Raw genomic sequence first — 72,089 nt, forward strand, 5'->3', positions numbered from 1 at the left:
CTTGAGTTTGATTTCTGGTAAATTTACTGTCTGGGTAAATGTTTTATTTCTCCAAATACTCCACTATACTGTAAGGTAAGCTCCAAGTAGTAACAAGTGCATGAGAACGTATAGGGTATATTTGTCTGTGTTGTTTATGGAGGGCAGGACATTTACCAATTCGCTTGGGGTGGGGCAGAATGTGTCAGTTGAAAATGTTTATTGAATTTTCAAAACTGTCACACTTGGGTCGTTCCTGGCCACACCACAAGCATTTGAGTTAAAGAATTATCTTTATAATGTGTGTGGAATTGCAATGTGAAGGAGAAGGAGAACTAAAAATCGCAAATAAGAAAATAAAGGCAAATTTATAAAAGTTCAAGCCCGAGCGTAAATCGTGCCAGTTGGTATCGCCAGAGTCCAGAGTCGCAGGCTCACTGCCAGCTGCCTTCAAACTGCGTGTGAGAAGCATGGGCGCTAAGAGATAAATGTTCTGGTAGCGAGTCTGCTTTTATATCTCTCTTTTATATTATAAAATATGTCTCTTCTCTACCCAGTTGAATTTGCAGATAATGAGGTTTGGGTGTCTATAAAACAGCTGTCTCTGCCCACTCCCGTTCTCTGTGCAGACACGCCTGGGCGGCAACAGAAACCGCCCTTTCGTCCGGAGCCCCTCGGAATGTCACTCCCTGCCCCTCCATGGATAAGCACAGAGCTCCCGCCAGCTCGTGGGCTTGGACCAGCATGCACTGTTTTCGGATCCCCGCTGCTTCCTCCATCTGTCCATCTGTCCATCCATCCATTCGCTCCTCCTTTCATTCAACAGATAATTCTCAGGCCCTATGATCCAGATAACTGCTGGGTACTGGGGCCTCTGCGGTACCAAAAGACAGAGTCCTTACCCTCCTAAAACCTCTTTGCCCAGACTGGTCATCACTCAAACATACATCTGCACACACACACCGACTTACATTACAGATAGAATTGACAAGTTCGCTTGTTAGCTCTTAAAATCAATTCCTGGTGCGAGAACCCGAGCCCAAAGTCGTCACTGGACTGGAGTTTCCTTATTGCTCACTTCTAACTGCACCTTTTCCTGCTTGCTTCTCAGTTCTTTCCTGGGCTGGACCCCACCCTTCTATCTTCTCTGCTTGGCTTCTACAATCTCCCTGCCCATGACAGGTCACTGCACGGGGGTCTTGTGTCCCATTAAACTAATCTCACACACAGGAGCGAGAAGGGTGAATTCTTTAAGCCCAGGTTGCCTGGTATTTTCAAGGACTTCCATTTGTAATATACTTTCAAGGGATTCAAGTGCCCTTGGGGGAATGACTTCCCTTCAACTAACGTGTTTGGAATCATCCAAATTTCACATGAGTTGAGGGAGTATGGTAGAAATACATGGACATGCTTAAACATTTAATGACCAAAATATTTTTCCTGAGCTTCCAGGCTGCGCTGCCTGGGAATAACTTAAATAAAAGGGAGAATCTGATTCCTTGTTTACTGCACACAGTCGATTCTCACCTGGCTAAAATTAGCTTTTAAATCACTGGGTTCTACATGGCTGCAGTGCACGCGGTCCCCAGGGACTGCACGGTTACTCTCGCTCTTACCCTGCTGATTACCTGTGATTATCTGCCTGGTCAAGTTGCCAAATGGCTGCCATTAAATGCCTTCAAATCTAAAGGACTTAATTGGCTCTCTCATCATCTCCGGATCCTGGATTTTATGCCTTGACTGTTTTGTTTCCTTCTGTACAATTGGAGCTGAGTTGCCTCCACTGGATGGTGACTTGTACACCTCATTCAGGATTCTGATTTTATGTCATGCCCAGACAAGCCCCAGATTAATTTCATGGCAAGAGATTTCCATATGTACCCTGAGGATAGATTTTCCACTTTACAGAGCACTCCAAGGGACTCTATTCTGCCAACATTGCTAAGTCAGCAAAACAGAATGACCATCACGCTTCCCCACCTGTCTATTTTGGTTTAGTCTTTGAATGTTTTGCCAATCGTACGTGTTCTCAGAAGCTCAGGGGCAGAGATTCAGAATAGAACCTTCCTCCTGAAACATTTTCCGAGCCTTCCCCAAATCACTCCTTTTAGCTTTGCTTCACTATTAGCTTCACTAATATGTATTAGTGAAAATCATTCAGTCGTGTCAGACTCTTTGCAACCCCATGGACTATATAGTCCATGGAATTCTCCAGGCCAGAATACTGGAGTGGGTAGCCTTTCCTTTCTCCAGGGGATCTTCCCAACCCAGGGATCAACCCAGGTCTCCCACATTGCAGGTGGATTTCTTACCAGCTGAGCCACAAGGGAAGCCCAAGAATACTGGAGTGGATAACCTATCCCTTCTCCAGTGGATCTTCCCGACCCAGGAATCAAGCCGGGGTCTCCTGCACTGCAGGCAGATTCTTTACCAACTGAGCTATCAGGGAAGCCCAAAGTTCTGTTACATGCTAGAAAAGCTACTGAAGAGGTTTAGGTATATTAACTCATTTAATTCTTAAAATAACCCTCTAGCAGTTACTATTATCATTCCTGCTCACAGATAGAGTGAGGCAGAGAGAAGTTAACTTGCCTGAGGTCATGTATCTGGGGAGTGCTGTGTACCTTGCCCCAGGTCTCCAGAAGACTGAACGGGGCTGTAAAAAGCTCATTTCTCATATGTCTCAATTTTAGTGTAGCAACTACTAACTCATAGGCTTCACAAAGTAAAAATGTTAGTCGCTCAGTCATGTCCGACTCTTTTGTGACCCCGCGGACTATACCTCTGTCTGTGGGATTCTCCTGGCAAGAATGCTGGAGTGGGTTGCCATTCCCTTCTCCAGGGGATCTTCCCGACCCAGGGATCGAACCCACATCGCCTGTGTCTCCTGCACTGTAGGCAGCTTGAGTCTCTACCTGCTGAGCCACCAGAGAAGCCTGGCTTCACATTTGGCTACGAAAATTCTCAGAACTATGTGAGACTCTCACCATCTTTTCTGTTGCAGATAGGTATTGACGGTTAATGCTGAACATTTGAGAAAAGGAGACAGGGTGTTCAGGATTTAAAAATAAAAGCCCTTATTGCTCTACAATTGGTGTTTCATTTGTCATTTTCGTCATTACTTTGCCGCCATCTAGTGGCCCAGATGAAAATTTTAAATATGTTGCTGCCATCTAGTGACCGAAATGAAAATAACATGCAAATAATTTTGCCTTCTCATTTGCATTTTAAGTCTTAAGTGCTACCTTGATGAACTTGTTTAGCCCCTAAGTCATGTCTGACTCTTTGCTACTACCTGGACTGTATCTTGCCAGGATCCTCTATCCATGGGATTTCCCAGGCAAGTATACTGGAGAGGGTTGCCATTTCCTTTCTTCAGCAGATCTTTCTGACCCGAAGATCAAACTCATGTCTCCTGCTTGGCAGGCGGATTCTTTACCACTGAGCTACCTGGTTAGGAGTCGTTTTTTAAAAAATCATTAAACATTCATATACTAAATCCAAAATTCAAAAAAAAATAACATCTGCAGTTCTTTTTTCTTCTCACTTATTCTTTCTCTGCTAAAATAATGTATTTTGCTCATGTCCAGAGTCCATTTTAATTTGATATTAAAATATCAAATAAGCAGGTTTTACAGGAGAAACTAAAATCTAATTAATTTTATTTATGCGTGGTGTCTGATGTAGTTTTGGTTAGAATGAGTTTATTTGCACCTATTCTTATTTGAGTAACATACTAATTTTTCATATCTCGCCAAGCTTGTTTATAGTTGATCAATTTCACCCATATTTGTTGAATTATATAAATGATTATAGTTAGACACTGAAATCTGCCATTTTACACATTCTGTGTAGAATTCTTCCCATTCATCTACATAAATATTCACCGATTGCACGTAAAGAATTCTGAACCAGTGGTCCTGAATAGTTATTTACCTCTTCATAAATATATTCTGTCTTCCCATTAAATGGGTGGGAATTATATTTGCAGCCTCAAAAGGTAACAAGGCCCTATATTCAGTAAATTCTTATTGGTTGATGCCCCACTCATAGACTTTCAAGGTTGTCATCATCTGACTATTATAACACCCTTCCTTTAAATTAGTTTTTGCCCTTTGTTGAAGTTTTAAAATGCCTGAAATGATTATATCCTCAAGAACGAGAGTTCACAGATGTGAAACATTTTCACCACAGCAGCTCCTACCCAAGTCGCTTCTGTAGGCTGTATATGCCTAAAACATCTTTGTTTGGAAACCTGTCCATGATCAGAAAATATGATCCTCCCACTGAATACAGACTACAAGTGTGGTTTTGATGTTCTAGTGGACATTTCTAGGAACTCAGCACTTTTGAGTTGCAGGCAGAAGTTGAGAGGAAGTTTTAAGTTGAGTGATAATTGTGATCATTGGCAATGACTTGGGTGAGGGGCGGGGAATATATATTCTACTGGGAAGCTACTACCTAAAGCTAAAGAGGTCACTTTCCAAGGAGACCCAAACTAAATGAAATGAAGAAAGAAACAGTATGAATCTTCATCCTGTGTTGTTCAAGGAGATAAGTATTTGTCCTGGGTTTATCCATGTTCGTGACATTATTTATTCACCAAATATTTGCTGAGGGCTTATTAAGTGCCAGACACCATGCTGCTAAGTCGCTTCAGTCATGTCCGACTCTGTGTGACCCCAGAGACGGACACCATACTAGAATGTTAGCATATGAGACTCAAGTCTACGCCATCAGGGAGCTCATGGTCTAGGGAGATACTTTCCTGGATTAGATATTTCCCCTCAACACCGCTGCAGCTTTGTCTAGCCCATCCTTCAGCAAGTGCCACTGTAGCTGAACTAAGCCCTACGTTCCTCCACCACGCAGTGTTTTTGCGGCGCTCCCTGCATTACCAAGTAAGTACCCTGAGAGAATCAGCTTGTGTATTACCACTAATTGATGAAAACTCCACACCTTCTAATTTCAAGGGATTTAATTAACACACCCAGTTTGCACTGACCAACCTGGTTTAACCTCACCCAAGTGGTAATCTATTAAATAACGTTAGCCTCCCAGGACTCTGTCACGTGACTTGACTTCCGGCTTTGCAGGACTCTCCTGACCCAATACCATTCTCATTCCTTAGGCTAACTCAATTACTGCTGCCATTTTCAAAAGTAAGTTAACAGATTAGCCAGTGACGTGATGAGAGTTCATCAAGGCTACTCACGGCAAAATTGGACTTTATGCCTAAAGATATTTCACTTTTGAAGGTCTCAAATATATGGATGTTTGCAGTGTCAGACAGACGTCATCTCAATGTGCATTTAAAAAAATAATGACATAAAGGCTACAGTCTGACGATTCCATGCCCCAAAGTTAGCAACCATGGTACTGATAAGGACCCCCTAACCTAACCAGTCCACACTGTCAACTCTGTGGCTACACAAGCCCCTTCTGGCCTGCAGTTTCCTTGGAAAGCCCCCAGGAAGTGCTCCAGCCACTCCACAAGGAAAGCAGCTTCCAGTCAAACTCAGAATGAGTCCCTTCAGTTATGAAAACTCACAAAGTTCCCCCTCCACAAAAAACAACTCTCAAGTGTCTGCATTCATGTCTTTATTAGTTTGGATGATCAGTACACTGCTTTTATTTCAAGTGCAGTCATTCACTCCTGCGAGTTCTAGGACTTGTTAATCCCACCCTCACATTGGAAATACATCAGAGACATTTTTTACCTTAAGAAGCATGCAAAGATAAAAGTAGTAAAATGAAAAATAAATGGCCCTCCTTCAGGTAAAGAAAAATATCAGGATAAAGTCAACTACCTTCATGAAGAAAACATTCAAATAATGGGTCAAATTTTTAAAAAAAATTCCTGGTCAGTGTGTTTTACTTTCATTGATAATCAAAACCAGGAGACCTCTACAGCGGTTTTAAATGTTAATAAATGATGCACTTCTTATTGGTTTATTTAAGGGTTAAAATGCATAATCATCTCCATTCTTGATGTTCACAGTCACTTTAATTTCTGCTACAGAATCTGCAGACTCCTCTACGCCCACGTATAGAAGTACTCAGTATTTCTTTAAGATGGATAACGCATCATAGAAAAAGGGTAAACGGAAGTTCTGTGAAATTTAAGATGACACAGAAACGGTGCCCAGGAGGCACTTTTTCCCTGTCTTTACTCTCCTCACCCTGCTTCTTCTTCTTCTTTGAAACCTTACTAGAAATGCTACTTTTATAGGCAAGGTGTTATCACAGAGGCCAAGCGCTCTCACATCAGATCCTGGGAATAGTAGCTCTGATTTCCTGGTGATGGCGTCTCTCATCTGCTCTGCTCTGCGTGGAAACACGGGGATGGACCCGGAGTATACTGGAGTCAGAAGCACCAAGAGGAGGTGAGGGACCAAGCTCTGCAGGGCCGGCTTCCTTTCCTGAAGAGGGCGAGCTCCAGCGGCCTCACTTGAAGGAGGCCTTCACGATCCTGCCCTTGATGGGCTGCGGAGGGCGCCAGTTCCTCACCAGGGGCACCGGGGGCTCGTTCTCCGCGCTGGAGTACAGAGTGCGCAGCTTGGCTATCTGCAGGCGGGAAGGGGAGACGTCACACCACGTCCACCCAAGCGGACGCTAAGCGTGGGACAGAGAGAGATGGCTGGCTTTCTGGACGAGCCAACCACAAAACCGTCTCCAGTGTTCAGTCTAGAGTTACTGGTTGCCAGTTCCAGAGTAAGAACAACCTCTTTGTGGTTAAAAAAAAAAAAAAAATACATACACACACACACCCACATTTTTTTTCTTCCTTTTGTAGAGGATCACTATCCCCTGTGATTAAAACCTTTTCATCTAGAATTCTGAAACAATTATCTTAATCTGATGAATTATATATAAGAGTGGAAGACAGCGTCAGTGTAAGTAATAAGCTCAACTGGCCTTCACTGCATAATGGAATCAATTTACATGACTGTAATTTACAGGAAGGGAAGCCTAAGCAGAAGACCAAAGGCATTTGAAAGCAGACAGAGGGGAGGTGGAATCTCAGATGCTACCCTTGGCTGTGTGGTCATAAGCAAGTTACTTAACCTTTCTGAGCATTGGCCTCCTTAGCTGTAAAACTGAGGAACTAGCTGTGTCTGACTCTTGCAATCCATGGACTGTAGCCCACCAGGGGCTTCTGTCCATGGAGTTTTCCAGGCAAGAATACTGGAGTGGGTTGCCATTCCCTTTTCCAGGGATTCTCTTGAGCCAGGGATCGAACCCAGGTCTCCTGCATTGCAGGCAGATTCTTCCACATTCTGAGCCACTAGGGAAGCTGACACCTCACAAGGATGTTCAATCTCTTCCCATCCTTTCCCCAAGGCTGTATTCACCATCCCATTTGCTAAACAGTCCTCAGTATTTGGGGTTCTCCAAATTAGCAAGGACGATGAGATGGTTGGATGGCATCACCAACTCAATGGACATGAGTTTGAGCAAGCTTCAAGGGTTGGTGATGGACAGGGAGGCCTGGCGTGCTGCAGTCCATGGGGTCGCAGAGAGTTGGACAGGACTCATCACCTGAACAGCACCACCATCATCTATAAATGTTGTGCACTTAGCCTGGTACCCTCTGGAAGCTGAGTTTTAGAAAGTTAAACAAGCTGATCGTAATTAACCATGGCAAACTATGAAAGCGCCAGTGGTAGAGATTGGGTAAGCACCTATTTAGCAGCTTTATATTTTCAGAGACTTCCACACACACTCTCTATCTACTCTTAGGGATTCCCTGGTGCCTCAGCTGGTAAAGAATCCGCCTGCATTGGGGGACACCTGGGCTTGATCCCTGGGTTGGGAAGATTCCCTGTAGAAGGGAAAGGCTACCCACTCCAGGATTCTGGCTTGGAGAATCCCATGGTCAGCGGAGCCTGGCGGGTTACAGTTCATGGGGTCGCCAAGAGCCGGACAGGACTGAACGCCTTTCACACACACACACACACACACACACACACACACACACACACACACGCTTTCCGGTTAGTGCCGGCACCCCGCGGAGCCCTGCAGAGCCGGAGCCCCGCGCCCCACGGCGGGCGCTCACCTGGTCGGAGCTGACCGTGATGGGCTCCTTCAGCAGCAGCCACACGATGCACTCCTCGCAGGGCGGCGTGGTAAAGGAGCCGTGGTAGGTCCAGTAGTCCCGGCAGGCGGGGAACAGGCAGGACGGGTTGAAGTTGTTGAAGGGCGCCTCCTTGCCCTGCGAGAGAGCGGAGGTGAGCAGGCGCGCATGGCGCCCCGCATCTCAGCTTGAGGGGGGTGGATTTCAAAGGCAACGGAGAAAACAAGCTTGGGATCAAATCCGTGTCTTTTAGAAATAAAAGGGGTGCGGGGGGAGGGAGCTGGGCAGGTTTGCATGACATGACTTTGGCACAATCATTGTAATATTTTATCCCTTATTCGCTATCTGTAGAACTATAAACCTACCATTTCTTAAGAAAAAAGACAAACTCATTCTAAACTGACAGAAATATTTCATATAAATTAATGCTGTGGTTCCTGATGATACAAAACAGGCTTGCATTTTTATCACATGTCATCCTCAGAATACTTTACCTAGTGGTAAAACTAAAGTGATGACTAAAACAGTCTCAAAGAATTAAAGTGAGTCTGTTAAGTAGAAGAATTAACTGTTAAGATTTAAAATATACAGGTGCAATCCAGGAGAGAAAGGGGAACACTAGGACCCAAATATTTAGTGCCTCTGCAAGTGTGTAAGAGTGTGTGTGTGTGTGTGTGTGTGTTGGGCAGGGAAACACCACTCAACTTCTCTCTCAAACATTTCATTAAAAATGTAATTATCTGACAGGTTGACTATGAGGGTTAAATAAGCTTATGTATGTGAAACTGCTCTAAAACCAACAAACCACAAAAATATACAAACACAACAGCATTTGCTTTTATAGGTCTGCCTAGCATATTCATTCGGAGAAGGCAATGGCACCCCACTCCAGTACTCTTGCCTGGAAAATCCCATGGATGGAGGAGCCTGGAAGGCTGCAGTCCATGGGATCCCTGAGGGTCAGACATGACTGAGCAACTTCACTTTCACTTTTCACTTTCATGCATTGGAGAAGGAAATGGCAACCCACTCCAGTGTTCTTGCCTGGAGAATCCCAGGGACGGGGCATCCTGGTGGGCTGCCGTCTATGGGGTCGCACAGAGTCGGACACGACTGACGTGACTTAGCAGCAGCAGCATATTCATTGAACAATTTACTAACAGATTTTAGGTGAAAGAAGCACACTTGAAAAATGTAAAAAGAAAAAAATCGATATAACCTGACTTTATGTTCTACGAGGGAAAATGATATTTTTTACCTTCGTCTTAATTTTGTCCAGTGCATCAAGGAGAAGCTGGAACTCGCCTTTCTCACGTCCTATCTGTAAAAAAATAAAAAAGGGAGAGAGAAAGAGAAAGAAAACTAACGATTATAATTTTCTCTTCTCCATAATTTAGGATTGTCTTAAAAGCTGATTTTAATCCATCCATCTACAACCAGTGTTTATAAATCTGCCAGAATATATTGCATGAAGCAAAAACATAAGTTCATCCCTCCCCCGAAATTTTAGGGTAGGTATTTTCTGAACTAAACTTGGACTCTGGGTCTCTGAAATACAAAACCACAAAATTACATGTTGATTTACATCTATGTCCTTGACCTTCTCTGTGAAGTCATTCTGCTTTTCTTTTTAATATAATTGCAGCTAAGAGGACTCAATGTACCTAAAACTAAACCTATTGTCTTTCTGCTCAGACCCACTCCACTTCCTGTAGTGTTGTGCTCAAGCGCTGAAAAGGACCCAGTGAATTCAGAACATAAAACAAATTAGGTCATTCAAAAAGAAAGAAGCCAGATTTTCACCTCTGGCTTAAAATCTAGATCATGTTACCACTAAACTCATGTGTTAATGACACTAAGTCCTCTCTAAACCAAGGCTGGCTCAACAACACACACATTCCATGTGCTATCTTAGCCTGGGATCATGTGAGTGGTGGCCACCCTAAGCTGAGAGGATGTTCAGCCAGGGACTTGGCATCACAGTGATTTCCAACACTGGCTTTTCTGGTTTCCACTGCAATTGACGTGGAGGAGCCAGAAAAGGTAATGAATAAGGCGGCCCTTGCCTTCACTGCCGCTGAAATAAGCTCCTTCAAAGGCTCCGTCCCCACTGCCCCAACACACACACAAACACACCCCGCACCTTGAGAAAATTTAGAAGGCTAGGGCGACCGAAGTATAGCTAAAGGTGCTCTTTTAAGGGAGAACAAAACCTTTTGAGCTGATCTTACCAGAAATATCTTGATTAGCTGAATGAATCTTGAACTTCATTCCTCTCTCCCATATAAATAAAATGACGTGAAACCTAAGCATTGATAAGGAACTAAACTTTGAAAACAACATGCACTCAATTTTTACCTTACCTTCAGAAAAACCCCAACCACAGCTATACCGTCGGCATGCTTCAGAGCAGTTGCATAACTGTTATACTTTGAATTCCAGTGAACCAAATGGAGCTGAAACCATAGAACAGACGTTAGGAGGTACATGCCTAAAATAAGGAAATAAGTGTGAAATTATTCACAATAAACCCAACAACTTTACAGTCTAAGATTGCTGAACACTCTCATAGAAGTTGACAGAATTCTAAATGTTAACATGAGATATTTTGGCAAGACTTTTGATGGCTCAAATAAAAAGTTATGACAGGTAGAATTGGTGAAAACCAAACTGTCACTAAATCAATTCATAATACTATGTTAGCTTTGTATATTAGTCCTTTTTCTGACCAAAACAGTGAAATACAGAGCTCTAAACAGGAATCTGCTAACACACTGAAGTCACAATTAACTGGGAAGTAGGAGAGGAAAGATAAGGGGACAAATTCTTGGATGTTTTTCACGCCTCTCTCAGTAACAAACGCTCTAGAACCAGTTGGTAACCTTATCTTAATAAGGTTAAGGTGCTTACATATGCACTAGTTAAATTGGTCAAATTTCCACATTGAATTACACAGAATGGCAAGAGAATACCATAGTTCATGGCAGTTTAAAAATACTGTCTTCAAGAACAAAACTGTGTGATAATCCCGCATATCAAGACCAAACTGCAAGGCTTGGCCCTATTGAGAAGGAATATACTAAATTTTCCCCCTTTTGTGGGGAAAGACGTCTGAAAGGCATTCTCAATTAATTTATCCTGTCACTGGCTGTCTAGATGGCCTGCAGAGAAACAGAATGGTCACGGGGAAGTACTCTGGGTCTCTCACAGTTCAGCTGAGCTGTTTTGTTGAGTTGAGTTAAGCTGCCTTACGATTCTGCCCAAGAGCACGTCCGCAAATGGCTCCAAGGTTCCTGGCTCCTGTGTTGACCAGAGCCTGCCTCTGGAAGAGCCTGGCAGTACAAATGGAATTATCCACCTCCAGGGCATGCGTTGCCCCTTACAGGCTTGGCTTTATACAGAGAGCATGCGGGAGGCTTGTCTTATTTCCTTGTAATATGATGCCTTGATCTGAGCTACAATCATGCGCTTCCTTTAATGGGTTCTCAGGAACAGAGTATATAGTATCTGCTCATTTTAAACTGTGTGTATCTATAGCCAGCTATCTCTCTGCGTGCATAAGTCCATGTGTACATATAAAGTCACACGTATACCTATACTGACGCACCCGCTTCCTTAAGAGACGAGAGCCTGGGCATCAGCCAGCATCGCGGAGTGCTATTTTTAAAGCACCACACTCTCATAAAAGAGGAGGCTTAGGGCACTGGGCAGGATGATGAAGCCAATCAGCACGAAGCAGAGCACCAGTCCAGCACCATTGCGGTGGGACTTCGTTACGTAACCTTCTGGCACCTCTGTTTCCTCACCTGTAGCCCATTCCACAGCCTGCTGAGAGGGTCACAGGGGTTAACACCTGCAGGCACTTAATAAGCACTGGCTCCCCTTCTCTTTTCAGTTCCATTCAGAGCCCTGGTTTTATAAAATTATTATTATTAAGCAGCCATCCACTGTCTAAATATAACCTTGCAAGTCTTCAGGCATGACACTAACTCACCTCCACTGTCTTAACCGTCTAACCCAGAATGCCTGGCAGCTTCGGTTTATGCTAAAACTCCTGCAGCTCTTTTCATGACTACAGGCTGGAAGGACGTGCAGTGGATGTTCTTCTGTCGTTACCTTTCAGCTCAGCTCTCGCTGGGTGAGACTCAGAGTGGGTCCTGTCAGGTCCCCTTACCTCTGCTGCGTACTTGACTCCATCCACGCTGTGCTCCGAGCCGTGATCGTCCGAGGAGCCCCAGTGGAGGTGGAACTGGCGGAGCCGGTATGGCGCGGCGAGGGGACCACCTCTCAGCACTGCGAGCCAGAGAAGCTAGGTCAGCAGTGAGCTCGCACTTCTGGGACGGAGCCCTGCTTTAAACAGCTACCTTAGAGCCAAAGCTTGATGGGCTGGGCTGGTGGTGGCATTCCCAAGTACACTGGTCTCTTTCTTACAAAGTGAAGCCTTGGGGTATGTCAAAATAAATGCTTTCGTTTCTCTTTCTGATTGTGTTTGCTTGTTTTGTGATTTTTTACATGTTAATTTCACATGCATGAAAATAAAATTAAGCCAGCAGATGGGCAATGAAAACAACTAAACCCTAAAATCAAAATCTGTTGTGGGCTGCACTGAGGCGAACAGGACAGTTAGGAGCCGGGCAGACTCAGGGTCCAATCCCAGCCCCATCCCTTGCGAGTTGTGTGATCTCAGGCAAGTTGCTAAACTTCTCTGAACCCGTTTCTGTGTCTCGCCAAAGGTGATAATAATACTAACCTTTCAGAGCTGCTGTGAGGATTAAATGAGATTAAGGACTTTAAACTGCTCATCACAGTGCCTGTCACGGTCATCAAATGTGAATTCCTTCTCCGTATCTTGCCTCCAGCTACACTTTTCTTTAAGACTACAGACGAGAGCTCACATCCACAGCTAATTCGGACTGTGTTTATTCAAATGAGATGGAATGGAAAATTCTGAGGTTTCCCAGGGACTCAATCAATGCTGACCCTTAAACGAGATGATTCTCCATAGTATGAGTGTGAGTTTGCTGTCCAAATATCTCAACCTGGCACTTAACTCGGTTTCACTTCATTTAGCCTGGAGAGTGATTTAGAAGTTCAAATATTTTCTAAAGGATATTGGAAACTATACAGAAGCCCTAAAGTCAAAATTTACCAATGTAAGCTAGATCAAAATAGAATTCAGAGCATAGCCATTCTAGAAAAGATAGATTAACTGTTGGTGCTGAAATGGCAGACTGAAAATCATCAGGTAGGTCTAAACTGATAGAACGAGACTAGATGAGCTTGGACACACAGAAATGAGTGTTTTACTTGCATTTTTTTCTATCCATTTTTTGTTTGATTAATTGCTCTTTGCACTTTTACCATCCACTAGGAACCGTTATCATTCAGTGATATGAGTCCAATTTATTAGGATGAATCATAAGAAAGTGTCAATATTCAATCATATTTGCTTACAAAAAGGCTTCTTCATGTGATTCAACCTAAGAGATCCTGTTTAATTTTATTACTTATCCTTCAGAATGGACCTTGATTTAAATGGAGAAAAAAATAACAGATACCAATGAGATGATTATTTAAAGAATATACATTTCTATGATATTCCTTACCTGGAACCGGCTAGTAGGTAGAAATTATAGCTATTACTCTTTTTTTTTTTTTTTTTTAGCTATTACTCTTTAATTACAGGATCTCTGAGAATATTCATTCATGCACATCAGTAAGGATAATTCTAACTTTTTTACAAATGTGGTTATAGGAAAATACATATTGTATATCAAGTACCAAAATGCTAAAGGTAGATTCTTACCTCATTCACAGTAAAATAAAGTATTTCTAGTTAGCCTTCTTTTATTTCACTGATTTGCTTAATGGTTATAGATGAAATAGACTTTTTTTTAAACATGAGACTTTCCATTTCAGTTCAGTTCAGTTCAGTCGCTCAGTGGCGTCCAGCTCTTTGTGACCCCCACGGACAAACACAAACCAGAACTCAGGGAGAAATTATCAGTCTTGAAAACCCCTCACCAAAATGAGTAGTCGGGCGAGCCCCACAGAAGGCCAGTCTTCTTGCTTCTACCACGGGTCTGCTCTCTCCCCCAGGTCGGCCCCACCCCACACCAAGAGGAGAGTACCTACTTGGTTCTCTGCGTTCCTTGCTCTGTAGGATGGAATCTATGCCACATCTGAGAATGGGAGCCTTGCTCTCCAGGAGTTCGTTAGGATGCAAAACCCCCCTCAAGTATAGACCAGCAGAGCCCAGAGAACACTGCTCTGGCCTCATTACCATCACCTCCTTACTAAGCTTCATTTCAGGGGTACACTGCCAACTTTTAGCTTGGGCATGGGGCCATTTTGGAGCAGCCAGCGTGACCGGGGTTAAAGAGTGAGACATTCTTCTTCACTGTATAAATATAATCCTTCAGACGAACACAAAGTCAAGTGTCATCTCCATTTTCAGATAAGAAGTGCTCCCTTGTCCCACCGATTCTGTTGCTGTGACATAAATCACATTTTGCCAATACAGCCATTGAAAATGTTCTTGTGTCTCTACCTAGGTGTCATACTTACTTGACCTGTCATAAGTATCATCAAACACAACCCTGCAGGTCTTCCCATTATTTAGGATGGTCTTGGCAGAGCCTGGGTCATAGGATGCTGTCCATGGCTTCAGGGAAGGGTCGTGGCTGATCTCTTTAGTGTTCAGTTCAATGGGCGACTGGTTCTCTCCCTTGGCATTCGGGAAAAGTTCATGCCAATGGTCAGGACCTAGGAAATCAAATTGAGGGGATTCATTTATCTGGTGGCGCAATCAAAGTCCTCTCTCTAAGTGACTAAATCAGCAAAATACATGGAGGCTGGACAGTGATTATGAAAAGGTCTTGGATATCAGATTGGGCAATACAAGGCTTGGGGGCAAAGACCTGTTCATAGTTTTGTTAACAGCATACCTGTAAGGCTATATTTCACTCTGTGTATTTCCCCAAAGCGTCCCTGTATTGGCTCAAATACAGCCTGAAAGACTTATTTTTGAAGTGAACTTCATCGCATGTTTCACCAATGCCCTCTCCTATCATAGAGCTGGAATCAGCAGTGCCCCTAAGTGGGTTTCAGTATCCCTTTCCCCATCGGGAGGCAGAAACTGCAGGCAGAGCAGCTCGTACCAACACCAGGCTCAGAAAGGAGAAGAAGAGCTTGCCCAGCCAGTCTCCGAGAGAGGGGTACCCCCAAAAGCGGCCCTGGCTGGGTGGGCTTCTCCGTCAGAGGCACTGAGATCTGGGCACATTACGGGTTCCTGCAGTGGGCATACCAGCTGCCCCAGGAGAGGGAGAGATGAACGCGATCAAGGTGAGCCGGCCGGCCGTGCGGGGTCCTAGGGAAGGGCTTGGCGGGAGCGCCCCCGACCCCCGCACCCCGGCAGCGGGCCGCCGGACACTCACCGTTGTGGTCGGCGTAGCCCCACTCCTTGGCCATGGCGGTGCGCGGCGCTGCCTCGGCTCCCGCCGTGCGCGGCCCGCCGGCGCCCCTTTTATGCAGGGCCCCTCACTCCCACATGGCCTTATTAGGTCAGCGAGGGTGGGGCGGGGGGCTAAAGAGACCGGGGTGGTGCTCGGGAGGCGGGCTGGGGGAAGCCAATGAATTCCGCGGGCTGGACAGCTGTCGGGATGGGGGGAGACGGCCCCCGCCCCTTGGCCCTGGAAGGGGGGCTCCCTCGCGGCTCCCAAAGCGCCAGGCCCCCCTAACCTAGAGCCGAAGTGCAGAGGCCGGCGCTCTCGGCCCCCCTCCTCCAAGGCCCCCCACCTTTTTTGGGGGGGGCACGGCCGTTGCGCTTCGCCTCCGAACTGAAAGCTGCGCCCCGCGGGCTGGCGCTTGCAGCCTTGCTTGGTAGATGCTTTCAGCGCTGCCTGTCTGGCTGGCTGCAGTCTCTGGATGCTTCTGCGGGTTGATTTCACTCCAGCGATCCGGTTACCGTGGCTGGAAAGAACACGTTTGCCTGACCCATGTTTGACTCCTTCGCAGGCAACTTGCAAAATCCTAGGCACAAAGGACGGGAAAAAGCAGGCAGGAGGGCAGGTTCTCTCAACTCCGTTATCCTTAAGAGAGAGATGGTGCCAGGTCCCTGAACCAGACGTTTCTTGACCTCGCGGGTCCCGTCGGTCTGCAGGACGCCGGGGGCTGGGTCTCAGGAATCTAGGTGAGGACTGGACCCAGGTTACTGCGGAGCAGGAGCCTGGTTCTGATCTACCGACTCGGTGAACTGTACCTCTGCTCACGAGAAGTCCAGAACATTCTGGAGTGTTGGAGGGTCAGGAACATAAAGGGAGTCATATTGTTTAGAATGTATGACCTTATTTTCCAAGGCATAGTGAAAGATTCGAAGGAAAGAGAGGGCAAGTTTTCCAGAATTGCTTTGTATTTTTTTTCTCCCCCTCCCAACTTGTGTTATAGCATGATGACCCATGCAAAAAGAGAATAGAACTGGTATGCGCACTGTGCACATATCAAAGACGTATTTTTAAATATCTGGTTGTAGTTCACATCGAAGAACCAGAGTAGTAGATGCTTACAATTTTAAGAATATATTGTAAAAAAAAAAAAAATTGTTTTGGTTCCAGGTCAGTATTAATTTTATTTAAAAAAGAAAAGACAGCAAGAAGAGATAAACCTATTTTCAGTGCTGTCTTGAACAGGGTTGTAACATAAAACTTTTGAAATTTCTTTGACTTTTATTGATGTTAGGATTTTGTGTTTGGGGATTACAAAACTTGAAAAGGAAATATCTTATCATGGTAAAGATAGCTCACGGCTAAGGCATGTGGAATGACTGACCACACTCATAACCTGGACGCCAGGGGAGTCACTCCCCCAGCGTATTTTTGTGCCCAGGGATTATTTGATCCACACAATAGCGGCGCTGAGTCAAGAACTGACATGGTTTGGAAAATCCAGGCAAACAGCAATGCAAGTGCTCTTAGCCTCTGAGCTCAATTATGTCAGTGTTGGATTAGAAAGGCTACTGAGTTGGCATATCTGGGCCAGTTTTCTGCTTTAATGTGATTAGTTGTGTGCTGCTGTAGTTTGTAGTTAATGGAGGTTATATTCTGCATAATTATCTGTATTAGTAAACTATGATCCTGTTCCAATTCATTAAGTTGTTTCCATTCCTCTTTTTCTGCTATATATGGTTAGAAGATTGGTAACTAAGTTTCAAGTCATTTGATACAGGAATGATACAGATAAAGTTTTCAATAAACTCTGTATACCAAGCAAGGCCAACAGTATTGCTTTGTTGGTTCTGAAATTCATCATACTGTCACCATTTCTGCATATAAAGTGTTTAAATGGGTTTTCATTAATTAAAAATTTTAAAAGACTGTACACAGCACATCAATAGCAAACACTTGCATAGTAGCACAAATTTTCACAGAAATGCTAGTTGGAATTTGCAAAGTCAAACATTTAATAGTTTTGGGTTTGTGGTCTTGAAAACTGTTGACTGGTTTTTCATTGCACTTTCTTATGAGAGTTAAACAAAACTGGAATTTCAAGACAGTTTTTAGACCATAATATGTTTTTCAAAAGCCCCAAATTAATCATCTGCATTTTGATTTATTTGCTCCAGCATATTTGTCCACAAATTTCAAAATTCTGTATCCATAAAGCAAAGAGAAAATTCTAAATTGTGTCCAAGATGCTGAGATTTCTGGAGCTGGCTTTTAAAAAAGAAAATTGTTAGGTTATACACCAAGGGAAAAGACAGAAAAAGAGCCACAAATCATCCCTGAGCATGAGCACAGGATTCCTCCCAGCACTAGTACTGAAGAGCTGGTGTACTGGGCAGTCTGTAAGGTGAGTGTGTTCATGCAGAGAACAGAAGAGGCGGGGACCCAGTAACCAAGGAAGATAGTTTGGGTCAGCAAAATCACTGGGGGTTGGGAGTGTCTGGATGCAGAAGTTTCAACTAGGTGATATACTAAAATTATAAACTTGAGAGCTCTAAGCTGATCAAATTTAAACCTATTTTTAGTGTTGATTTAGCATTTTATTTTGCAGGATGCTAGGTAATATAAATCTTCTGCAAGTTGATAGCTATTTGATGTTTCTAGTGCATCAGAAACCAAAAAAAAAAAAAAAAGATAAATTGCCTATTTATTCATGTCTAACTAAAACTGTGAGTCGCTCAGTTATGTCTGACTCCTTGTGACCTCATGGAGTGTGGCCCACCAGGCATCTCTGTCCATGGGATTCTCCAGGCAAGAATACTGGAGTGAGTTGCCTTTCTCTTCTCCAGGGGATCTTCCCGACCCAGGGATTGAACCTGGGTCTGCTGCATTGCAGGCTGATTCTTCGCCATCTGAGCCACCAGGGAAGCTCCATCCTGCCCTTGGTGTGTGTCACAGAGCACAGGAGCTAACCCACAGACATCGCAAAGGATGCATTCAGCCAGTATAAGATGACACTAATACCCACCGCATTCACCTTCTCCTTGGATTATTTTGAGCTGCCTGATCTAATGGACCCTTCGTGCAGTGGGAATCACAGTAAACCTTTTTAAATACATGTGACCAATCATGTGCAAAAGGTATTAATCTAACAAAATTAACTGAAACTCTAAGCATTGTAATAAGAACTACAAAGACTCCTATTCCTACAAGTTTTAAACAGTTTTTTGGTATGTTATTTGTTAAATGAGTTTTTAGAAATGAAATGCAGTCTCCTCTAAATGACATTCAGGGTCTTCAGATGTCTTTCCAAACTGTTTTTCCATTTTATCCCCAGCTTACCTTCCAAATTCACCCACTCTCTGCTTCAGTTGCAGAGTGTCGTTCACTCTTCCCATAACACAATGTTTTCCCACCTCTGTGCCTTTTCACACACTATTTCACACACAATAGTGTGTGACTCCATTATCCTTTCTATCGTCTGTACCTGGTAAAGCTAAGCTGTTATAGCAACAGTCCCACAGACTGTATAGTGAGTGTTTATGTAAGATTTTACGCTGAAAAGACGTTGGTTCATCTTTAAGGTCAACCTACCTTCTTTTCCTCTCTGCTGCCACTTTAACTCAAGGCCAAGCCACCGGTAGAATTGCATTGACGTGTTTTGTGTATTATTTTTATTGGGTGGGGGTTGTTTTCAAAACAACGTACATACTTGTTTGCTTCCCTGAGAAAAATCAGTCATCAGCCTCGCTTCTCTGAAACCTAGCAAAACCCCAGGTCCACTTCTGGCTCTTCCCGTAAAGCATTGCTAGCCTAGGCGGGTCAGAGAGCTTCTCAGAAGAGTAATAACTGGCTAGCATGCAACACTTGATTATTAGCACCAAAAAAAGTAATACACGTACAAACACTTGAAAACGAACATTTCATGTTTGTGACTAGTCTCACTTTAAACAGTTGACCGCACAACTTTAAGAGCTGTGGAGTTTCCACGCAGGAAGGAAAGCAGCGTCATTTGTGTTTTATTGGGAAGCACACACCTGCCTTTGTCGTGGCTGTTGTTCAGTCCCCGCGTCCGCCTGACCCTTCATGGCCCCATGGACTGCGGCACTCTAGGCTTCCGTATCCCTCATCATCTCCCAGAGTTTGCCCAAGTTCATGTGCATTGAATCCGTGATGCCATCCAACCATCTCATCCTCTGTTGCCCTCTTCTCCTTCTGCCTTCAATCCTTCCCAGCATCAGTGTCTTTTCCAATGAGTCAGTTCTTCGCATCACGTGGCCAAAGTATTGGAGTTTCAGCCTCAGCATGGTTCCTTCCAAAGAGTATTCAGGGTTGATATCCTTTAGGATGGACTGGTTGGATCTCCTCACTGTCCAAGGGACTCTCAAGAGTCTTCTCCAACACCACAGTGTCATTTTCTTTTTATTAATTGTAAAGCATGAACCTGCCTTTAGGTATGCCCAAAATCGTGGCTTTTAAAGGCATTAAGAAACATTAGAGATTGCTTTTCATCAAATTTCTGAATAACAGAGCAGAAAAACATCTGCATTAATGGTTTGAACATTGTAGCCTTTTAATATTATGGAGTAATAGTTTCCCTAAATTGAATAATCAAGGCTAATAGGAATCTTTGAATTAGTGTCACATACCACACAGCTGTCTTTTCATATATATTCCAAATAAACAATAAAATTTAAATAATGTACTCTTAAAATATTTTATGTTGATATAATTGCAGAATATCTTGTACTTTTGCACTTTAGTGAGGTATAATTGACAAAATTATAAGTTATTTAAACTATATATTGCAATGATTTAGTGCATGTATTCATTGTGAAAAGATCTCTAGACTTTCCCGTTCTACTGTTTTCTTCTATTTCTTCGAACTGATCACTGAGGAAGGCTTTCTTATCTCTCCTTGCTATTCTTTGGAACTCTACATTCAAATGGGTATATCTTTCCTTTTCTCCTTTGCCTTTCACTTTTCTTTTCTCAGCTATTTGTAAGGCCTTCTCAGACAGCCATTTTGCTTTTCACATTTCTTTTACATGGGAATGGTCTTGCTCCCTGTTTCCTGTACAATGTCAAAAACCTCCGTCCATAGTTCATCAGGCACTCTGTCTATCAGATCTAATCCCCTGAATCTATTTGTCACTTCCACTGTATAATCATAAGGGATTTGATTTAGCTCATACCTGAATGGTCTAGTGGTTTTCCCTACTTTCTTCAATTTAAGTCTGAATTTGGCAACAAAGAGTTCATGATCTGAGCCACAGTCAGCTTCCAGTCTTGTTTTTGCTGACTGTATATAGCTTCTCCATCTTTGGCTGCAAAGAATATAATCAATCTGATTTCAGGGTTGACCATCTGGTGATGTCCATGTGTAGCGTCTTCTCTTGTGTTGTTGGAAGAAGGTGTTTGCTATGACCAGTGTGTTCTCTTGGCAGAACTCTATTAGCTTTTGCCCTGCTTCATTCTGTACTCCATGGCCAAATTTGCCTGTTACTCCAGGTGTTTCTTGACTTCCTACTTTTGCATTCCAGTCCCCTATAATGAAAAGGACATATTTTGGGGGTGTTAATTCTAGAAGGTCTTATAGGTCTTCATAGAACCATTCAACTTCAGCTTCTTCAATATTACTGGTCAGGGCATAGACTTGGATTACCATTATATTGAATGGTTTGCCTTGGAAATGAACAGAGATCATTCTGTCATTTTTAAGATTGCATCCAAGTACTGCATTTTGGACTCCTTTGTTGACTATGATGGCTAGTCCATTTCTTGACTTCCTACTTTTGCATTCCAGTCCCCTATAATCAAAAGGACATGTTTTTTGGGTGTTAGTTCTAGAAGGCCTTGTAGGTCTTCAGAGAACCATTCAACTTCAGCTTCTTCAGCGTTACTGGTTGGGGCATAGACAAAGAGTGCTCAAACTACTGCACAGGTGCATTCATCTCACGTGCTAGCAAAGAAATGCTCAAAATTCTCCAAGCCAGGCTTCAACAGTGCATGAACTATGAACTTCCAGATGTTCAAACTGAATTTAGAAAAGGCAGAAGAACCAGAAATCAAATTGCCAACATCCGTTGGATCATCAAAAAAGCCAGAGTTCCAGAAAAATGCCTACTGCTTTATTTATTACACCAAAGCCTTTGATTGTATGAATCACAACAAGCTGTGGAAAACTCTTCAAGAGATGGGAATACCAGAACATCTGACCTGCCTCTTGAGAAACCTGTATGCAGGTCAGGAAGCAACAGTTAAAACTGGACATGGAACAATAGACTGGTTCCAAATAGGAAAAGGAGTACGTCAAGGCTGTGTATTGTCACCCTGCTTATTTAACTTCTATGCAGAGTACATCATGAGAAATGCTGGGCTGGAGGAAGCACAAGCTGGAATCAAGAGTGCTGGGAGAAATATCAGTAACCTCAGATATGCAGATGACACCACCCTTATGGCAGAAATCAAAGAGGAACTAATGAGCCTCTTGAGGAAAGTGAAAGAGGAGAATGAAAAAAGTTGGTTTAAAGCTCAACATTCAGAAAACTAAGATCATGGCATCCAGTCCCATCACTTCATGGCAAATAGATGGGGAAACAATGGAAACAGTGTCAGACTTTATTTTTTGGGCTCCAAAATCACTGCAGATGGTGACTGCAAGCATGAAATTAAAAGACACTTACTCCTTGGGAGAAAAGTTATGACCAACCTAGACAGCATATTCAAAAGCAGAGACATTGCTTTGCCAACAAAGGTCCATCTTTTCAAGGCTATGGTTTTTCCAGTGGTAATGTATGGATGTGAGAGTTGGACGATAAAGAAAGTTGAGCGCCAAAGAATTGATGCTTTTGAACTGTGGTGTTGGAGAAGACTCAAGAATCCATTGGACTGCAAGGAGATCCAACCAGTCCATCCTAAAGGAAATCAGTCCTGAGTATTCATTGGAAGGATGCTGAAGCTGAAACTCTAATATTTTGGCTACCTGATGTGAAGAGCTGACTCATTTGAAAAGATCCTGATGCTGGGAAAGATTGAGGGCAGGAGGAGAAGGGGACGACAAAGGATAAGATGATTGGATAGCATCACCGACTCAATGGACATGAGTTTGAGTAAACTCTGGGAGTTGGTGATGAACAGGGAGGCCTGGCATGCTGCAGTCCATGGGGTCACAAAGAGTTGGACATGACTGAGAGCACTGAGCTGATAGATTGTGAAAAGATAGCTCCCATTTAGTTCATTAACACATCCATTACCTCGCCTATTTATCTTTTTCTATATGTAAGAACCTTAGTTCTTCTCTCTTAGCAAATTTCAGTTATACAACTGCTATTAACCCTAGTCACCACATTATACATTAAATCCCTGTGATTTTATTCATATTATAGCTAGATTTTATAACCCTTTATTAACCTCTTCCTATTTCCAATTTTCAATATTTTAAAAGTAAAAATTCTGTCTATAAAAATAAATTATACCTTAATTTCCCCCATTGTAGATGCTATTGATTCTAAGATAAATTATTAATTTATGTCCCGCTAAGAAAACTGATGTCAATTAAGCCATCATACACAACTTTTTAAAAATTCCTTCAATAATGTCTCATACACTATTAATTTTATCTGCTGTCTTTAGAAAAAGTTATTCGGACACTGTTGATTTTGATGCTAAGTGAGAAGGACGATCTTGTCATGTAGTGAATGTAATTTCTGATACATCCACAGCCATGTATCTCACGTTTCTCTACGTGATAGAAGATTCACTTAACAGCGTTAACTTGGAGGTGTAAGCGAGCCGCTTTTGGAGTTGGTAAGAGCATTAAACTTCACGGGGAAACCCAGATTCTCGTCTCAAGGCCCATCCTTAACTGTGTGTGTAACCTTGCAAAGTTGCCCAACACCCTGAGAAGTGTTTTCTTACATATAAGTGAAAACGGTGGGCTAGAGACTGGGCATGCCCATTCATCTTTGTGCATCTATGATCATTGATCATCACATGTAACATCTGAATTCTCTAAGTTGGTAGGCCTTAATATTTGGAGAAATTAATGCTTCTCACAGGCTATAAGGCTCTAATGTGTGCATTAAAACCTATATAATGCTTATTATCATTAAAACAAGCAAGAAAAATAACAGCAGAAAATCTAATTTCCATTCAGGTACAGCTTTACAGTATTGTTTGTTATTTTGTTTTTCTCAACCTAATATATCCTCTTGGTGTGTAATGATATGGGGGAAATTAATCATTTTCTGTGATATACCACTGATTTTTCTTATAAATCACAATCAGCTGAAATCCCTGACATAGAGTTTGGTTTTTGGTATTCTAATAACTTGAAACAAGTATGAACTGTTTTTAAAGAATTTTCTTAATGTGGACCATTTTTAAAGTCTTTACTGAATGTATTAGAATACTGTTTTATGTTTTGTCTTTTTTGGCCGTGAGGCATGTGAGATCTTAACTCCCTGACCAGGGATTGAACCCGCAGCCCCTGCATTGGAAGGCAAAGTCTTAACCCTTGGACCTCCAGGGAAGTCCTAAAACCAGTGTGAAATTTTGAGGTTAATTTTCTCAAACCGGAAACTTCTTCAGTTGACCATTGTCATTGTAAAGAAAAACGCAGCTATTGAACACAACAGCTACACTGTCTGCAGGCAATCACAGTGTGTACTCACTCACACGAAATGCAAAATTAGGAAATTCCACTTGGAGCTGCACTCGCAATCACAGTGTATACTCACTCACACGAAATGCAAAATTAGGAAATTCCACTTGGAGCTGCACTCGCAATCACAGTGTATACTCACTCACACGAAATGCAAAATTAGGAAATTCCACTTGGAGCTGCACTCGCAATCACAGTGTATACTCACTCACACGAAATGCAAAATTAGGAAATTCCACTTGGAGCTGCACTCGCAATCACAGTGTATACTCACTCACACGAAAGGCAAAATTAGGAAATTCCACTTGGAGCTGCACTCGCAATCACAGTGTATACTCACTCACACGAAATGCAAAATTAGGAAATTCCACTTGGAGCTGCACTCGACTACTGTTTTTATATTGTGCTCTGTCACATAACCTACCTGCCGGGTTTTAGCAGAGGAATGTTTAGGGTAGAATTTTAATATATCCTTTGTGAAATGCTAGCTCACCATATTCCTAAGGAAAAAAGTGTAGTATTCTCTTTCTATGACTTTGAAAAGCATACTGCAATATAAATAGCAAGTCAGATGAAACCCTGTACAACTAAAAATGTTGAAAGAGATCAACATAAATATTCATGTCCAAAACAAGTGGTTTTGTTACATGCTAGAATAAATATTTTCCTGGAGCCAATTGAATGTGTAACTGGAATGGAAACTTTTAGAATTAAAGTTCCATATCAGAATTGCCTTTAGTAAAACGTGCTTTTCCTCATACATCATAAATATCAAGTGAATTCCAAATACTTTAAGGGAGTTATACTTAACACTAAAAACTTCTTTTGTAAGAGCCAATATACTTAACCTTTAAAAAATTCTTTTTTTAAGATCGAATGAAGGCAATGGCACCCCACTCCAGTACTCTCACCTGGAAAATCCCATGGACAGAGGAGCCTGGTGGGCTGCAGTCCATGGGGTCGCTGAGGGTTGGACACGACTGAGCGACTTCATTTTCACTTTCATGCATTGGAGAAGGAAATGGCAACCCACTCCAGCATTCTTGCCTGGAGAATCCCAGGGACGGGGGAGCCTGGTGGGCTGCCATCTATGGGGTCGCACAGAGTTGGACACGACTGAAGTGACTTAGCAGCATACTTAACCTTGAAATATACCTAACTACCTAATAGAAGCCAGAGTTAGTCTTTACAGCTTAATTTTTCAGAATGTCCTTCTGAAAATAGAATATAACTGAATGAAAAGTACTTGTATGATGTGTAAAAGCAAATGTCAATATGGAAGAGTCAGAGCTTCTTTCCCAGGGCAGTGAAGGCGTATTACATCTCACTCTTTAGACCAGAGAACCGAATCACTGTTAGTTAGCATTTATGAATGTCAACAGCATGGAAAAATTGGAAAGCATATCCACTCTTTAGGCCAAGAAAGTTCCAACTTGGACTTGATGTGTAAGGAGAACAGACAAGAGCCAGTGGGAAAGTGGTGAGTCGGATGAGGAATGACATCATCAGAGACCAAGAGTGTCCTACTCGCACTTGGAGATCTATCCCGTGGCTCCCAGTTAATCCCTCATTAAACTCTGATGTTCCACTGACAGTAACGCTTAGGACACTTTATCCCTCTGTACTGTCAGAGCTTGAATCCTCAAGGGTCTCCATTCTGACCAGATTTGGGGTTTTCAATTTCACCCACAATTCGTCATCATTTATTATTGACCTTAAAGACATTCCTCTTTGCAGAGGGTGTCAAGGACAGGGTAGAGAAGAAAAACTTCACACAGAGGAACCTCCATTCCAATGAGATGGATGAACCTTTCTGTCCTCCATGGGCAGAAGCACAAACAGAAATACCTTGTCACAGCCAGACTGATGCACATGGCCCTTCCAAAATAAACAGGGCGAGATGCTTTGCTTGGTGATTGGCTGTGTTCGGACTCACAATTACTTTTCTAAGGTATTCTTTCTTCACACAGGGATCAGAACTGAGCCTGGGAGGAACAGCTGGTCAGATCTTTTCATCTTTGGCCTAAGTCACCAACTTCCCACATTGATATTTGATTGAGAGGATGACTAATGAGCATTGCTGTCCAGGGTTCAGTACTCAGATTGCAACCAGCAATGTTGCCTAGTCTGGGACGGCGTGATGAGAGACGTACGTGGCAGCCTAGCATGTCTGATATCGCACAAACTTTCTTCTTGCCATGGTTTAAAACCGGCATGAGCTCAAAACTGACTTTTAAAAAATGAATCTATCAGTGCTGATTCAGAAACAATCACTTCTTCACACTTTCACACTGCCAAAATGTTGTCACTAAAATCTATACTGATTTTCTTTAAGGTATATTATCTAAGGAAATAAAGAAGTTTCTTTCTTCAGCAGTGATAACTTAGAGCTGTTCATTATTATTTACTTTGTAAAGAATTTTATTGCTCTTTTAACAAGAACAAGGTAATTTTAAAAATCTGGAATATAAGTATTGAATTGCATGGAAAATATAAATTGTAATCATTTATCTCAGAAATTTGATATTCTTTGACTTGAGCATATATCTTCAATTTAGAATTTGCTACAGATAAAGATAAATGATATGTCACAAATCTTAGCACAAATCCTGTCTCTCAGAAATGGTTTCTTTGCCAACAGATAGAAACTTCTGAGGTCGTCACATTTCATTTCATAGTTTTCAAGTTATTACCATGCAAAAATTTATTTTATAACATAAAAACATTTTTAAATAAAAATTTAAATAAAATAAAATTTTAAAATAAAAAGTTTAATAAAATAAAAAAAATTTTATTCAATGACTGGCCAACGCTGTCCTCCAGCCTATAATACAAGTGACTAATCATAGCAGCTATTACTTTTGAGGTTCCTATTAGTATATTGAAGGTGTTAGTTGCTCAATCATGTTCGACTCTGTGACACCATGGACTGTAGCCTGCCAGGTTCCTTTGTCCATGGGATTCTCCAGGCCAGAATACTGGAGTGGGTAATCATTCCCTTCTCCTGGGATCTTCCCGACCCAGGGATCAAACCCAGGTCTCCTGCATTTCGGGCAGATTCTTTACCGTCTGAGCCAGCAAGGAAGTCCCTTAGTACCTTCAGTTTAGCTCGGTCACTCAGTCGTGTCCGACTCTTTGTGACCCCATGAATCGCAGCACGCCAGGCCTCCCTGTCCATCACCAACTCCCGGAGTTCACTCAGACTCATGTCCATTGAGTCTGTGATGCCATTCAGCCATCTCATCCTCTGTCATCCCCTTCTCCTCCTGCCCCCAGTCCCTCCCAGCATTAGGGTCTTCTCTAGTGAGTCAACTCTTCGCAGGAGGTGGCCAAAGTATTGGACATACCCGATTCAGTGCATTCCAAATGGAATAATATTTTATCAAAATCCAATACGTTTTTAATACAGACCTAAAGAATGTAGTTGAAAGAATATCACTTATTCATGCCTTCAACACAGTTTTTAATTTCTCCTGCATGCTCCTATGAGCTCTATTCTAGGCACTGGGGATAAATTAAGGAGCAAGAGAGATTGTGCACTCCACTGAGCGTAGTCTAGTTGGTTGGTACTGGCGAAAGGCAAGTAAACGGACTATAACAATTGGCTTACAGGGAAAATCCACTGGAGAGATTGGAAAAGAAAGATCTTCATTTAGATTTGATAATTACGGAAGAGTTTCCTGAGGAGGTGAAGTAAAAGAACTTAAAAAAGCATGGAAAGGCATTAACCATTGCAAGAATTCAAGAAAGTGCATTTCAAACCGAAGAAGCTCCAAGAACACTCTGTCTAGAGGGAATTAGTTAGGAGAGAGGGTGGTAACAATGTGAGGAGAGAAGGGCTGGTAGGGGCCAGGCCCTACAGGTCACAGAGAAGAGTTGATCTTCTGCTTCAGTGCAACAGCTGTTGCTGGAGAATGTAAGGCTGATGAGGAATACGACCTGATTTGCTTTTGCAGATCACGCTGACTACTACATGGGGTGAAAATGGAGGTAAAAAGCAAGAGAGGAACATTAATTTGCATTGTTATGAATCTAGCAAGACATCGCTTCATGTGATGAAGCTACAGATCTCAATAGCGTTTGTAGTAGTACCACTGGTGAAATGTGTGTGACTGCACAAGGAGGAAGAAACAAGAAACAAAACTCAATTCTACATTTCAGCTTGGTTACCTTTAAAATGAGACAATGGAAATATAGAAAAATACCTTGCTTTCTTCCACATTAGGAGACAGGGAATGGTTATCAGAGATTTAGCTTAGCCGATAGGTGATTGATATTGCCCCTGATGGTCTCCATTTTATGTCTTGAAATATATCTAATATTTTCAGTTAGTTTTAAAATAGGTGCCAACCTCAGCTCTGCCACTTAGTTAGGGCCAGAAAGTTTCCTGAGCACCAGCTTCTGCTTTAATAGCACAGGGGTGTGTTTGCTTTAAGGATGAATTAACATAACACCTCTAAAGTGCTTGAAATACTACCTGGGATTAATAAGCATTCAATAATTACTAGCTTAAAAAACACAGAAATGTAAACGAGATAAAATTTTGCCCTGGGTTAATTAGCTCTTAATTAAAAGAAAATTTCGTGAAGGCAGAAACCAGTAATGTCTTGTTCATAACTGTATGCCAAATAGCCCATTGCTAGACACCAGGCAGCCCTGTAATATTGACACATATTACTGAAGGCAGGCAGGCAAGAAGGGAGGGAGGCAGGGAGGGAGATTTTAATAACAGAAAGTGAATTGTCTGAAGAAGGATCCTATGAAGGAAAGGAATTACTTATATTCCAAACATGATAAGAGACTGCAACATGTTGAAGATTGCTTGAGATTATATATAACTAGAACAGAGGTTCTAGAGATATTTGTAAGCATATACACTGCACTTGTGATTTTCACGTATATAATGTCCACTCACTACGAACAAAGCTAATGGAGGTGATGGAATTCCAGTTGAGCTCTTTCAAATCCTGAAAGATGATGCTGTGAAAGTGCTGCACTCAATATGCCAGCAAATTTAGAAAACTCAGCAGTGGCCACAGGACTGTAAAAGGTCAATTTTCATTCCAATCCCAAAGAAAGGCAATGCTAAAGAATGTTCAAACTACTGCACAATTGCACTCATCTCACATGCTAGTAAAGTAATGCTCAAAATTCTCCAAGCCAGGCTTCAGCAATACGTGCACCATGAACTTCCTGATGTTCAAGCTGGTTTTAGAAAAGGCAGAGGAACCAGAGATCAAATTGCCAACATCCGCTGGATCATGGAAAAAGCAAGAGAGTTCCAGAAAAACATCTATTCCTGCTTTATTGACTATGCCATAGCCTTTGACTGTGTGGATCACAATCAACTGTGGAAAATTCTGAAAGAGATGGGAATATCAGACCACCTGACCTGCCTCTTGAGAAATCTGTATGCAGGTCAGGAAGCAACAGTTAGAACTGGACATGGAACAACAGACTGGTTCCAAATAGGAAAAGGAGTACATCAAGGCTGTATATTGTCATCCTGCTTATCTAACTTATATGCAGAGTACATCATGAGAAACACCGGATTGGAAGAAGCACAAGCTGGAATCAAGATTGCCAGGAGAAATATCAATAAACTCAGATATACAGATGACACCGCCCTTATGGCAGAAAGTGAAGAGGAACTAAAGAGCCTCTTGATGAAAGTGAAAGTGGAGAGTGAAAAAGTTGGCTTAAAGCTCAACATTCAGAAAACAAAGATCATGGCATCTGGTCCCATCACTTGATGGGAAATAGATGGGGAAACAGTGGAAACAGTGTCAGACTTTATTTTGGGGGGCTCCAAATTCACTGCAGATGGTGATTGCAGCCATGAAATTAAAAGACGCTTACTCCTTGGAAGGAAAGTTATGACCAACCTAGATAGCACATTGAAAAGCAGAGACATTACTATGCCAACAAAAGTCCGACTAGTCAAGGCTATGGTTTTTCCTGTGGTCATGTATGGATGTGAGAGTTGGACTGTGAAGAAAGCTGAGCGCTGAAGAATTGATGCTTTTGAACTGTGGTGTTGGAGAAGACTCTTGAGAGTCCCTTGGACTGCAAGGAGATCCAACCAGTCCATTCTGAAGGAGATCAGCCCTGGGATTTCTTTGGAGGGAATGATGCTGAAGCTGAAACTCCAGTACTTTGGCCACCTCATGCGAAGAGTTGACTCATTGGAAAAGACTCTGATGCTGGGAGGCATTGGGGGCAGGAGGAGAAGGGGACGACAGAGGATGAGATGGCTGGATGGCATCACTGACTCGATGGACGTGAGTCTGAGTGAACTCTGGGAGTTGGTGATGGACAGGGAGGCCTGGCGTGCTGCGATTCATGGGGTCGCAGAGTCCGACATGACTGAGCGACTGAACTGAACTGAATGTGCACTCTAGAGTCTGATTTCAATTTCCAAAATATACCTCCAGGGTATCCATTTATCGTCATTTCCACTGTTAATGTCTTAGTAGAAGTCACAGACGTCCCTCCCCTGGACTACTGCTGTGTCTTCTGGGTATGCCGAGAAAACGCTAAACTCCTTCCAGCCACAGTGCCTTTCAGCTTGGAGGATCTTCTTCTGGAATGCTCTTCCTCTGCGCTCTTTCCCTTTACTCAGGCTTCAGCTTAAAAGTCACCAGCTCTGGGAATGAAACTTGGTGCCACCACTATGGAGAACAGGATGGAGGCTCCTTTAAAAACTAAAAATAGAGTTACATACAGCCCTGCAATCACACACCTGGACATATATCTAGAGAAAAATCATAACTTGAAAAAATATATGCACCTCAGTGTTCCCTGAAGCACTGTTTATGATAGCCAAGATGTGGAGGCTACTTGAATGTCCATGGACAGATGAGTGGGTAAAGAAATCTGGCGTATATATACGATGGGACATTTGTCGTTGTTGCTTAGCTGCTAAGCTGTTCCTGACTCTTTGGTGACCCCCTGGACTGTAGCCTGCCAGGCTCCTCTGTCCATGGGATTTCCCAGGCAAGAATAATGGAGTGGGTTGCCATTTCCTTCTCTAGGGGATCTTCCCGATCCAGGGATCGAACCCGCATCTCCTGCATTGGCAGGTGGATTGTTTTACCACTGAGTTAACTGGCAAGCCCATTAGCGGAACATTATTCAGCCATAAAAAAAAGAATGAAATAATGCCATTTGCAGCAATTTGGATGGACCTAGAGATTCTCACACTGAGTGAAAGCAGACAAGAATAAATATATGATACAGCTTACATATGGGTTCTGGAAAAAATACACAAACAAATTTATCTACAAATCAGAAACAGACCCACAGACATAGGGGAAAAGTTATGGTTACCAAAGGGGAAGGTAGAGGACAGGGATAAATTAGGACTGGATTTCCATAAACACACTACTTAAATATATAACCAAGAAGGACCAACTGTATAGCACAGAGAACTATACTTGATATTTTGTAATAACCTATAAGGGAAATCTGAAAAATAATATACATATATATATACATATACATGGATAATATATATATATGCACATGTGTGTATATCTATATCTATGTATGTATATGTATATGTGTGCACGCTCAGTCACTCAGTTGTGTTCAACTCTTTGTGACCTGTAAATTACTGCAGTCCACCAGGCTCCTCTGTCCATGAGATTTTCCAGGCAAGAATACTGGAGTGGGTAGCCATTTTCTCCTCTAAGGGATCTTCCCAACACACGGATTCAACCCGAATCTCCTGCAGCTCCTGCATTGGCAGATGGATTCTTTACCACTTGGGAAGCCCCTTATATGCATCAATAAAAAACCATGTCACCAACTCAAGAGTGTCCGTTCTTGGCCATCTCACCCAAGTAGATTCCCCTTCATTTTTGCAAAAACATCATGTCTGTTTTCTTTCTTCTACTTATTAAAATACATAGTAATTTATCTGTTTGTTTCTTGAAATGAATGGTTGAATTTGTTTCTCATTTGACTGTCCTCAAAATAAACTGGATGAGAATTTATTGAAAACACTGTTGTCCTTTGTTTCTTCCAAAGACTTAAAATTTGTGGTGGGACCTACAAGTTCAAATTAAACACATGATTTTCCGAGCAGCATATCAGAGAGCACCTGTTAGTCACAGGTTCCCTATTTATAGGGAATTAAAACCACTCTGCAAACTTCAGAAAAGTCATCTGCCTACCACAAGAGTAATTACGGTAATTTCCATCTCTTGCCCCTTCCACTCTCTGGTAGGCATCTGCTCTCATGGCATGCAAAATGAAATCCCAATTCAGGAATGAAAACCTGAAACCATGCTATCTGCTTTTGTGTACTCTGGCACTGTCTTATTTGGAATTATCCAAGAATGAAAATATGAGCTAAGCTGTTTGCTTTTTTAAACACCGAACGTGTCGATCCTGAAATTCCACTGGGCAGGCTTTTACTCCCCGCAAAGATAAGAGTTCCTGCTGACCTTGAATTATTCAGATATCTAGCGACACAATACCCTCCAATGTATTCACTCTGAACAGATAGAATTTGAGCCAAATTATCTCACAATCAAAGTCGGTCTGTTATAACTCATTAAATAACATGGAATTTAAAAGAATTTTTAGGAAAGCTTTAAGATCTGGGGCTCTGAAATCCAGCAACCTGAGTTTGAGTGTTAGCAGTAACAAGTGAAGTATCCTTGGGTAAGGAAACTCCATAACTAGAGATGAAGCTGTATCTTCAACTACAAAATGAAGATAAAGTATTTCATTAAGATCTTGTCAGACCTAAATATGCCAATGCATGTGGAATATTTTCAATAGTAGCTTCCTTAATACATATTAGGGCTTCCCTGATAGCTCAGTTGGTAAAGAATCCGTCTGCAATGCAGGAGACCCTGGTTAAATTCCTGGGTCGGGAAGATCCCCTGGAGAAGGGAAAGACTACCCACTCCAGCATTCTGGCCTGGAGAATTCCATGGACTATATAGTCCATGGGGTTGCAAAGAGTCTGACACGACTGAATGACTTTCACTAATACATATTAGCTGATACAATAATAATGAGTATTATCATTGTTGTTATTGGGTCTTTGATTTCAAATGGATCCCATGAATTCTCAAGTCCCAACCTCAGTGACGATCCAGGGACCTCCAGTTACAAGTACTCATCCAGAGTCCTCTTGAATGATTTGCACGAGTAACTGCTCAGTAAATTATAAAGTAGATATTCCCTTTTCCACAACTCCAGCTATCTGAAAATTAGATTATTCCCTTTTCCACAACTCCAGCTATCTGAAAATAACTTAATCACAAATCTGTCTCCCTATCTTGTGTGGGGTTCTAGTTCTGTGAGACTAAATAAAATTAAACTAAACCTCCAGCCCTAAGATATGCCTTCAAGTCTTTGAAAAAAGTTAATCCATTACACTTCCGCCACCTCCACAGTACTGCCCAATTCTTCATACTAAGCTAAACATGAGTTTGGGTAGACTCTGGGAGTTGATGATGGACTGGGAGGCCCGGCATGCTGCAGTCCATGGGGTCGCAAAGAGTCGGACACGACTGAGCGACTGAACTGAACTGAACAACTGAAGCGAAACATCTCCAGTGACACAGTTTCATTTTTCTGATCTCTCTCCTCCAAACATATTCCACTTTGCTGATATTCTTCCTAACAATGACTGAACAAAATACTTCAAAATTTGTCTGACAAGAGCAGTGACTGGAAGTGCAATTACATTCCTTTCCCTGGACACTACTTTTCGTTTAATGCAAGATAAGAATGCCTCAGCTGTTTTGGCTCACACCTTTGAATGATATTGAGCTTGCTCTCAATTAAATATCCAAGTCTTTTTCATGCAAATTCCTGTTAAGCCAGTTCTCCCTGCATCCTGTGTTCATATCAGCCCATCGTTCCAGTCTGATGAAATCTTTTTTGAATCCTGATTCCTCCTTTGAGTGTATTAACTATCACTTCCAGCTTTGTGTCAACAGCAAATGCGGTCAGCCTGCCTCTGTGTCTTCATTTCCGTTGTAGCTAAGTCCGTCAAATAGGATCCAGCTATGGGAAGAACTCTTTGACCACTCTGGGGATATCCCTCCAGGTCGAGGTCAGTCCGTGAATTAACATTCTCTGCGGACAGTTATTCTCTCTGTAAATCTCCCTAATTACAATGTTCCTATTCTTACTTACAAGCACGCTGCTGTTGATATGTGACTAAATGGACCATCAGGGGCTTTGGGCCCAAATATGTGCTGTGCTTAGTCGCTCCGTCGTGTCCAACTCTTTGCGACCCCATTGGCTGTAGCCCACCAGGCTCCTCTGTCTATGGGGATTCTCCAGGCAAGAATACTGGAGTGGATTGCCATGCTCTCCTCCAGGGAATCTTCCCAACCCAGGGATGGAACCCAGGTCTCCAGCATTACAGGCGATTCTTTACCATTTGGGCCACCAGGGAAGGCCAGGAATATGGAGTGGGTAGACTGTCCCTTCTCCAGGGGATCTTCTAGACCCAGGAATTGAACCAGGATCTCCTGTGTTGCAGGCACATTCTTTACCAGCTAAGATACCAGGGAAGCCTGGGCTCAAATATAACTGCATTCAAATCCTTGCTTTGTCACTGATTACCTGTGTAATGCTGGGCCATTTATTTAACCTCGCTGAACTTCTTTTGCCTAATTTACAAAATAGTTTTTGACTAGTAAGCTAATTCCATGAAGAGCTGTGTCTTGTTGATCTGTGTGCTAAATCGCTTCAGTTGCGTACAACTCTATGCAACCCCATGGACTGTAGCCCACCAGGTTCCTCTGTCCATGGGATTCTCCAGGCAAGAATACTGGGTGGGATGCCGTGCGCTCCTCCAGGGGGCCTTTCTGACCCAGGGGTTCCACCCATGTCTCTTACGTCTCCTGCATTAGCAGGCAGATTCTTCACCAGTAGCATCACCTGGGGAGCCCCTGTGTTATCTCCAATAGCCCGCATACTTTAGGCACATTCTCAGTAAATTTGCAAAATGAATTGCTGAATAAATAAAGGAACAGTGATTGAGTCAAATTGCTTATGCAGATCAACATACGTTGCCTGCGTCCATCTCTGATCTGCTTGTCTGGTCCACTTATGGAAAATGATAGTAAATGAGATTGTTATTAAAATATTATTCTTAAATTATCCACTTAGCTCCTAATAACCACTATATCTATTTTTATTAAGATATAATTCACATATTGTAAAATGTACCCTTTTAAAGTATACAATCTGGTGGCTTTTAGTATATTCACAGAGTTGTACAAACATCAGAAATCAATTTCAGAATATTTTTATCATCTGGAGAAGAAATCCTGTATCCATTAGGAGTCACTCCCCAATTTCTTTCGAACTTTCAGTCCTAGACAACTACTAATCTACTTTCTGATTCTACAGATTTGCCTGTTATCTAACATTTTAGGTAAACAGAATCATTTAATAAGTTGCCTTCTGTGGTTGTATTCTTTCACTTAATTTTTTCAGTGTTTATCCAGGTTGTAGCCTGTATTAGTACTTCATTCCTTTAGGGACAACTAGTATTGTATGCGGAGAAGGCAATGGCACCCCACTCCAGTACTCTTGCCTGGAAAATCCCATGGACGGAGGAGCCTGGTAGGCTGCAGTCCATGGGGTCGAGAAGAGTCGGATACGACTGAGCAACTTCACTTTCACTTTTCACTTTCATGCATTGGAGAAGGAAATGGCAACCCACTCCAGTGTTCTTGCCTGGAGAATCCGAGGGACGGGGGAGCCTGGTGGGCTGCCGTCCATTGGGTCGCACAGAGTCGGACACGACTGAAGCGACTTAGCAGCAGCAGCAGCAGCAGGCTTGTATGGATGCACCATGTTTTATTTATCCACTCACTAGTTTATAGACATGGGAGTTGTTTCAACTTTTGGCTATTATGAATAACGCTGCTATGAGCACTTGCACAAAAGTTATCGGATGGACATACGTTTTCATTTCTCTTAGATGTATATCCATGAGTGGACTTACTGGTTACAGGGTTACTCTATTCAGTGTACTAAGGCATTGTTTTCAAAAGCAGCTGTATCAATACCATTTTTCCTTCCCACCAACGATGTAGGAGGGTTCTAAGTTCTTCACACGCTAATCAACATATGCTCTTTATTTCAGCATTTATTTTTTTTTCTTTTAAAATTATTTATTTTGTATTGTAGTATAGCCAGTTGACAAACAATGTAATAGTTTCAGGTAAACAGTGAAGAAACTCCGCCATACAAATACACGGACCGATTCTCCCCCAACTCCCCTCCCATCCAGGCTGTCACACAACATTGAGCAGAGCTCCATGTGCTATACAGGAGATCCTTGCTGGTTATCCATTTTAAGTACAGCTGAATGTACGTGTCCATCCCAAACTCCCTAACTATCCCTTCCTCTCAGAAACCAAAAGCTCATTCAGGAAGCCTGAGTCTGTTTCTGTTTTGTGCTTAAGTTCACTTGTATCATTTCTTTTTTAGACAGATTCCACATGCAAGGGATGTCACATGATATTCCACCTTCTCGGTCTGGCTTACTTCACTCAGGATGACACTCTCTAGATCCATCCATGGTGCTGCAAATGGCATTATTTCATTCTTTTTCACGGCTGAGTAGTATCCCATTGTATATATGTACCACATCTTCTTTATCTATTCCTCTGTTGACGGACATTTAGGTTGCTTCCGTGTCTAGCCAACACTTGTTATTGTTCAACCTCTTGGTTGTAGGCATCTTAGTGTGTGTAGTGCTACCGCACTGTGGTTTTGACTTGTATTTCCATGAGGACAAATGCGGCTAGGCATCTTTGCTTGTGCTTCCTTTCCATTTGTATATCTTCTTTGAAGTATGCCTATCCAAAGTATTTGCTCGTTTTTCAATTTTGTCTTTTTATTGTTGAGTTGTAAGAGGTCTTTTATATTCTAGATACTAGTCCTTTATCAGATGTATGATTTGCAAGTATTTTCTCCCATTCCATGGGCTATCTTTTAACTTTTTTGTTAATGTCTTTTGAAACACAATTTTTTTTTAAATTGATGAAGTTATATGTATGTATATGTGCATGTATCTTATTCTTGTGTTTTTAGTGTCATATGTAAGAAACCATTGCCTAATCCAAAGTTACAAAGTTATGCATCTGCCTTCTTTTATGGTTTCTTCTAAGAGTTTTACAGTTTTGCACTGAGGTCTGTAACCATATGGAATTAATTTTTGTATATGGCATGAGATCGCGGCCTTTCTTCATTCTACAGCATATGAGTAGCCAGTTGTGCTAGAACAGTTAGTCAAAAAGGTTGATTTTTCTATGTTAAATATTCTTGGAATCCTTGTTGAAAATCAGTTGACTGTAATTTTTTTTTTTTTTACTATACTTTCAATTATCTTCCAGTGCCCTACACCTCTATCCTTATGCCAGGACCACATTGTCTTGAATACTGTAACTTTGTAGTAAGTTTTGAAATTGACAGATGTGAGTCCATCTTTGTTGGTTTTCAAGACTGTTTAAACTATCTGGGTCTCTTGTATTTTACTGTAAATTTTAGAATAGATGGCCCATTTCTGTTAAAAAAAAAAAAAAAGACAGCTAGGATTTTAATAGGAACTGCATTACCAAGAGGATTTGAGGAGTATTTCCATCTTAAAAATATCAAGCTTTCAAACCATTTATTTCAACGATGTTTTGTAGCTTTCAGTGTATAAGTCATGAACTTTTTTGTTAATTTTATTTGTAACAATTTTATTATTTTTGATGCAACTGTAAATGAATTTTTTAAAAAGTTTCCTTTCATATTATTCATTGCTAGTGTTATAGATGTGTAACAGATTTTTGCATTATTTCTTGCATGCTGAAATCTTATTTATTAGCTGTAATAAGAGATTCTTTTTTGCATCTTCCCTAGGATCTTTTCTATGTAAGATGTCTTTTGTAACTATAGATAATTTTACTTCTTCCTTTCTGATTTTGATGCCTGTTATTTCCCTTTCTTGCTTAATTATGCTTGCTGAATCTCCAGTACAATGTTGTATTGTATGTTGAATGTTGAAGTGGTGAGAGTGGATATCCTTTTCCTATTACTGATTTGGAGAAAAAATTTCATTGTTTTATGATTAAGTATGATATTAGCTATGGGAGTTCATAGATGCCCTCTATCAAGTTGGGGAAGTTTCTTTCTGTTCCTGATTTGTTAAATATATATATATATATATCATGCAAGGGTACTGGATTTTTTTCAAAAGCTTTTCTGTATCTATTGAGGTGACCATGTGGTTTTTGTCCTTTTTTTCTATTAATATGGTGCATTATATTGATTTATTTTCATATGTTGAAACAACCTTGCATTCTAGGATAAATCTTATGTGGTCATGGAATATAATACTTTTTAAAAAATGTCACTGGATTCAGTTTGCTAGTAGCTCAATGAACCAATATTTTCCAAATGGCCGAAGGATGATATTACAAAATCATGTGTGGGTAAACAGTCTATTTAAAGTACAAGATAGGCCATGGATTTTAATGTGACAGGACATGAAAAACTTATTAACATGGTTTTAGATTCTACATTGAAGCTAATCTTTAAGAATCTACTATTTGTTGAGTTTTAGGGTAATATTAAAAAATTAGCCATAATTATACAAAAAGCTTGTTAAAATGTAGCCAGTTCTGCTCTAATGCATGTTTTGAAAATCTAAAGTTGTTATAACCAGAACCATTCAAAGAGGGCAATAAACCGCAGCCAGCTGAATGGAGGTGTGCAGGGCTATAGAAAGTGCATCGAGGCAATGCTTCGTGAGTACACTGGGCCACATCTGTTCACACCTGGTGTTACAAGCTTCCCTTTAACACCTGTCACTGGTTCTCAGAAACGCCCAAGCTGTAAGCCTTCTGATGGCCAATGGCATGTGGTTCCTGCCCTAAACTCTCTTAACACCCCCATTGCCTCTCAGTTTATTTTTCCCTCTCTTATGTGCTCATAAGTCAGTGATCTTAGGATGGAAAAGATGATATCGTTTAGGAAAAGGGCATACATGTGGCAACAGAAGTGGGAGCCAAGGCGTACCAGTAAGGCACCCACTTGTGCAAGCAAACTTCAGACAATTTTAAGGTAAAGTACCATGTGTATTACAGGGCTTACTCGTTTCTTAATCACTTAGCCTGTGTAAAACTGTGCTACTGGTTTTAACGTGTCACTGAGGAGTTTATGAGTGTTATATTCCTAACCCTATTTTCCTATCAGCTTTGTGTGTTTTTTATGGGGCTTCCCTGGTAGCTCAATTGGTAAAGAATCTGCCTGCAGTGCAGGAGACCCAGGTTCAGTCCCTGGGTCTGGAAGATCCCCTGGAGAGGGAAATGGCAACCCACTCCGGAACTCTTGCCTGGGAAAGCCTACGAACAGAGGAGCCTGGCGGGCTACAATCCGGGGTTCACAAGAGGCGGCCACAACTGAGCAACTAACGCTTGATACTGCTGGATGCCATGTCAGTAATATTTACATCTAGGAAGAAAAGCGAATGAACAAAACAACCAAAATGCCCCCAAATCAGCGTCATGAAGAAGCCACTCTAAGGAATCTTTTCTAGGTACCTGTTTAGAATGAGGGGTTTCAGTTTTTGGAGCTCTCCCATCTACATCACACTCTGCCAGTGTTTGTGAATGTCAGCATACAACACAATAAACTTTGAATAGAATTAACATGCAGTATTCCTTTCTCTTAAAAGATACCACCTTTCCAGTCCTATCATTGCTGGCTTATGTGAGCACTGATTCATTCAAAAATTTGTATTAGTATATACCAGGAATATAAAACTGAACAAAAGAAAAACTGGACAGACATACGTGCCCTCATTTAGTCTAGCTGAGGGAAATGGACAATTCACGAAAGTGATAAGTAAATTGTACAGCAATTTCAAATGTGATTAGCACTTTTGAGAAAAAGGAAAAAGTGAGATGCCAATTTAAAAAAAAGGTGAGAGATGGGAGACCCTGGTTTCCCGGTGGGTGGTCACTTTCTTCCCTGCAAGGATGACGTTTGTACCAGTGATTAGAAGATATTTCAATGATTTAGGTTCTCTGTCGAGTTGGTGTCATGATGTTTCCCCTTCAAAGTCTCCCTGGGCACGCAGCACCTGCCTTTCTGCCGTGTGAAACAGCCCCGTGTTCCTGTGGGCTACTCTTCCTCCTCCAGCATCTCCATGCATTCTTGTCCCTTTTCCAGTCCTCATCAAATATCTTTCCAGTGCGCCTACGATGGAGGGTGTGTTCTCCCAGCAGGAGAGACATTCATTCCTCTAAATGGCATTTTTAAAAAACATTTGACTTGTATCGTGACTGTCTTATAATAATGTCCTCTAAACAGTTTCCCCTTTTGGGTACACTCTCCAAGCCCACTCTTCTAAATCGCCCTTTTCCTGCCATAATGCATGTTTCTTCCAGAACAAGCTGCCAGTCTCTGTTATTTTTTATGTAGACCATTATTCTCTATTACCTGAGGAATCTGTCTTTGTATATATTTTTTTAAATTTTACAAAAGTAATCCCAGCTATGGGACTTCTTTGGTAATCCACTGGTTAAGACTCCATGCTTCTAATGCAGGGAGCATGGGTTTGCTCCCTGGCCAGAGAACTAAGATCCCACAGGCCTGCCACACAGTGTGACCAAAACAAAACAAACAAAAAAAGAAAACAAACAAACAAAAAAAAACCAGAAATAATTTCAACTAACTTTAGAAAGCTATGTTTAAGTTGCTTACCAATGTTCACTTCAATACTTTATGCGTACAAATAGAGAGCAGTTTACCAGACACGAGCATTTGAATTAGCAAAAGAGTCCCCCAGATCTGAAGCCTCAAGAAATACTGGTATCATTTTCCCAAGAATATTTATACTATCTAAGGACATCTATATTCAAAGAATTTCATTATAGGTAATGTCATGATGGTAAGATACAATTCCTAAAATCATTGAGTCACAGTTTGGGAGAGGTACTTTCCCCGGCAGGATGCAAAGAGACAGGAATTAGCATGCGTTCAGCTTCTACTAGATATAAAGCTCAATGATGGTCCTCACAGCACTGTAAAGAGATAGATTGTAATATACCCATGTGACAAAAGATGCAGCTGTGGTCTAAGAAGGTAAGTAAACTCCTTCAGGTCACGCAGTTGTAGACTGGCAGAGTTCAGACTCAAAAACCGGTCTGTCTTTCCAGTAGTTCATACAACAACAGAACTCAAACAATCCCCTTTCTAAAGAGTAATTAATATAGAAATCCAAGCCATAACAATTTACCAACCAAACAAAGAACAGTTGAGGCGCATCCAGTTCTTAAAGTGCCTAAGGATAGTTCATTGAAGAGCCACCAGTTTACATGAAAAAGAGATGTAGAATTTGTGACTGGAAAAGAGATCAAAGGTCAAAATCCTTGTATCACCCCCAAAATACACAGAGCAGGAAAGATTTTTTCCCAGGACCTTATAAAATTCTCTTTAAAACCTTTATTTTCAGCATATTTTAAGATGGAATGACAAACATTTAACAAATACTTGTGTGTTGAAATACACATTGAATAACACAGTGGTGAACATTCAAGAGTGACATGTGAATTTTTGTTCGGGTACAAAGTATATGGAGGGAGTGTCTGTCTCATCATTGCCAAGATTGCAATTATCAAGCTGATTACTGGAGTCAGCTTCCCTCTTGGTTCATGCAAGGGCGTGATCATGGGTCCTGTGGTCTTTGCCTCTACAGAGAATAGTTAGCCCTGCTCTGAGAAAACATGTTGCATAACCACCAACAGCAAACGAGGCCAGACGTCGTGAGTTCACATTCCTGGTCCAAAGACCAGTTGTGAACGGGAGTGGGGATGACTTGCAGCCCACCAAAAAGAACCATGAGTGGAAAACCAGCTCAGTCACTGAGGTTTAACCAAGGATTGTCTTTAATATCAGTACCGTGACCATCAGGCTTCCCTGGTGGCTCAGATGGTCGAGAATCTGCCTCCAAGCAGGAGACCCAGGTTCAATCGCTGGGTCGCTACACTGAGGAACTAACATTTTCACTTTTCACGACGACTATACAATTTATCCTCCAAACTAGAGCTTTTTAGAGGGGACTGTTATTAATAAATACCTTAGGATAACAGGCACAAACTGGGGTTGCCCCTGAAAGTGCAGGACTATTATTAGTATCATGTCTGTAAATAAGAAGATAAGCATCTCAACAGCGCATATGCACTATGAAGGGTCACAGCCTTTCTGGGATCATTTTGGACTAAAGAAGCTACATGATAATTCCAGCCAGAAGCATTCCCTCTGGTCTGGGGAATAGAGACCCATGATTAAATGAACCTCAGCCTGTATTAGCGTGCAGAAAGCAAGACCACGGTTCTGTTTTACCTTTTGTCTCAAGAATACAAACTCCAAGACCAAAGGGCATCGATATGGAGTAAACCACGACTTTCACCCTCTTCCCTGGAGCCTCGTGGCATTTTGTTCATATTTAGATACTGCTGCTGCTAAGTCGCTTTAGTCGTGTCTGACTCTGTGCGACCCTATAGATGGCAGCCCACCAGGCTCCCCCTTCCCTGGGATCCTCCAGGCAAGAACACTGGAGTGGGTTGCCATTTCCTTCTCCAATGCATGAAAGTGAAAAGTGAAAGTGACCCCATAGATGGCAGCCCACCAGGCTCCCCTGTCCCTGGGATTCTCCAGGCAAGAACACTGGAGTGGGTTGCCATTTCCTTCTCCAATGCATGAAAGTGAAAAGTGAAAGTGAAGTCTCTCAGTTGTGTCTGACTCTTAGCGACCCCATGGACTGCAGCCCACCAGGCTCCTCCGTCCATGGGATTTTCCAGGCGAGAGTACTGGAGTGGGGTGCCATTGTCTTCTCCAATTTAGATACTAGCACTTAATAAGATCTGTGGCCCTTCATCTTATTCCCTATCTATGAGCAACTTTAGAACAAAGACCATTTATCTTACTCAACTCTGGAGCCCAGATGAGATGAAACGAGATGAGACGGGATTCACACAGAGCCGCATAGTGAGTCTTCAGTAGACACAGAGGTACGTTGAATGAAAATGGTAGGATCGAGATTCTTAATCCTGAAAACTGTAGGATTTACTCAATCGACTAACACGGAACTTAAGAAATGAATTTTCCATCTTGGTTACTGAAGACCCAACTGATTGAGTTTCAGGAGGAACCTCCTTAGAAAATCCGAGTGAGTGCCTCTGACCCTCACTTGTTTTACTTTGCTTTCATATGCAAATATAAGAATGAGAGCAAAATAGATCTTATCTCAACGGTAACGACAGACTTCGATCCACTTTAGCTTTGCCAGTTACTTGTTTAATCTCTGCAGAGCCTTTTTGGTGATTTCAGCTGTATTCTGCAGGCAGGGTATCAGTTTTACCAGCCTATTTTTGTGTTTGCTAAGCAGAAACGATGGCTGTGTGTCCTAAGATGGGCTGGCATGGTAAATATTTCTTTTGAACTCACCCTGCCCGCTGTACCTTTCTTTCTCTTCAGCCGCCATGGAATCAGAGTTCTAAATAAAGAACTTACATGTGTTTTTAAGCAGCCAAATTCACCTCTGTTTATTTCACCTCCAGGAATATCCTTTGGCTAAAGCTCTGGGAGCTTCATTGGCTGGTGGCTCGGTTAAGACAGACCACGACATACTTCCAAGACAGTTTCTGGGCCGAATTCAATTAGAGCTGCTTCAAATTCTTTTCAGACATGGACAGGGCATAAATACATATATTTTTGATAGCAACTATGGAAGAGTTGCGGCATTGTATCTTTTCTGGAATGAGGTGGGATATAAATAAATAGGTAACTACGCAGAGCTCCATCTCAGATATTTGTTTACAAGGGAAAGGTCTGAAGCCTCCAGTCCATCCTCTCTATGTGGCCAGAGTTATTTTCCTAAAGGGAGAAATGGATCCCATCACAGCCCTGCCTCCAATCCTCCCAAGTCTTACTTGACCCACAGGTTTGTATGTCTTACCTCCACTTACAAGGCCCAGGGTGCTATAAACTTCCCTGACTCATCTCTCCCACCCTCTCACATGCTCCTTCCATTCCAGGGTGTGGCATGGTCCTCACTTGTATTGTGTAACACTTCCATGCCAATCAGTGTTAGCAAGAATGACCTGGTCCCCTAGCCCTCCACACTCTGCCACGTGACTAAGCAGCACCCGCTGATTTTCCTACTTGCTTCACCTAATCGAATGTGATGGGGCCTGGGGTTCATATCCAGTCCTCAGAAGGCCTTACGTGGACAAGTCATCCTAGGTGAGGTCATCGTAGACAAGCCAGCTCCCAGCTGCAGGCCAGCGGATCACAGATGCAAAGGTGAAGCCTGCTGAGATGGGCAGAATGCAGCCAGGTGGGCACAGTGCAGCCAGATCCACAGAACCCCCCAGCCCATCCACGGCTTCATGATGAGTGACGCTTGCCTATTGTTCAAGACACTGGATTTGGAAGAGTAGAGATTGTTTACAGAGAAATGGATAGACTTAACTTACATGCCAAACTACTGATACTCCCTGAACACAGATGACCTTCAACTCGCCACTGTTTTAAAGATGCTATTCTCTCTGCTTGGAGTAAGTCTCAGTTTGGTCCACAGTTATTAATAGGTCGTCCACATTCTCCAACATTCATCTCCCCTTTCTTTTTCAGCAGGAGACACTTCCACTCCCTTTTCAAGATCGTGCAATGCGAGTGCTCCCATGACCACAGCACTTGTGGGCTGAACTGAACTCTCTCCCGTTCTTCCTGCCCTCTCTTTCCTCGGTTACTCACTCTCTACACTTCTCAGCATTTCACACCCACCTCTATTCTAGCAGCTGTCACTTTATACTGAGTTTATTTTGCATTTCTGTCTCCTGCACTGAACTACAAGCTCCTTGAGAGGAGAGGGGAGGCTCTTTTACAGTAGCCAGGGCCTAGGGCAGGTCTACACACTTGAGTTGCATGGCTCTGTCAACTTCCTACTACGAGTTGGTTCCTTATCAACTTCTACATTCATAAAATGAAGACATGGAAGTATTACACAATACAAGTGAGGACCGTAAGTTAATTTTCAATCATATGTTAGCACTATACTAGCATTAAGGAAATAAAAAACAGGCCATTAAACCTATAAAAGAGATGGTTTAATGTCATCATAAAGATTTGTGGGATAGTCAACCCCCTGAATGATCTGAATTACGAAATTTTTACTTTATTCAGAAACCAGAAGGTATATTCTTACTGTAAAGCTGCTATCAACATCCATATGCAGATTTTTTGGGTAAGTGTAAGTTTTCAACTCTTTTGAGCAAATACCAAGCTTTTGCTGGATCACAGGATAAGAGTATGCTTAGTTTTATAAGAAACTGCAAAATGTCTTCCAATTGGTTGACTTTGAAACTTTCTGCTCTCAAAATATTAATGCCATCTTCTCCAAAGCATGGAATCGATGGAGATGTACAACTCAGCTCTGCCCTAGTCAGTCTTTGAATGTCCTCGTCTATTGCTTTTCTTTCTCTTTTTCTTATTCTTCACAACAATTTTGCAGTCTCTGTATCTCGTCCACTCACCATCCACACCGGAGGTTGTGATTTCAGAGAAAATGAGGCATTCTGAACTGAGCCACTTCCAGAGTTTCTAGCTGCAAAATAACCTGCCCTTTTCCATCCATCTTTTTTCACTTTGTCACTCTCGCTGTCTCTCTCACTCACGTGCTCGCTTTCTCTCTCTCTTTCACACACACACACACACACACACACACACACACACACACACACACACACAGAGTTTCTCTCTCCTCCAACCAAGCATAATTCTTTTATCTGAGCTCTGAACCTCAATCTAACCACATAGTTTTCTGTTTTCTTTTTATGTCTTCAAAAACTTTCTCTTCTCTTTCTTCTCAGCGAGTAAAAAGCTTAAATCACTCACATCTGAAAGCAAGCAACACTGAAAGCCTTCAATTACCCTGCCCTAGCTCGCTCTCTCCTCCACAGCTTCTCTCTTAGAAGCAGTAGGTCTACTCTGCTAACTTGGCTTGCCCTCGTACCATTTAGTCTCCTCCCCTCTGACCTCTGTGCCCTTACTCCTCTGACTCTGTTCTCTGGAGTCCGCAGTTAACCTCTAATTGCAAAACTCAGTGACTGCTCCTCAGCCTTGCCATGGCTCTCTGTTCCAATGCTTCCAGGCCTCACTCTGACTACTGACTTGCCTCTCCTGTCTCATTTATGTCTTTTTTGTGGATTCTTTCTCTCCTTGTTCTTTCTGCTCAAGGCCTCTGCTGGGCTACTTAGACCTAACTATTGTTCTGTGGTATTGACCTGCATCGTTGACATATTAGTCTAGCACACCCTCACCCTACTGATGGGTGTCAGGATATCTAACTTCATATCATCTAATCAGATTACTTCAACTCCCACTTATAAGTTTAAAAGCTCACAAACTTAGAGCTCACAATATTCCCTTTCACGATGAATGAATTTCTAGTTTGCCAAACCCGTGTGTTTGCTTCAGTAGTTTCAGTACCTTTGCGGTGTGCTAAGGTGCTTCAGCCATGTCCAGCTCTTTGTGACCCTGTGAACCATAGCCTGCCAGGCTCCTCTGTCCATGGGATTCTTCAGGCAAGAAAACTGGAGTGGGTTGCCATGCCCTCCTCAGGGGATCTTCCAGACCCAGGGATCGAACCAGTATCTGTGTCTCTTATGTCTCCTGCATTGTCAGGCGGGTTCTTTACCACCAGCCCACCTTTGCAATACTCCACCACAGTTCTCTCTGTACTCAGTCCTCCTCAAATCATCCATAAAGCACTGTCGGAGCTGTTATGCTAACAAATAAATCTGACTTTCACCTCTCTATTTAGAAATATTTGATAGCTCTCTGCTACCTATAGAATGAAGTAGAAACTTCTTAGAAGTCACACAAATCCTTCATCCAGCTTTTATCTGACTCTTCATCTTGGCCTCCTGCTGTGCTTGCTATCACACTTTATGCTCCAGAATTACTAAATTACTATACACATGTGCCTAGAGAGCTTTTGTCATCTTGGATGCTCAACGGCAACTAGAAAAAATACCAAGACCCACACTAGTTTTGTTCATAGGAAGAATTCAGTGGAATTAATTATTGGAACATGTACTGCGGGGCTGAAAAGGCAAAGGAGACAGCTGAGGCAACACAGAGTTAGCAACTGCGGGAGCCATCTGCCAGCCTGTGGCTGGGGGTGGGGGCAAAGAGAAGAGGTGCGGTTAGTAGAACCTGGAAGCTTAGGGAAAGGGTGCTGTAGAGTTGGGACCCAGAAATCCCAGGAGTGGGGGCAGCCCCCCTGCTGCGTTAGTATCTCAGGTGTGCGTCTCCACGGAGCTTAGTCCCAGATTACTGAACGGGGGGCACTGGCTGTTTGGAGCAAGTATCTCATTATGGCATTGCTTTTTGGACTGGGGGAAAAACTCAGTCCTGGAATCAGCTGCCCTTATCAGGTTGGACAACGATTTCTATGGTGACTCTGATAGGAGGATGGAGCCAAAGAGGAAGAAACAAGCCCCTCTCATCCTGCAACCTTCTAGTCTTCCTCCATTTCCCCTATTAGCAGAATTTATCCGGGTCCAGCTGGCAAAGAAGCAATGGGGCTTGCAGAGCCTCAGCCCCAGCACCGTGAAACAGAAAAGAGGACAGTGGCTTAATAACCAGCATCCAAACAGCCTTCCTACTTGAGAGATGAGACGACTGAAGCAAAGCAGAGCACTGTTTCTAACTCTGAAGGATGAAGGGAAAGAGTGTTCCTCCCTTTCCGAGCTCCATGCAGTTAGAGCACCTACCTTTACCCCAAAGAATATCCCTCTCAGGACTCTGTCCCTGGAATGAGACATGCAAAGATGAGGGGACCGTACAGAGAATTTATTTCAGCTGTGGCTCTGGCAGCAGCAGAGTCCAGTGCAGGGAGGCAGTAGTCTCAGGAAATGCAGTGACGGTGACCAACGACAAGACCACTAACGACGAGACTACCAGTGGAGGCTTCCAGGCTGCTAGCTAGCCAGTCTCCTCTTGTTTCTTCTCTATTATGAATTTAGTTCTTTAGACTTCCTGAGGATTCTGGGGGTATGGAAATACCATTTGATACATTATTTTCTGCTTACGTTAACCAACATAAGTTTCTGTTGATTGCAGAAATGATATCCTGTCTAGTGTATCTAACATGCTCTCATATCTCATGCCTCTACAATTTTTTCCCACTTAATGAGATTCCAATAATTTCAGCATTTATAACATTTAGAAACTTTGCAAATGTTTCTCTTAGGCCCTATTTTTCTTATATCCTCCTCCTGCATACACATTAGGTTAGTAATGTATGTACTGTGTTTCCATGATAGCTAAGTTGGTTAATCAAAATATCAGGTTCAGAAAAATTACCTCACAGTGCAGAAGCAGTGTCCCCGCAGAATGTACTGTGGGTTATAATTTATCCATACTTCTGATAGCTATACATTATAGCTGCCATATGTTATGATAGTTTATACATTGTAGCCATTCTGGTGGCTCCTTTAACAGCTAATAATAGAGGGATCTAAAGTAACTCTTTCCTTTTCAATGAGGCCCTATAATCCCATGGTGGAGAAAAGAGCCTGTTCCATGGGCCCTTTTGGGACAGGCTCCATGCAGTTAGATGACCGCTCTCTGTCCCCTCTTACCCTTACAAAGCCTTATACAGCCATTGGCAGCCGACCGTGGCCATTCTGAAACCTCTCCAGGGCTGGCAGCTTCCTTTCCACTTTCACAAATCTGTTTTCTCGAACCTGTCTGACACCCTGTGCAGGCGGCTTCCTAGAGTACAAAGCAGGTTCCTGTGCCAATGTATTTCAGCATGCTCTGCTAGCCACTCTAGAACAGAGCTTAAACCTGCAAGCTCTGGCACTCCTAAGCCAGAGAGTTAGAAGGGACTGAGAGCCTTTTAGAAAACTATAACCCAGGAGAGGGAGGGGGCATATGCCTTAAGGGCCTTCATGACCAAGAGTTTATTAGACATTTACTATGGGCCCAGAACTCTGTCCCTTCTCCCAAATTTGACCCTGAGTATGTCTGAATGAATTCATTACTCTCTTCTCACTTCCCTAGTATAAATGGAGGAAAAAAAATCTTCTTTTCTGTGTCTAGTTTCTACAGGAAAATACATCTATATTGTCTGGGCAGAATGAGGGGCTCCCCCTGGGGTTTATTCTCAGCCTCTTTCAATTCTGAAATCTATCTTCAAACCAACTGACCCTGAAAGTCTGATTGAGAGCTTGTCATTTACAGAGACACTCGAGAATACTAAAAACCAGAGAAATGAAAAAAAAAAAAAAAAATGCTAGTCTTGACAGGATTCTGAGTACAAATTTTGCAACTTTATAAAGAATAGTCAGAAATTCTTCCAACATTTTACTTTATCACATTGCTATGGAGTCACACCCACTCCAGTGCTCTTGCCTGGAGAATCCCAGGGACGGGAAGCCTGAGGGGCTGCCGTCTATGGGTCGCACAGAGTCGGACACGACTGAAGCGACTTAGCAGCAGCAGCAGCAGCAGCACCCATAGAGAATTACATTCACAATACAGGACACTTGTGTCTAATGTTTTAGTTGCTGTGTCCCAACATATCCTGAAGGGTAGAGTTATAGAAAAAAATGGAGTTGACTATTTCCAATTCCAAAGAAGGCTGAGCACCAAAGAAATGATGCTTTCAAATTGTGGTGCTGGAGAAGACTCTTGACAGTCTCTTGTACTTCAAGGAGATCAAATAGTCCATCCTAAAGGAAATCAACCCTGAATACTCACTGAAAGGACTGTTGCTGAAGCTCCAATACTTTGGCCACCTGATGCGAAGAGCTCACTGGAAAAGACCCTGATGCTGGGAAAGATTGAAGGCAAAAGGAGAAGGGGGCAGCAGAGAATGAGACGGTTAGATATCATCACAGACTCACTGGACATGAATCTGAGCAAACTTGGGAAGACAGTGGAGGACAGAGGAGCCTGGTGTGCTTTGGTCCATGGGATTGCAGTCAGTCTGTTGTGTGACTGGACAGAGTGTTCAGTTGTTGACTGAACAACAACAGCTTTCAATTGAGTTCCCTTTGCTGTGTCTAGAAAATATCTCCACAATGAAAGTTTTAATTTTTATTATAAAATATTTAGTAATTTAATGATAAGAATTTGCATTCTTTTTTTCTCCATTGCTTTTGCACCCTTATTGTGGGTCAGCTCAGGGCCTGATTCACCATTCAGTATCCAGCGTCTAGTCAAGCGCCTGACTCCTAGGAGCCACTCGTTAAATAGCTTGTGAAAACACAAATAAAAGCTCCTTAAGAAACAAAAGAGGTAAAAGAGAGAAGTCTTGCCCTTGAGTCTGAATAGAGAAGACTCACATACCCGGCACAGTTGAGGAGTGACCATCGGGCAAGTAGAGACGTCCAAGGTGGTATGCTGTCAACTTCGTCTGTGAGAACTGAAGGCATTTCAGATGAAGAAAAGAATAATCTGGCAGTTAAATTGGCCTGCATAGGGTTTCATGGGGGAGACAATTGAGGCAAATCTTATGGAAAGGTATTTAAATTAACAAGAAAAGAGCATTCACATAGTGATGAAAACTAAAGATTATGGCAATGGAATTTCATGGAAGATATTAGTGATCATATTGTAAGTCTGTTAGCTAGAACAGTGAGAGAAAAGAGTTTCTCTTGCTTGAAATCTCCTTGATTTCTCCTCTTTTAAAAAATATATGTTCCTTCTGGTTCAGGATGGCAGAGTAGAAGGACATGCACTCACCTCCTGCAAGAGCAAAAACCTAGCTGTTGAACAACTGTTGGCAGGAAGATGCTGGAATCCACCAAAAAAGACACCCCACATGCAGACACAGAGAAGAAGCCACAGCAAGATGGTAAGAGGGAGGCAATCATAGGAAAATCAAGCCCTATACCCACCGGGCGGGTGACCCACAGACTAGAGAAAAGTAATACCAAGGAAATTCTCGCACTGTTGTGAAGGTTCTGGACCCCATGTCAGAGTTCCCAGCCTGGGGACCTGACAAAGGGACTGGGAATCCTGAGGGAATCTGACCTTGAGGGCCAGCGGGATTTGATCACAGGCCTTCCACAGCACTGTGGGAAGCCGAGACTCCAGTGTTGGAGGGCACACACACAATTTTGCATGCACCGAGACTCAGAGGAGAGGAGCAGGGCCCCACAGGAGACTGATCCAAACCTACCTGCTGGTGTTGGAGGGCCTCCCGCGGAGGTGTGGGGTGGCAGGGCCGACCACAGAGGGCCGGGGCCCTGGAAGGGCTCCCTTGGCATAAACCCTCTTGGAGGTTGCCACTGACCGACCACGGAGCTGCAGACCCGAGGGCTGGGTCACCTCAGACCAAACAACTACCAGGGAGGGGGTGCTACCCCGCCCATCAGCAAATAATTGAATGAAAGCTTTACTGAGCAGGTGCTGCCCACAGAGCAAGACCCAGTTTTTCCCACCGCCAATCCCTCCATTGAGAAGCTTACCCAAGCCTCTTAGCCTCCTCCATCAGAGGGCAGACAGAGGAAGCAAGAAGCACAGTTCCAAGCAGCTAAAACCAAAGCCACATTACAGAAGCTACTCACAGTGAAAAAAGCGGGAAGTTATGTCCCAGATGAAGAGACAAAGTAAAGCCCCAGAAAACAGCTAAACAAGGTGGAGATAGGCAATCTTCCAGAAAAGGAATCCGGAATAAGGATAGTGAAGGTGATCCAGAATCTTGGGAAAAGAAGGGAGGCAAAGATTGAGACGATGCAAGAAACGTTTACCAAAGACCTAAGAGGAACAAGCAAACAGAGGTGACTGATGCACTGGAAGGAATCCATAGCAGATTAACTGAAGCAGAGGCACGGATAAATGACCTGGAGGACAGAATGGTGGGAATCACTGTCACAGAACTGAATACAGAAAAAAAGAATGAAAATAAATGAAGACAGCCTAAGAGACCGCTTGGACAGCATTAAACACACCAACAATCACATTATAGGCGTCCTAGTAGGAGAAGAGAGACAGAAAGGACTTGAGAAAATATTTGAAGAGCCAATAGCTGAAAACTTCCCTAACATGGGAAAGGAAATAGTCAACCAAGTCCAGGAAGCACCGAGTTCCAGGCAGGATAAAATCCAGGAGGAACACACCGAGACACACAGTAATCAAACTGACAAAAATTAAAGACAGAGATAAAATATTAAAAGCACCAAGGGGAAAACGACAGATAAGACACAAGGGAACTCCCATCAGGCTATCAGGCTGATTTCTCAACAGAAACTCTACGAGCCAGAAGGGAATGGCATGATATCTTTAAAACGATGGAAGGGGAGACCCTGCAACCAAGAATACTCTACCCAGCCAGACTCTTCTTCAGATTTGATGGAGAAATCAAAAGTTTTCCGGACAAGCAAAAGTTTAAGAGCACCACCAAACCAGCTTTACAAGAAACGCTAAAGAAACTTCTCTAGGCAGAAAACAAGAGAAGGAAAACATCTACAGAAAATAAACCCTAAGCAATTAAGAAAACAGTAATAGGATCATACATATCAATTATCACTTTAAACGTAAATGGATTTAACGCACCAGCCAAAAGACATAGACTGGCTGAGCAGACGACACATGTGCGTGCATGCACTTCCGCTCACCACCTCACTCTGCTTGATGCCCCCCCAACTGTACGTAACTATTTTATGTTGTTAAGTTAATTATGTTCCATTATGGCTTGCAATTACAATTATCTTTTCTTTTTTGTCTGGCTATTGATTGTGAAAACTGATAAACATCTTTTACTTTTGTGATTATGTAACTATTACTCATTTAATACCATTCTATCACAATTGGTCAACAGAAAAATAATAGAACTCTAAGTCACCAAAACTAGGATCTAATAGAAAAACCTGTAATCACTTTTTTAAAATCCAGATGTACATCAGAATTATCTTGAAATTGTTTTTTCTCCAGAACTCCAGACATGCTTCTAATGAGCAGTCGTGTTTAAAAACAACTGGATTATATGATGATCTTTTACTTTTAACTAGTTTGCTTCACTTTTTCTATTTCATATTCCGTGCTCCCATTTCATTGTTCCATTTCTCCATCTCTTCTTTTTTTTTTTTGAGGTTCTTTCTCAAGTCTTTATCAAGTATAGTAGAAAAGCTTTTGTATACATATATATATATATATAAATGTGCATAATGTATATATTTTAGAAGACTTATGAAATTTGCCTAACTAAAAAAATTATGACATTTTGAATCCACCTGCTTGACTTAGTATGAATAGAATGCTAGATTTCTAATTAAAAATTGGATATGCAACAGCAGCAAAGGTTTACTGTATAGCATAGGGAGCTATAGTCAATATCTTGTAATAACCTATGATGGAAAATAATTTCAAAAATAATATATGTGTATTTGTGTAACTGAATCACCTTGCTAAGCACCTGAAACACTGTAAGTCAACTATATTTCACAAAGTGTATGTATATAACTATATGTATATATGTTCCACCTGTTCTGCAAGGCTGTGTCCATGACTCACTGCCCTTCCCTCGCTGACCCAGCCTCAGTCTTGCTCCCTTCTAAGAGCTTGTCCTTTGCATATTTGTCCAGTACCATCTGGCACTCAAGGTGTACTACCCTGAAGCAGTGGAAAGTGGGGGAAAGAGGGGCCAAACCTGACATCCTAGTGCTAGCTCTTCAGCCAAATGGCTTGGTGGTGGTTGTTTTTAGTTGCTAAGTCACGTCTGACTCTTCGTGACCCCACGGACTTCAGCCCACCAGGCTCCTGCATCCATGTGATTTTCCAGGCAAGAATCCTGGAGTGGGTTGCCATTTCCTTCTCCAGAAATGGCTTGGTGACTTTGGCTAATCATTAAACCTCTATCGACCTCAGTATCCTAAGTAATTTCTAAGGGTCTTTCTACACATAAGAATCTTTTTTTTTTTTTGGCCTTTTAACAGCAGTAGGGGAAAATATCAGGCTGAGATTCCAAATCTTATCAGTTTCCAGAAGTCTTAGGCTCTTTCTAAGTGTCCAGTCCAGGGTGGGATGTATTTTGTAGCCTTCTCTTGCTACACAGCTTACTCATTTAACTACTCTTCTCTAGTTTCTCATCAGACAGTCTTGATTTGAATTCAACTCTACCAGTTTCTGTTTGCCTGTGGCAAGTTGCTTAACCTTATTTTGTTATATACAAAATACAGCTGTAAGAGTACCTATTCCTTGTTGTGAGGCTAAAGACTTGTGAGGATTAAAATAGATACTCCATGAAGGATTTAGCACACTTTTTCCCAGAAGAAACGCCAAGAGAAGTGATTTTTCTCCCCCTCATCCAGTGTGCTGAAACCCTGCTTCAAGAGTCGCAACTATCGCTAACAGCCATCTGAGCCCTCGGCATAACCACACCTGCCATACTATAGGCTGGCTCCACCTATCTTGTTGATATTTCAGTTTCCGAGCTGCTTTCTGGACAGGCTGCAATAAGAAATGTTCAGTTTTTTTCACAGCTACTGGTGGTCAGGAAAAACAAGCTGAACACACACATTCAACCCCAGGTTTTAGTTCTCCTGTATCTAAAACCAAGGGTCAGACATGACTGAGCATGCACGCACAGCACAGCACATCTAAAAGGTAGGAGTGTATCCTGCAAGGATGGATGTTATGTTGCTCTTATCTTTAAGGTCTCTTGAATTAACCAATCTCAAATTAATGAGGTTGTGACTTAAGACTTAATTTAATAGGTAGCAAAGAAAAAAACTATTAATTCTTAAGAGGTGAATGAGCAAGGGGTGACCCTGAGCAAGCATCGGGCATAAGATGTACTGTATCTGAGGAAAGAAAAGATGTTTGCTCTACAAATGTGTGTATTCTGATGGGATGAGGATGTGGTGTTTTTTAAAACACTTGGGAAATACAATCTCACCGAAATATCAAGGTCTGATTAGTACAGTTCTATTCTCAGAAACATATTTAGAAAGGAAGAAAAGAAGAGCTTGGCTTTTTAAATGAAAAACCTACACTGCTCCAATCCCCTGGATAGAAATAAACTGAAATGCTAGTTACTCACCTGAGCACGTTTGAAGTAATAAACTAGATTCTAGATCCACATTGGTATTTTGAAATCCATAGGGGAGATTGCAAATCCTTTTTTCAAGAGTATCTCACTTTAAGTGGAGCAAGCAGAATGAAACCTTTGAACCAGTATGTTTTATCACCAGTAACCTATCACTGAACTACACTATGAGTGATGAGGATTTTGAAAACTAAAGCCAAAATTGGCTGATTTTGGTAAAGCATATAATAATTAAACAACTACCCAAAATGAGGGCTTCCCCAGTGGCTCAGCAGATAAAGGATCCACCTGCAATGCAGGAGACATGGATTCAGTCCCTGGGTCGGGAAGATCCCCTGGACAAGGAAATGGCAACCCACTCCAGGATTCTTGCCTGTAGAATGCCACGGAGGGCTACAGTCCATGAAGTCAAAAAGAGTCAGACACAACTGAAGCTACTTAGCATGCAGGCACCCAAAATGAGTACAAGGAAGTTCCATTCTCCTCAATCAAAAATGAGAAAACATAAAAATGAAGCTAAATGACCTAACAAGTCCTGGAAAATAATAAAGTCACTTCCCCCCATGTGTATCACATTTTTAAAAACTGAATTCACCATTTGGAAATAGCACACAACTGTCATTCCTAGGACTCCCCTAATAATTTCTCAACTCAATTTCTACTGAATTGATCAAAGAAAAAATTATTATTATTATTTCTTAGCCATAAATTTTGTTTAATTTGTTTTTTTAACAGCTTTATTGAGATACAGTTCACATATTATATAATCCACCTATTTAAAGTATACATTTCAATGACTCTTAGTATATTCAGAGTTGTTTATCTCTCAACACAATAAGGTTCAGAATGTTTTCATTATCCCAAAAGAGACCCCCATACCTGTTAGCAGAAATTCTTATTTTCCCCCATCCTTCAGTCAGCTCTAGGCAACCACTAATCTTTAGTATGTGGTTCTTTGTGATTACAAGTTTCATTATGGACATAGGTAAGAATAGAATATACAACACCCTATCGCAGCTTTGCTTTCCCAATTATAATGAATTAAATGGGGAAATATAGCTCTTTCCCTTTTTTGTTTCTGAGTAAACATTGTGAGAAGACAAAGGAAAAGAATAACATTAGGAAAAGATAAAGGAAGATAGACTTTTCATAAAGAAAAGTGAAGAAGCCTGATGTGTAAGAAGGAGAAAAAGGGATGGACTGGTACTTCCAGCTCCCTACTGGAGAGGCACACTACTGATTCCTAATCCAGCTTTAAGAGAAGACAAAGGTCAGATATAAACTCCTGCAGCCCTGTAAAATGAACTGAAATACAAATGTGGCACATACGTATCAGAATAACCATCCTGAGTGAGGTCAAACACAGGCAAAAGCTACTGGAGAGTCGTGTGTACAATCAGTAAAATGAACACTCGCCCATCATGTTCCTCCTAAATTCTGTTTTTATTTATAGCTCTGTGTCCTCTGTCCTGACTCTGATTTTAGACATTGTTTTTCTTCATATTCTCCATTTTTCTTTTTTTTCAGCATTGTCATCACACACGGCCACAGAAGAAAAATTCTTTCTTTTTGCGATGAAAACTTTGAAGATCCATTCTCCCAGCTACTCTCAAATATGTAAAATACAGCATTATTAACCACAGCCACCATGCCACACATTCTACCCCAGACTTATTTAGTTTATAACCAGAAGATCTCCCACGTTCAATGTCAGGAGTGGTGGCTGCATTTTGCTGGAGCAGCCGTGAAGAGATCCTCCACGCCCAAGGTCAGAGAAACCCCAGTAAGACGGTAGGTGCTGGAGCGGCTGTGAGGAGCTACCCCATGTCCACGGGCAAAGGAGAAGCCCCAGCAAGATGGCAGGAGGGGTAAATTCGCATTTTGAATCAAACCCCGTTCCCACCAGAGATGCTCAGAGGGCTCAAACAAACCATGTGCGCACCAGGACCCAGGGACCCCACAGAGACTGAGACCGACCTGTGTCTGAGCGTCTCCTGAGGAGGTGCGGGTCAGCAGTGGACTGCTGCAGGGACAGGGGCTCTGGGCGCAGCAGACCTGGGTGTGGCATAAGCCCTCTTGGAGGAGGCCACCATTAACCTTGCTATAAAGCTGCCAGAACTTACACAGGACTGGGAAACAGACTCTTGGAGGGTGCAACAGAACCTTGTGTGCACCAGGACCCAGGAGAGAGGAACAGTGACCACACAGGAGACTGACTCAGAACTGCCCATGTCCTGGATTCTCCAGGGGAAACGTGGGTCAGTGGAGGCCTGCTACAGGGCTGGGGGCACTGAGTGTAGCAGTGCATGCATGGGACCTTTCGAAGGAGGTCACCATTGTCTTCATTACTTCCACCATAGTTTGGCCTCAGGTCAAATAACAGGGAAGGAAACAGCCCCGCCCATCAACAGAAAATTGGATTAGAGATTTACTGAGCATGGTCCTGCCCATCAGAACAAGACCCAGTTTCCCCTCAGTCAGTCTCTCCCATCAGGAAGCTTCCATAATCCTCTTATTCTTCTCCATCAGAGGGCAGACAGACTGAAAACCACAATCACAGAAAACTAACCAATCTAATACATGGACCACAGCCTTGTCTGACTAAATGAAACTATAAGCCATGCCATGTAGGGCCAACTAAGACAGATGGGTCATGGTGGAGAGTTCCGACAAAATGTGGTCCGTTGATGAAGGGAATGGCAACCACTTCAGTATTCCTGCCATGAGAACCCCATGAACAGTAAAAGGCAAAAAGATAGGACACTGAAAGATGAACTCCTCAGGTCGGTAGGTGCCCAATATGCTACTGGAGATCAGTGGAGAAGTAACTCCAGAAAGAATGAAGAGAGAGAGCCCAAGCAAAAACAACACCCAGTTGTGGATGTGACTGGTGATGAAAGCAAGCTCTGATGTGGTAAAGAGCAATATTGCATAGGAACCTGAAATGTTAGGTCCGTGAATCAAGGCAAATTGGAGGGGATCAAACAGGATATGACAAGACTGAATGTCAACATTTTAGGAATCAGCGAACTAAAATGGACTGGAATCGATGGATTTAACTCAGGTGACCATTATATCTACTACTGTGGGCAAGAATCCATTAAAAGAAATGGAATAGCCATCACAGTCAACAAGAGTCCAAAATGCAGTACTTGGATGCAATCTTAAAAATGACAGAATGACCTCTGTTCGTTTCCAAGGCAAACCATTCAATATCACAGTAATCCAAGTCTATGCCCCAACCAGTAACACTGAAGAAGCTGAAGTTAAACGGTTCTCTGAAGACCTATAAGACCCTTTAGAACTAACACCCAAAAAAGATGTCCTTTTTATTATAAGGGACTGGAATGCAGAAGTAGGAAGTCAAGAAACACCTGGAGTAACAGGCAAATTTGGCCTTGGAGTACAGAATGAAGCAAGGCAAAGGCTAATAGCGTTCTGCCAAGAGAACACACTGGTCATAGCAAACACCTTCTTCCAACAACACAAGAGAAGACTCTACACATGGACATCACCAGACGGTCAACCCTGAAATCAGATTGATTATAATCTTTGCAGCCAAAGATGCAGAAGCTCTATACAGTCACCAAAAACAAGACCAGGGGTGGACTGCAGATCAGATCATGAACTCCTTACTGCCAAATTCAGACTTAAATTTAAGAAAGTAAGGAAACCCCCTAAACCATTAAGGTATGACGTAATTCAAATCCCTAACAATTATACAGTGGAAGTGAGAAACAGATTTAAGGAACTATATCTGATAGACAGAATGCCTGATGAACTATGGGTGGAAGTTCCTCACATTGTCCAGGAGACACGAGGAAACAACATCCCCAAGAAAAAGAAATGCAAAAAAGCAAAATGGCTGTCTGAGGAGGCCTTACAAATAGCTGTGAAAAGAAGAGAAGCAAAAAGCAAAGGAGAAAAGGAAAGATATACCCATTTGAATGCAGAGCTCCAAAGAAGAGCAAGGAGAGATAAGAAAGCCTTCCTCAGAGATCAATGCAAAGAAATAGAGGAAGACAATAAAATGGGAAAAACTACAGATCTCTTCAAGAAAACTAGAGATACCAAGGGAACATTTCATGCAAAGATGGGCTCAATAAAGGACAGAAATGGCACAAACCTAACATGGACCAGAAGCAGAAGATATTAAGAAGAGGTGGCAAAAATACACAGAACTGTACAAAAAAGATCTTAACAACACAGATAATCATGATAGTGTGATCACTCACCTAGAGACAGACATCCTGGAATGCAAAGTCAAATGGGCCTTAGGAAGCATCAGTATGAACAAAGCTAGTGGAGGTGAAGGAATTCCAGTTGCGCTATTTCAAATCCTAAAAGATGATGCTGTGAAAGTGCTGCACTCAATATGCCAGCAAATTTGGAAAACTCAGCAGTGGCCACAGGACTGGAAAAGGTCAGTTTTCATCCCCACCCCTAAGGAAGGCAATGCCAAAGAATGCTCAAACTACCTCACAATTGCACACATCTCACAGGCTAGTAAAGTAATGCTCAAAATTCTCCAAGCCAGGCTTCAACAATGTGTGAACTGTGAACTTCCAGATATTTAAGCTGGTTTTAGAAAAGGCAGAGGAACCAGAGATCAAATTACCAACATCCACTGGATCATGGAAAAAGCAAGAGAGTTCCAGAAAAACATCTATTTCTGCTTTATTGACTATGCCATAGCCTTTGACTGTGTGGATCACAATAAACTGTGGACACTTCTGAAAGAGATGGGAATGCCAGACCACCTGACCTGCCTCTTGAGAAACCCATATGCAGGTCAGGAAGCAACAGTTAGAACTGGACATGGAACAACAAACTGGTTCCAAATAGGAAAAGGAGTACATCAAGGCTGTATATTGCCACCCTGTTTATTTAACTTATATGCAGAGTAAATCATGAAAAATGCTGGACTGGATGAAGCACAAGCTGAAATCAAGATTGCCAGGAGAAATATCAATAACCTCATTCATATATTCAGATGACACCACCTTTATGGCAGAAAGTGAAGAAGAACTAAAGAGCCTCTTGATGAAAGTGAAAGAGGAGAGTGAAAAAGTTGGCTTAAAGCTCAAGATTCAGAAAATAAAGATCATGGCATCTGGTCCCACCACTTCATGGCAAATAGATGGAGAAACAGTGGAAACAGTGGCAGACTTTATCTTTGGGGGCTCCAAAATCACTGCAGATGGTGACTGCAGCCATGAAATGAAAAGATGCTTACTCTTTGGAAGGAAAGTTATGACTAACCTAGACAGCATATTAAAAAGCAGAGACATTACTTTGCCAACAAAGGTCAAATCTAGTCAAGGCTATGGTTTTTCCAGTAGTCACGTATGGCTGTGAGAGTTGGACTGTGAAGAAAGCTGAGCGCTGAAGAATTGATGCTTTTGAACTGTGGTGTTGGAGAAGACTCTTGAGAGTCCCTTGGACTGCAAGGAGATCTAACCAGTCCATTCTATAGGAGATCAGCCCTGGGTGTTCATTGGGAGGACTGATGTTGAAGCTGAAACTCCAATACTTTGGCCACCTGATGTGAAGAGCTGACTCATTTGAAAAGACCCTGATGCTGGGAAAGATTGAAGGCGAGAAGGGAAGGGGGTGACAGAGGATGAGATGGTTGCATCACTGACTCAATGGAAATGAGTTTGGGTAAACCCTGGGAGTTGGTGATGGACAGGGAGGCCTGGCGTCGTACAGTCCTTGGGGTTGCAAAGAGTCGGACTCAACTGAACAAATGAATTGAACTGAACTAGACTAATAGTATTTGAGTTAAATCCAATGAAGTTGTTTTTAAATGAAGAAGGACTTCGAAATGGGGGAATTTCTCTAAAATGTCCTAAAAACCTTGAAATTTTCCTAAAAGTGCTACAAACCCATATTGAACCCATATGATTGTGACTAGAAGACTCTTTAATAAAATGTACTACATATTCACCCCCCCAAAAAATGGAAATTGTCTGCATTAAACTATATGGACATGAGTTTAAGAAGACAAAACTATGAAATCAAGATCAAGAAATGGTAAAATGGGCATGTGGAAGCCAGGGGCAGAAAGGAAATTAGGATCCATTGCAGAGTTCTAACTTTCAGAAAGGTTAAAATTAATCAGTTCCTTGGGAGACACAAAGCCTTCTTTTTTGTCACTAATGTTTTAAAAGTTTAAAAGAGATCTTAAGAATTTCACACAATGTATAATAAACCTATCTTCAGTTCAGTTCAGTTGCTCAGTTGTGTCCGACTTTTTGCAACCCCATGAATCGCAGCACGCCAGGCCTCCCTGTCCATCACCATCTCCTGGAGTTCACTCAAACTCACGTCCATCGAGTCAGCGATGCCATCCAGCCATCTCATCCTCTGTTGTCCCCTTCTCCTCCTGCCCCCAATCCCTCCCAGCATCAGTCTTTTCCAATGAGTCAACTCTTCACATGAGGTGGCCAAATACTTGAGTTTCATCTTTAGCATCATTCCTTCCAAAGAACACCCAGGGCTGATCTCCTTCAGAATGGACTGGTTGGATCTCCTTGAAGTCCAAGGGACTCTCAAGAGTCTTCTCCAACACCACAGTTCAAAAGCATCAATTCTTCGGTGCTCAGCCTTCTTCACAGTCCAACTCTTACACCCATACGTGACCACTGGAAAAACCATAGCCTTGACTAGATAGACCTTTGTTGGCAAAGTAATGTCTCTGCTTTTCAATATGCTATCTAGGCTGGTCATAACTTTCCTTCCAAGGAGTAAGCGTCTTTTAATGTCATGGCTGCAGTCACAATCTGCAGTGATTTTGGAGGCAAAAAAAAAAAAAAAAATACTGTCTGACATTGTTTCTACTGTTTCCCCATATATTTCCCATGAAGTGATGGGACCAGATGCCATGATCTTTGTTTTCTGAATGCTGAGCTTTAAGCCAACTTTTTCACTCTCCTCTTTCACTTTCATCAAGGGGCTTTTGAGTTCCTCTTTACTTTCTGCCATAGAGTATTGTCATCTGCATATCTGAGGTTATTGATATTTCTCCCGGCAATCTTGATTCCAGCTTGTGCTTCTTCCAGTCCAGCATTTCTCATGATGTACTCTGTGTATAAGTTAAATAAGCAGGGTGACAATATACAGCCTTGATGTACTCCTTTTCTTATTTGGAACCAGTCTGTTGTTCCATGTCCAGTTCTAACTGTTGCTTCCTGACCTGCATATAGGTTTCTCAAGAGGCAGGTCAGGTGGTCTGGCATTCCCATCTCTTTCAGAAGTGTCCACAGTTGATTGTGATCCACACAGTCAAAGGCTTTGGCATAGTCAATAAAGCAGAAATAGATGTTTTTCTGGAACTCTCTTGCTTTTTCCATGATCCAGCAGATGTTGGCAATTTGATCTCTGGTTCCTCTACCTTTTCTAAAACCAGCTTGAACTTCTGAAAGTTCACGGTTCACATATTGCTGAAGCTTGGCTTGGAGAATTTTAAGCATTACTTTACTAGCGTGTGAGATGAGTGTAATTGTGCGGTAGTTTGAGCATTTTTTGGCATTGCCTATCTTAGAATTATAGTTAAAATTGCAATGCTTGCCAAGTACTTAAACTGGAACTATAGAGTATGTTGTTTATATATAGCATAGTAAATTTCAGAAGATTTGGTGAAAGAAGGGAAAACTTGTGTAAGAATCCCTAAATTTACAAATGAACAGAATCAAAACAGGCAGTCTTTAACCTTTAAATAGACTCTGACCTTGAAGTCATGGTTATTTATGGAAAAAAGTCATTCTAAACAAAAATGCTAGATAAAAAACTAGCTCAGCACAAAAATCACGCATACAAATATACAGTCAATATATTTTTTCAGAACATAGAAGCTAAAGTTTATTGAGACTGTCTAGATTCTAGGTGGAGAGGGCAATGGCACCCCACTCCAGTACTCTCGCCTGGAAAATCCCATGGATGGAGGAGCCTGGTGGGCTACAGTCCATGGGGTCACTAAGAGTCCGACACGACTAAGCAACTTCACTTTCACTTTTCACTTTCATGCATTGGAGAAGGAAATGGCAACCCACTCCAGTATTCTTGCCTGGAGAATCCCAGGGACGGGGAAGCCTGGTGGGCTGCCATCTATAGGGTCGCAGAGTCGGACACGACTGAAGCGACTTAGCAGCAGATTCTAGCACTGTGTTAGTACTTTAAAACATTATCTTATTTAAGCTTTACAAGCACCCCACATAGCTGGTGTTTATAACCACTCTTTTTTAGATAAGGTAAGATGATCAAAGAAAGTCAGTGATGGTGATGACCCTGGACTTTAAATATAGCATCAAGGCAGACTAAATTTCAGGTGGAGTCACTAGTCTGCTGAGAGAAATGTCAGCATTGACAATAAGGATTCTTAGACTTTAACATCAGAGTGATGGATCTTGAGTGATTGTTCCAAATGGCCCATTAAAATCTAAGACCAGAAATAGCTATGTTTGAATTCTACAGAGTCATGGCACTGAATCTAACCACAAGATTGACTGATCGTTCACTTTGCAGACTTGGCAGCTTTTGCAATGGTGATTTAGAACAATCACGTCTTCCTGTCTTCCAGAGTTTATCGAGAATATTTTGATTTTTGGAGTGTCTTCTTACATACAGAGAAATGATGCTTAGCGTTAGTGTGACTCAAACCTGAGAGCTGATTCAATCAACCAGTATTTTTTTCCATAATAACATATTTTTAAATACTATAATAATAAAAATATAAGCTAAATTTCCCCTAAAGTATTCCTAAATAATTCTAAACTAGAGTGAAAAAAGCTTTACTTCTAAGTAGAATTTACAAATTATCTAGATTTTGTGTCTCCACTCCTGTTGTTTTCACCTGGCTGCTGGCCCCAGCTAGTAAAAGCTGCAGGGAGAATGAGGAAACAGGGAAAGCATGATGCATATTATTTTTAAAAAGAAAAGAAGTTGAACGTGACTGTTTTCAGCTCTTAAATGTTTATGTATTTTCGGCTGAGCTGTATCTGCGTTGCTTGCTGGGCGTTTCTCTAGTTGTGGAGAGCAGGGCTAGTCCGGGTTGGGGTGCAGAGGCTTCTCCCTGGGGCCCTCCCCTTGTTGCCGAGCACAGGCTCCAGGGTGCCCGGTCAGGAGCTGTGGCGCGAGCTCAGCAGCTGCGACTCCCAGGCTCTAGAGCCCAGGCTCAGCGGTTGCCGCATGCAGACTTAGTTGCTCCCCAGCACGTGGGATCTTCCTGAATCAGGGATCAGACTGTCTCCTGCGTTAACAGGCACATTCCTTCCCACTGAGCCACCATGGCGGCTTCTGCATCTCAGTTATTTATAGATTAAATTTTTAATATGCTTGTTGCCTGTGTCTGTTAACCTCTGATAAAGAGGCTGGGTATATATCTGAATTTGTATTCTAAAATTTAAACAAAGTCATGTAAAGATGGATTTCAGTGAGCACAACTGTTCCCTTTAAGAAATAAGGATGTCACTGATAGAAGAAAAAATATGGATAAAATCACTGGAATGATTCAGAGTATTCTTTTTCATTTTCAGTGATAAATTGATCAGTAATCTGCTTTGTCATAAAGGAGATTTCAGGCTGTAGATCAGTTAAAGTAAATTTGGGAATTCACTTCCACACCACTGCTGACTCCCAGTGTCTTGGCCTTCTACCTTTTCCCTCTTTTGAGTGTCGCCTCAATCCCAGGCCAGCACATTGCCCCCACCCCTAGGTAGCATCATTGTCCATGGCTTTCACAGATTGCCCAGATCAGATCCTCTAAGCCAGCTCTGTGTCCTCTCCAATGGCCTTCAACCAACCTAGTCCTGGCATTTACATAAGAACAGGATATTAAAACATTCCCTTGTGTATGTCTGAGGATGATACTCACTGTTCAGTTATTTCAGAGACATTTTAGGACGACCACTCTATCTTTAAAGTGTCTGTAGACAGGTGTCATGGATGGACCATTCAAGAGTGTCAGAAGCCATTAAAGGATTAGTAATGTTGAAGGAAATGGCAACCCACTCCAGTATTCTTGCCTGGAGAATCTCATGGATGGAGGAGCCTGGTGCAACCATGGGGTTGTAAAGAGTCAGACATGACTGAGTGACTTCACTTTCACTTTCTTTCACTTTCATGGGACACAATCCCAAATCTTGTAGGTCATTTGGTCCAGCTCTCCATCTAATTCAAGAATTCTTTCTCTACCATTTGTGGAAAGAGGAAAGAGAGGGAAAGAGCCATGGAATTTGTGAAATCAGAAGAGCTGGGTCTGAATCCTGGTTCTGGTTCATTCAACTCATACGATACCTTTGATTTTAGGCAAAATACAAATCATCTGAATCTCGGTTGCACATGTAAGCACTCGGGTACAAAGTAGGTGCTTAATAAAATAGTCTCGAATGAACTAGCTCAGATGTGCTCATTCGGGTCCAACTCTTTGTGACCCCATGGACTGTATGCAGCCCAACAGGCTCCTCTGTCCATGGGATTCTCCCAGCAAGAATACTGGAATGTGGTGCCATTTCCTCCTGCAGGGGATCTTCCCGACCCAGGAATCAAACCTGCATCTCTTACATCTCCTGCGCTGCCAGGAGGATTCTTTACCACTAGTACCGCCTGGGAAGCCCTTGAATGAATGACCATGGCAGCAATATCAGTCTCTCAGAGTTTGTCCTTACAGTTTTCCAAATCATTCTTTCCATTTCAGCTGTGATTTTGGATATTCTGTAGAGTCAGTGGGATTACCTCTGCTCTTTCTCACCATTTCACCTGGTTAACTTGTACCTGTCCAAACAAATCTCCCCTGATGAGATCCCTCTACCCCAGCCACCCTGCAGTCCAAGTACTATTTTTAAGCATCCTATGCTTATGTCCATCATTGAAGTAATCATATCTCCTCCTTATCTCCTTGCTAGACAGTGAGTCCCATGGAGACAGGGACAGTGTTTTGTTCCTTTAGCTATATACTTTTCTCAGGTATATAATGTCAAATTAATTAAATTCATCAGTTCAGAGACATGGAATAGGGACTAAACAATAGGAGAAACTCACTGAAACACTGAGAAGCTGCACGAAATAGTCAAACCTTTGATTGAAGAAAGCAAGAAAAAAAAGAAGACTCAAAATCAGGAATGGAAAAGGACATTAAATTTTGTAAAATACTTATTTTTTCTGCATCTATTGAGATAAAATGATTTTTCTCTTTCCTTTTATTAATGTGGTATATCATGCTAATTGATTTGCACAACCAATACCACAGAAATAGAAAACCTCATAGAGACTACTATGAACAATTATATGCCACCAAATTGGAAACCTAGAAGAAACAGACAAATTTATATAAACATACAAACTACCAAACTTGAAAAATGAAGAAAGAGAAAATCCAAGCATGCCAATTACTAGTAAAGACCTCCCATCAAAGAAAAGCTGAGAACCAGATGGTTTCACTGGTAAATTCTCCAAACATTTAAAGAAGAATTAATGCCAATCCTCAAACTCTTCCAGAAAACTGAAGGGGAGGCAGCACTCTCAAACTTATCTTAAAGGCCAGCATTTTACTGACACCAAAGCCTGATGAAGACAGCACAAGGAGAGGAGCTGTAAGTCAATATCCTTGATGAATACAGATGCAAAAAGTTTCAACAACATACTAACAAAATGAATTCAACAGCACATTGAAAATATCATACACCATGATCAAGTGGGCTTTATTTGGGGGATGCAAGGATGGCTCAACATCTGCAAATCAGTAAGTGTCCCCAGGGCCAATTGCTGGCATTCTCACAGTTGAGACAGGACCCAGAGAAGTGCCAACAGCAGTCACACTGTGAGCCCACACACTGGGTGAAAGAGGACACAGCAGAGTGCATTCAGAGGTGAGCAGCTCCACAGGAGGGATACTTAGTGCCTCTTCTCCCAATGGGAGCGCCCCAATCCTGCCTACCTTACACAACAGGTCAGAAACACAGCTAAGAAATAGATTTTGGGGCTCTTCTCCAACAACTAGGGAGCAGACCTGACAGGGCAACCACGGAGCAAAGGGGAGGCTCCACTCAACATCCGGGAGAGGCTCTGATCACAACATCAGTCAAACCCCCTGTCAAGGGGATAGCACAAGCCTCTCGACCAACTTCACCCACCAGGGAGCAGACGCCAGAAACAGCAACAATTATGAGCCTGCAGACTGCAGAAAAAAGACCACAAACACAGTAAGTCTGACCAAGTGAGATGACAAAGAAATACGATGCAGACAGAGGAGCAAGATAAAAACCTACAACTAAGTGAAGAGGAAATAACCGATCTATCTGAGAAGGGACTCAGAGTAATGATGGGAAAGAAGATCCAAGATCTTGGACAAAAATTGAAGACATGGATTGAGAAGACACAAGAAAAGTTTAACAAAGATCTAGAAGGGCTAAAGAACAAACAAAGAGACATAAACAAGATAATAACTGCAATGAAAAAAAAAAAACATTAGAAGGAATCAATAGCAGAATAACTGAGGCAGGAGAATGGATAAGCGACCTTGAAGACAGAACGGCAGAAATCTCTGCTGAGGAGCAGAATAAAGAAAACACAATGGAAAGAAAAGTGGGCAGTCTCAGAGACCTCTGAGACATTAAATATACCAACATATGAATTATAAGGGTACTGGAAGTGAAGAAGAATTGGAAGTGAAGTCGCTCAGTGGTGTCTGACTTTTTGTGACCCCATGGACTGTAGTCCACCATGCTCCTCCGTCCATGGGATTTTCCAGGCAAGAACACTGGAGTGGGTTGCCATTTCCTTTTCCAGGAGATCTTCCCGTCCCAGGGATTGAATCTGGATCTCCCACATTGTAGACAGACGCTTTGCCATCTGAGCCACCAGGGAAGTCCATGAGGGTACTGTCCAAAAGGGCCTGACAAAATATTTAAAGAGATTATAGCTGAAAACGTCCCTAATATGGGAAAGGAACTAGTCACCCCTGTTCAGGAAGCACAGAGAGTCCCATACAGGATAAATCAAAAAGGAAAATGTCAAGTCACATATTAATCAAGCTAACACAAATCAAATACAAAGAAAAATATTAAAAGTAACAAATAATAAAAGAGGGAATCCTCATAAAGTTATCAGTTGATTTTTCAGCAGAAATTCTGAAAGCCAAAAAGGAGTGTCAGGACATATTTAAAGTGATGAAAGTGAAAAACCTACAGCCAAGAATACTCTATCCAGCAAGACTGTCATTCAGATTTGATGGAAAAATCAAAAGCTTTACAGCCAACAAAAGCTAAGAGAACTCAGCACCATGAAACCACCTTTACAACAAATGCTAAAGGAATGTCTCTAGGTAAGAAACACAAGAGAAAATAACAAAAGAGGAAGGGAAGAATAAAGACTTACAAAAACAAACCCAAAGCAGTTAAGAAAATGGCAGTAGGAACATGCATATCTTTAATTACTGTAAACTTAAATGGATTAAGCACTCCAATCAAAGCACATAGATTGGCTGAATGGATATAACAACAAGACCCATATATATACTATCTACAAGAGACCCACTTCAGACCCAGGGACACATACAGACAGAAAGTAAGGGGATGGAAAAGATATTCCATGCAAATGGAAATCAAAAGGAAGTGGGAGTAGCAATACTCGTATCACACAAAATAGACTTTAAAACGAAGACTGTTATAAGAGACAAAGTAGGGCACCACATAATGACCAAGGGATCAATCCAAGAAGAAGACGTAACAACTGTAAATAGGTATGTACCCAACATAGGAGCACCTCAATACATAAGGCAAACGCTAACAGCCATAACAGGAGAACTCAACAGGAACACAATAACATTGGGAGACTTTAACACCCCACTTACACCAATGCACAGATAATCCACAGAGAAAATTAACAAGGAAACACAAGCTTTAAATGACACATTATACTGACAGACTTAATTGATATCTGTAAGAGATTCCATCCAAAAGATGAAATGCAGTTTCTTTAAGGTATATAAGGAACATTCTCCAGGGCAGACCCTGGCTTGATTTGTGACCCACATCTTGGTCACAACTGTGACCCATAATTTTGTTCAAATTTCACAGAATCTTATGCTTGTGTCCATTATTTGTTTTCACACCTTATTTAACATTCCACATCGTATTTAGTTACACTGAGCAGCTTCAGCTGCATGCAACAAATTCCGGTAAATTCTCTTTTCATTCTTATTATAAGTATTTTCTAAATGCCCTTGTTTTGGCTTTTTAGATATAACCATCATTTAAAGTGACTTCCCTGGTGGCTCAGATGGTAAAGCGTCTGCCTACAATGTGGGAAACCTGGGTTCAATCCCTGCATCGGGAAGATCTCCTGGAGAAGGCAATGGCAACCCACTCCAGTACTCTTGCCTGGAAAATCCCATGGACGGAGGAGGCTAGTAGGCTATAGTTCATGGGGTCGCAAAGAGTCGGACACGACTGAGTGACTTCACTTTATCATTTAAAAATGGACATCTAATTTCCAAATATATTAGTTAGTTACTCAGTCGTGTCCGAGTCTTTGTGACCTGGTGGACTGCAGCCCGCCAGGCCCCTCTGTCCATGGGATTCTCCAGGCAAGAATTCTGGAGTGGGTAGCCATTTCCTTCTTCAGGGGACATTCCTGACCCAGGGATTAAAGCTGGGTTTCCTGCATTGCAAACGGATTCTTTACCATCTGAGCCACAAGGGAAGACAAAGTGTTAGTCACTCAGTCATGTCCAACTCTTTGCAACCCCATGGACTATAACCCACCAGGATCCTCCATCCATGGAGTTCTTCAGGAAAGAATATTGGAGTGGGTAGCCATTCCCTTCTCCTAGTTTTAAAGTATCTTTGATATTAATTTCTCATTTTGATATTAATTTCTCCTTTGAATGCTTTCTTCTCTGCAATCACCCTCAGTGCTCCTTCAGTCTTCTAACTTTATTGAGACTTTCAATGGTTAAGTCAAAGATCTCTCTTGGTAAATGTTACTTTGCACTTGAATAGACTTCGGACCTTGAAATGAAATTTTACACCTTGTTTTATGTCCCTGGATATGTTCTAGTGTCTCCTAAATGTTACATTGCACTTGAAAATGAGGATTATTTTAAAATATCTTTTTATATTGATTTTAAACATAATTCCACAGTGATAAGAGAACAGACTTTGGACCTTGAAATGCAATTTCTACACCTTGTTTTATGTCCCTGGATATGTTCCAGTGTTTCCTAGTTTACAGTCTATGGGAACTTGAATAGAATTTGTATTTTACTGTTGTATGAAAATTGTATGAATCTTAGGTATGTTGAATTGGTTCATGGTGCTTTTCAGGTCTACTATATATATCTACTTTCCTGTATATTCATTCTATTAATTTTTGAGAGTTTGATATTGAAAGTCCAACTAAAAATCTTATCTACTTAAAATAATTGTAATATATACTGGAACTACATGTAATTTTGTTCTGTATTTTCTAAGTCTCCTGTAAATGTGTTATCATAGTTACATGGTCTAAAAATAAAAAGAAAGGGAAAATATTAAAATAATGATAGAATCAACACTCTCCCCCATCACAACAAAACTAGAATTCTCTCCTTGGTGATAATTCATGCCAGAGAGGAAGAAACACCGAGAAACAAATAGCCTTTAAGGTGTAGCTCCACAACCTTCTGCTGCATCTTGGTATTATTATGGGTCTAGGTGCTTTCATTGGTTTGCAAACCAGAAGTTCAAACTCTCCAAATAAGACATTATTTCAACCAAATATGGCAAATTCTGAAGCCTAGATGCCACTCAATTTTACTAATGCAAACCTTGTAGCTCCAGATCTCAATGGCTTGCCCCACAACAATCAACAACTAAACAAATCAACAAATAAATAACTGAGACAAAAGCCCCATAGTAATTGATTAAATTGGCAGGGGCCAGGGGCAGAGGGTGGGGCGTGGTTATCTGAAGCTACTGCTGGAGATCCAATAGCTTGGAGATCCAAGCTAATGCATGGATATTTTGTCAAACAACCTAACAGCTTGTTATCCACATGCACCCAAATCAGGCCTTAAGATTTAAATTTTATTTGCAGCAGAACCCCTTTCATCACCTATCTGGGCAAAACCTGGGATTTCTGAGGACCTTTAGATTCAGCTCCTTTCAAGTGGGGCTTTAATGATGTCTATTCAGGTTCTGGTGCTTTGCTCTAATGACAGTAGTTTCAGGATGCCAGCACCATTCTAGCTCTGCATCCACAAAGACTTTGGCATAAAAAATATTTGCAAGTGAAGCTTTCAGGGCTCAACACTATCTTCAAATTCTATAAGGCACTTAGCCTCAGTATAATACCATAGAGCCACAAAGATACGATCTACATCAAACTCAGTGGACATCTCCACAGGAAGGATACTGTAGTATCACGGTGCCCAAGAGCTTGTCATTGGTGATGATTTTACCTCTGCCTCCCAACCAGATACCAGAAGTCCCAATGACACCAGAGTTGGGAAAGCCTCACTACCCACAGAAGACCCAGACTTGATTTTCTAGTGATTAATTACTGTTGAGTCCTGCTTTAAAAGATGGGCCCTACCAGACTGGAGTGACTTTGTAGACATTGCAGTTTGCTTGCTGTATGACCCAACTTTGGTTTTTCATACCTGCAAAAAGAATACACTCTGCCCCTATAGTTATAATTCAACCTACACCACGTTAAGTCCCGATGGGACCAAACCCAATGTCCCCACAATGCTCCCGCGATTCGGTTGCTCTATTACCATCCACCTCTCCTTCTTAAAGGGCAGCCTTACCAAAGTATCCGCACCGTGTGCTCTCCGAC

The 72,089-nt window shown here is 42.0% G+C and overlaps 1 protein-coding gene and 2 long non-coding RNA genes across 4 annotated transcripts; 1 reads left to right on the forward strand and 2 right to left on the reverse strand.

The window, feature by feature from the left end:
- Window positions 1-5,565: 5,565 nt before the first annotated feature.
- On the reverse strand, window positions 5,566-15,650 carry CA3 (carbonic anhydrase 3). 2 transcript variants are annotated; one of them, XM_019973829.2, is made up of 7 exons: window positions 15,496-15,650; window positions 14,627-14,824; window positions 12,234-12,352; window positions 10,423-10,515; window positions 9,318-9,380; window positions 8,042-8,197; window positions 5,566-6,546 (listed from the first exon to the last, which is right to left on the reverse strand). In XM_019973829.2, the coding sequence occupies exons 1-7, from the start codon at window positions 15,527-15,529 to the stop codon at window positions 6,427-6,429; spliced, it is 783 nt and encodes a 260-aa protein (XP_019829388.1). In that variant the 5' UTR covers window positions 15,530-15,650; the 3' UTR covers window positions 5,566-6,426. The 2 variants fall into 2 exon arrangements, with proteins under 2 accessions (XP_019829388.1, XP_019829387.1); XM_019973828.2 differs by lacking the exons at window positions 14,627-14,824; window positions 15,496-15,650 and adding an exon at window positions 14,195-14,465.
- On the forward strand, window positions 14,976-24,840 carry LOC139186977 (uncharacterized). Its single transcript, XR_011570683.1, has 2 exons — window positions 14,976-15,403; window positions 18,348-24,840. It is a non-coding gene; the product is annotated as an uncharacterized lncRNA (long non-coding RNA).
- Window positions 19,150-43,641, reverse strand: LOC139186978 (uncharacterized). Its single transcript, XR_011570684.1, has 2 exons — window positions 43,132-43,641; window positions 19,150-21,045 (listed from the first exon to the last, which is right to left on the reverse strand). It is a non-coding gene; the product is annotated as an uncharacterized lncRNA (long non-coding RNA).
- Window positions 43,642-72,089: the final 28,448 nt, after the last annotated feature.

This window comes from Bos indicus, chromosome 14 (assembly GCF_029378745.1).
Source record: "Bos indicus isolate NIAB-ARS_2022 breed Sahiwal x Tharparkar chromosome 14, NIAB-ARS_B.indTharparkar_mat_pri_1.0, whole genome shotgun sequence".
Lineage (NCBI taxonomy): Eukaryota > Metazoa > Chordata > Mammalia > Artiodactyla > Bovidae > Bos > Bos indicus.

What these genes read in the sequence shown, in the direction of transcription:
- CA3 (XM_019973828.2), bottom strand. Translation starts at nt 14,450, where the DNA reads ATGTCTCACTCTTTAACCCCGGTCACGCTGGCTGCTCCAAAATGGCCC. An exon ending in TGGTTGGGGTTTTTCTGAAG is followed by an intron (nt 9,381 to 10,422) that starts GTAAGGTAAAAA and finishes ATTTTTTTACAG; the next exon opens with ATAGGACGTGAGAAAGGCGA. An exon ending in TGGACAAAATTAAGACGAAG is followed by an intron (nt 8,198 to 9,317) that starts GTAAAAAATATC and finishes GCTCTCTCGCAG; the next exon opens with GGCAAGGAGGCGCCCTTCAA.